This window comes from Eurosta solidaginis, chromosome 4 (assembly GCF_040869045.1).
Source record: "Eurosta solidaginis isolate ZX-2024a chromosome 4, ASM4086904v1, whole genome shotgun sequence".
Lineage (NCBI taxonomy): Eukaryota > Metazoa > Arthropoda > Insecta > Diptera > Tephritidae > Eurosta > Eurosta solidaginis.
In genome coordinates, this window is record NC_090322.1 from 186,047,060 (window position 1) to 186,108,007 (window position 60,948).

Here is a 60,948-nt window from a genome sequence, read left to right on the forward strand (position 1 = left end):
AGTACTCAAAGAACAGTACCCAAAACTTGCGGAAGAGGAGCGGACACTCCCCAGGGAAACACGAGTGACTCTAGCTCAACTTCGATCTGGATACTGTAACAGGTTAAACTCTGCACTATCTAGAATCAAGCCCGACATACAAAATGTATGCCCGCTTGCAATGTGTCCCCACATGACACCAACCATCTCTTTAATTGTAATGTGGAACCAACGCCTCTAATATCTCTCTCTTTATGGTCCACGCCTGTTGAAACAGCAAGTTTCCTTAGACTCCCGTTATAGGATATTGATGACAATTTGTGATCGGTCGCACCTATTGGATGGGGCGAAGCACTGCTACAACAATAACAACAAGAAAAACATATGTACGTATGTACTTCTTTTTAAATAAGGAAACCAAGCGAGACTGATATTCCACACAGACCGACCTCGATAAGATACTACCAATATTTTGCACAACACTGTTATACAAATGCATACATTTTCCAGTAGAAAAAAGAGAAATATTTTCCCTCATTCTAACTATTTCTAGCAAATTTTTGTTGTTATTACATTTATATTGCTCTGTCTTCAACATCAATGATTGATAAATTGTCCATCAATGTGGCAGCACTGGCAGCAGCAGCGCTTACAACAGGAACTCCAGCGTACTACTGCTCAATGCAGGACGCAATAATTCACAATAATGGACAGTGGACAACGTCGGTCATAAATCATATAAACGCCAAACGATTGCACAAAAACAGTATCGGAATTATAAACAACAACAACAACAACAACATCGTATATATCGTATATACATACATGCACACATTTACATACGTGTTATATATCGCACATTTTTATTCGAAATTCAATGCAAACATGAAAGTGTCGAAAAGGAAATGGCGTAGTCGTTGAACGAATGCAGGAGAGCGTGTCCTTCTATGGCCCTACTTCGTGTTCATTTCATAGTTTAAGTGTGGTGACACTTCAATATCAGGTGTCAATCGAATGCATTGTAAATAAGAAATGCATCAAAAATCATGAAGCGGTCAAATATGTATAAACATGCAAAAATATGTATTTGTTGAGCGCTAAGGAAATGGATGTGTGAAAACGCCTTTTCTTTTGATGTAATACTATTATAGGCGCGTGTAAAATCGATTTCTGGTGTGGTGACGCGTCGGGACACAGGGAATGATTTTGGGAACTCCCTCGAAATCTTCCCGAGATCATTTGGGGTGCATTTTGGAATGATTTTTGGACTGCCTCGGGGAGCTCCCGGGGTCCTTTGGATGACTTTTCGGAATGATTTAGAGGACTGTCTTGGGGTCATGCAGGTGTCGTTTGAGCGTTATTTCGGGATGATTTTGGAGACTCCGTGGCGGTTCTCCTGGGATCATTTCTGGATGATTTTTGGATAACTCGAGATCTTCCTGGGGTTATTTCGAAATGATTTTTGGATTCCTCGAGATATTCCTGGAGTAATTTCAGAATGATTTTGGGGACTCTCTCGGGATTCTCCCGGGGTAATTTGAGGCTCATTTGGAGATCACTTCGGGGTCGTTTGGGGGTTATTTCGTAATGATTTTGGAGACTCTTTCGGGGTCCTTCCAAGGTCGTTTGGGGTTCCCATTGTGGTCATTACGGGGGCTCTCTCGAGGCTCTCGCGAGTTCATTTGGGGGTCATTTCCAGATGATTTTGGGGACAGCGTCCGGATTCTCAAAACATTTTATTTTGTCACTATGCCATTTTTAGTTTTTATCTCAATATGTTCTTTTCTGCATAATATTTTTAGAAAAGAATGTCGATGTTTCACATTTGCCAGGCGTACTGTGATGGCCCCAATTTTTTCCTATATGTCTTTCCTTTTATTTTCTTCATGCGAGGTCACTGAAATACACTCAGAAGAAACTTTCTCCCGATTAAAGAAAAATTGGAATGAAATGGCACTTAAGACATTTTTTTCTCATTCGCATGGCCAAATTTCTTCAAAATGAGGAAAAATTCTTGGCCATGCGAAAAGGAAAAAATTTCTTAAGTGCCATTTCATTCAAGTTTTTTCTGAGTGTAAGTGAAATAAAACGCGTGTTGCTGTCAAATAATTGCTGCTCAGGTGTGGTTAGGTTGAAGTGGCCATAGTGTTGCCAGAACTTGTATATTATTAGCGGTTGTAGGATCCAACCACCTTGCTGCTTCTTAATGGGCGTATAAGCTGGAGCGAGCCCAGAACAAGAACACACCATATGCTCAACCGTTTCTGAGAGTAGCATGAATTACCTACACTTGTCATAACTGCTTTTTTCTAATGAAAAATGTGAGTGAATAAGCGCCACAAGGTATTTGACAGATTTTAATTTTGCTACCTTAAAAATGGTGTTCACCTGCTACCGAAGACTACCCTTTAGTTCTCTTCATTACGTTGGCCTTGCTTTGTTCTTGGGACTTCAACATTCAGGGTAATAATTTCTTATCTGAAATTTGGTGCAGTCGTTAGCCCTTGGGTTTTTTTAAGAATACATTTTTTGCCATTCTTCAGCCTCTTCAGGTAGATGTTGCAGCTCATATAAATATATATGTATAGTTTGAAAAAGACGCCTTTCAAGGATCATTTTTACTGCGCTCGTTATATCGGCTTGTTTTGAGCATTGAATGTCCCAAGACGTTGGAGTTGATTTGCTCGGTTCGCCCTGCATCCTCCCGACGCCAATCGCGCACCAAGGGATATGAACTCTTCCTCGGTATTGAATAAGCGCAATACAAAGCTTTATGGTTTCCGCGAGCCAATTGTCAGCCACACCCAACCGAGGGGATCCTGTTACAAATATGAATGCAACATGCACATATTTAGCAGGCGATGCACTGGCGACCACATGTTCCTCATGGAATAGAGTTGGGAGCGGGATGTGTGCTCCCAAGATGATCGGGCTAGTACCTTAATGGTGCTTATTACCGAAACGTACCGAACCTATATTCAGCAAATGATCATCAACAGAAGAATAAGATTAAATATTTTCCATTCTGTTGCAGTGGAGTTGTAGGTAATAAAGCTCTTATTTACATCAGGTTTGTCTAGTTTCGTAATCGTAAGTCTCGCAGTGCACGCGACAAGCAAATAAAATAATACTATCATACTTACAGGGTGTTATTAAGTATCTGACGCAATTTCTCAATCTCTGTTATTAAAATGATAAGAGAAAGCCCAAGCAAATAGACAACTTAGCTGCACGCAGTTAGCAATTAAACCATCCACAAACATCACTCAAACCGTTCATACTAATATACTCTAGTTACTATGAACTCTCATTGTAGGTGCAAATGCTTAATAGTACAAAGTAATAGTACGCCTTTAGACAAAGAAGCCCCATTAGTTACTTTACTCAACGACTCGACGTCGTGACACCTAACCGCTGAGCATCAATTGAGTTAAACTTGGTTGGCATTCCATACCAGACGCAATTCGTTTCATCTACCTTTGATTGCCTAGTTCTACTGACATTTACTTGTCAAGCGATCAGTTTGTTGCAATCAACGGGCGTGTTCGGTGTGTGGACGTACGTAATTGGAAGTGGACACAACTAAGTAACAATTAATTAATTAGAGGCAACAAGCAAATTGTTGAAGAGAGAGGTAGAAAAATATTCAAGTAAATAAATAAATAGTGTGTGTGTATGCGTACGCGGTTGGAGGTTATTTGTGGTGGTGAGGAAGGACAAATGCAACGACCGCAACTAAGCACTTACATAGATATGTACATATGTATATGCGTTTGTTGTATGTGACCTGTACTTTGTGAACAACTAAACAATAAGCTCAAATGAAAAGGTTTCAAACAAAATCCTTTAAAATTTTCGAATCGATGAAACTGTATAAAATAAGAATCAGAAAACAACGTCAAGTTCGGTGTGAACATAACCGTAGCGACTCACCGTGGGGTATTTGATCAATATAGCTGGCCAATATTAAAACAGCATTTATTTCAGTTAAAAAAGTAGTTGTCTGAAAAGAAATATTTGACAGTAAATTCACGGTGTTCCGCGCAGAATTACTATGGATCGATACCCGGTTTCGGAGGGACCCGTGGTAATTTTTTGGCATTACATGTGATATGTATGTCAATATGGGTATCACACGAAAGGTATTTTACTCCGAATTTCTATTGAAATATTTAAGTAGGGTTTCCACTTAGGGTTGCCACCTCATCTTCTTTTTTATAATTCTTTATATATCCGCTATCATCTCGGAATTAACCGATTTGAATCAAATTTGTTACATCGATATAGTTTTACGTTTTGAGGATGTTTTCACAAAGTTGCCACCTTTTTAAAGTTAAAAAAAAATTGCATGAGATATTCCTCTTAAAAAATTGATAACCACTCAAAAAGTCGCGGGTATGCGCAGCCGTTCTGTTATTAAACTTTCAGCAAACACAAGCTTATGTATTGCCAAAAAATTAGTGACATGATATGCCATGAAAAAAAGATATAAGCTTTTTGTTTGCAAGGTTTTTAAAAAAATTAATATTGAAAAGTGGTAGCATTATAAGTAGAAGTACAGTACCTGGGCGACCGAGCTTTGCTCGCCAACGTTTCCTTGTGCTGAGAAATCTTTCTAAAAATCAGTGAGAAATTGCGATTATTCATTTAAAAGAAAATTATTTAAAATTAAGTCGAATCATGTGTAAGATTTTCTACGAAGACTTTAAACTTTAATGTTCTCCTTTAAAGCTTTAATAGAATATGAGTAAGTAGAGTACTATTTCGTCTAACTACCTAATTGGCAACCCTACTCAAAAATGTCCCGTTTATAATGCGGAGTGAAATACCTTTCGTTTGATACCCATATCGGCATATCTTATGCAATTTTTCTTTAATTACGAACAGGTGGCAACCCTAAATAGCAACCCTAACCAAAAATGTCCCTATTGCAATGCGGAGTGAAATACCTTTCGTATGATACCCATATCGGCATATCTCATGCAAATTTTTTTAATTTCGAAAAGGTGGCAACCCCAAATGGCAACCCTACTCAAAAATGTCCCTATTGTAATGCGGAGTGAAATACCTTTCGTTTGAAACCCATATCGGCTTATCTCATGCAATTTTTTTTAAATTTCGAATAGGTGGCAACCTTGTGAAACATTCTGTGTGGCACCAGCTAGGTAGAAAGTCTTAGAAGGTGATACGTTATCTCTGTGCCAAATTTCATTTAAATCGGTTGAGCAGTTCCCGAGATCGTTCGGCTATACAAACAAACATGAATTGCTCGTTTAAAGTTAGAAGATAACTCAGTTAAAACATGCGGTATAAAAAATCTATCAAATGAATTAAAAAAACATGTAATTAGATTTGATTAAGGCTAAACAAGTGAACAAGTATTTAGGTTAGAAGTGTATATTGCTTTTTAATCCAAAAATACATCGAACTGCACACAATTTGTACAACTTTGACGTTGCAGATGGCTTTTGGGGTATGTATACTATTCAGTGGACATCTAGAAACGCCAAGGAGTATATTTAAAAAAAAAATGGAATATTTTCGAAAATCGACTTTTGGCCTGCTAGACTGATCAAACACCCCACCGTGCGGCTGCAAAAAAACAGCGGAAGTATTTACGCTTGAGTTATGCCAAAGTAGCGCATTTTATATGCTAATAAAATCTCATACAATATAAGATCTGAAAAAATGAAAATTAATTCGTAAACCTTTTTTTTTAAAGAAGAAACGTAAAGTAATACAATTTGCGCAACTTAACGATTTTTTATACCCAATAGCGCTAGCAAGCAACTTTTTTCTAATCAATTCTCTAATTCCTGTTTTCGTTTTCATCGGTCTATTAATTACGGATTCGAAATCGAGCTCAAAGCCTTTAACAATAACTGTTGTGAAAAATACTTTCTTTTTTTTAATTTTTCCATAATTGAAAAATTATTATTTAATTTGGAATAGAAGAAAGAACTGTTGTTGTTTTTGTGTTAACAGTCCCCATTCAATGAGCGCGACCACTCACAAATTGTCGTCAAATTCCTATAACGGAAGTCCAAGGAAATTGGTAGTTTCAACAGGGGCGGACCAAAGGGAGATTGGTGTTAGAGGCGTAGGTTCCACATTAAAATTAAAAAGATGGTTGGTGTCATGCGGGGAAATATTGCTAACAGGACATACATTATGTATGTCGGGGTTGATTCTGGATAGGCAAGAGTTTAACCTGTTACAGTAGCCATAACGAAGTTTGGGGCAGGGTGACTCGTGTCTCCCTTGGTAGTGTGCATTCTTCTTCTGCAATAGAATTATATTGTATATTGATAACAGAGTCCTGGCAAAGGCGTTTACCGATTCTGTGTGGATTTTGCCTACGGCCCCCTTATGCTTGTCTGGATGAAACAGCTGCGTTGGCAGGTGGTCATCAGGATCTCAGCACAACGCTTATGAAGATGTTCCCTTAACACTTTTGGAGGTGGGGCTAGATCAAGCAGTTGTTTGCTAGGCTGTCCCGGTTTGTGGCAATTTACCAAAAACTGCCTGTTCAGCATTTCGTTGTACTCTTTAATGTTGAGCTTTTATTCCTCACTATGTAGCTGATGCTCAGGGGTCATAAGAAGACATCCCGTGGCAGTTCTGATTTCAGCATTCTGACAGGCCTAAGCACTACACACGACGTCAGAGTCATCAGTTAAAGGAACTCGATACAAATGCAGATATTTAGAGTTAGAAAGAACAAAACTGAAACAGCCGGCATCACATGGTTCCATTATGGCTCCACAAAACACAAAGCAAACATTTTCTTAGATAGTCAATGTGATATAGTTCCCAGTAAGACTGATCTTGACCTTGTACTTAACGTTTTGAGATTCGGTAAAGACAATGCCGAGGTAGTTTAGACTCGTCTTAGCATAAGCTGTGCAAGTAAACATGAATTAACATGATGATTATACCACCAGGCGCGCCCGCCGCTTTTTCGATTCTGCTCTATGGGGGTTTAACCTGTTACACTAGCCAGAACGAAGTTTGGGGCAGGGTGACTCGTGTCTCCCTTGGTAGTGTTCATTCTTCTTCTTCAATAGAATTATATTGTATATTGATAACAGAGTCCTGGCAAAGGCGTTTACCGATTCTGTGTGGATTTTGCCTACGGCCCCCTTATGCTTGTCTGGATGAAACAGCTGGGTTGGCAGGTGGTCATCAGGATCTCAGCACAACGCTTATGAAGATGTTCCCTTAACACTTTTGGAGGTGGGGCTAGATAAAGCAGTTGTTTGCTAGGCTGTCCCGGTTTGTGACAATTTACCAAAAACTGCCTGTTCAGCATTTCGTTGTACTCTTTAATGTTGAGCTCTTATTCCTCACTATGTAGCTGATGCTCAGGGGTCATAATAAGACATCCCGTGGCAGTTCTGATTTCAGCATTCTGACAGGCCTAAGCACTACACACGACGTCAGAGTCATCAGTTAAAGGAACTCGATACAAATGCAGATATTTAGAGTTAGAAAGAACAAAACTGAAACAGCTGGCATCACATGGTTCCATTATGGCTCCACAAAACACAAAGCAAACATTTTCTTAGATAGTCAATGTGATATAGTTCCCAGTAAGACTGATCTTGACCTTGTACTTAACGTTTTGAGATTCGGTAAAGCCAATGCCGAGGTAGTTTAGACTCGTCTTAGCATAAGCTGTGCAAGTAAACATGAAGTAACATGATGATTATACCACCAGGCGCGCCCGCCGCTTTTTCGTTGGTCACCAATTCGCAACATCTGGTTCATTCAGCCGCCCTTTTCCTCTGTGGGTTCCGATAACAATACTTTTTTGGCCGAAGCAACGTCTTCTAACCGCATAACATGTCCTAGCAAGCCTAGCTGCTGCGTTGTAATATGCTGTTGGTGTCTGCATTAAGTTACAGTGCATCATTAAATCTTTTACGGCACTAGCCCTCGCCGTGGGTGAATCCGTGTGTAGGGTGAAGCTACTGACCTCCATTCACCAGGAAATGGTCAGGGCGATTCTTTTGCACGCTGTTCAAGCATTCTCTGGGTGCTTCTCCTTTCTGTAGTTGTATACGCGTAGTAATAGCTTGAAGTATTAAGTAGCTCTGGCTCCTAGGAGAAACGAACCAGTCGGGTTCTTGGCAAATGCTTCATCAACCCCATCGAAAAGTGATATACGAACTAGTTAATACATTTGCAAACTTCTATGCGGCAGAATTGTCGCAGCGGAGGGGGGAGGGGCCATAATTAGGAGGAAGGTGTGCAGGGGCACGCCACAGGGGGGTGTCCTATCTCCTCTGCTCTGGGTTGTGGTAGTCAACGAGCTTCTTGTGGAGCTGGAAGCCAATGGTTGTCGGATGGTTGCCTATGCAGATGACCTCGCTATCCTAGTCAGAGGCAAATTTCTGGGCACCCTGCGCGATGTTCTGCAGGACTACCTGGATACTGTGGCTAGGTGTGCTGAATCATGTGGATTGGCGGTCAACCCGGGAAAAACAGAATTGGTTCTTTTTACAAGGAGATATAAGATACCCGACTTCAGAACTCCTTCGATTGGAGGGGTACCGTTGGTACTTACTGACAGGGTTAAATATTTGGGAATTGTTCTAGACAAGAAGCTGTCCTGGAGGCCCAATGTGGAAGATAGGGCCAGGAAGGCCGCGGTTGCCTTGTACTGCTGCAGGGGGGGCTATCGGAAAGAGATGGGGGCTCTCGCCAGGAGTAGTACACTGGCTTTATGATATGGTGGTCAAACCGATTCTGCTCTATGGGGTGCTGGTCTGGTGGAAAGCACTGGACATGGCGAGCACCTCCAAAATGTTAGTGTCAGTGCAACGTAAGGCACTTTTTGGTATCAGTGGCGCTATGAGAACAACACCTACCTTGGCACTGATTGTCGTGCTGAATATACATCCAGTAGATGTTGCGGGAAAGGCAGCCGCGGCCCGGTCGTTGGTCAGGCTTCGTGATATGGGTTATATGCTTTCTGATTTCGGACACTCTAGCCATCTTACTAGTTTCTACTTTATCCCGGACAGGATGGACTATTGCATGCCGATGGCCGCTCCCTATACAACCTTCACCCCTGTCATTCCCCCGAGGGAGGAGTGGGGAAGAGGAATTGTCTGGGGCATGGGACCGATTAACTTGTTCACGGATGGGTCGAAGTTGGACGGAAAGCTTGGCGGGGGTCTTTTGTCAAGAGCTAAATGAAAGCCGCAAGTTTAAGTTGGCTGATCACTGCAGTGTATTCCAAGCGGAAGTTGCTGCGATTAAGGATGCGGTGGATGAAATTCTATCCAGCGCTACTACGGTTAGGGAATATAACATCTACTCTGATAGCCAAGCGGCTATAAAGGCCTTGAGCTCAACTACAGTGCGATCGAGGGTGGTCTGGGAATGCCCGACCTCACTTGCGATTGCATCGAATTATTTACAATTAAGATTATCTGGGTCCCGGGCCATAGTGATATTCCGGGTAACTGTCAAGCGGATCTCTTAGCCCGAATCGCTACAACTGAACCGGATGAAGATGGCTGTAGGGATTTCGGGATTCCGCTAGCCACCTGCGGATTGCTCTTCCATAGCTGGGCCTCCAGTCAGCTCAGCAAACGTTGGGCGGACACTACGTCTTGCAGGGTATCAAGATCTTTCTGGCCGAAAGTGGATGGCAAGAGGTCTGCTGAAATAATTGGGTTCACTAAGGCTCACCTATCAATGGTCATTGGGGTTTTGACAGGGCACTGTCCCATGGGTATCCATGCGGTACGTCTCAATATATTGGAAGCTCCATCCTGCTGCAGCTGTATGGAGGATGATGAGGTGGAATCACCAAATCACTTTATGCTTGACTGCCCAGCTTTTGCCAGAACTAGGCGAAAGTATTTCGGTCGTGACTCACTTGAATCTCCCGAGGAGCTATCCAAGGTTGAGATCGGGATCATTCGGAACTTTATCGTTGCTACCCAACGATTCTCTAAGTAGTTATATCTACGTCACCGTTAGTTTAGTTTATTATATGTGGTATCACAACGGACCGTCATGTTGTCCAAGTGAGCTTCCCCTATCAGGGAAGCTACCACCCAACCTAATACATTTGCAATAAAAGAGCCTAGCAATTGCCGAAATTTTAATTGATGTTCTTGCGCTTGGCGTAGTAATTCTGAAGTCATTTGGGTCGGAGTTTATTCAGAATCTTTATTTAACAGATTTTACTAAAATAAGTATTTACGTAAAATTTTACGAAAATAAAATCCCAGCATATATTTAAACTTACTACTGGGTATATATTGTATTGCTTTAGAGATTTTGCACTCACTTGCGACTTTCTTTTAATTTATTTAATTGTGAGCAATTGATTTAGCATCAATTTCCATTCAATTTCCAATCACGAGAAAAAATTACTTTAAGGGACTCGTAAAAAAAACCCAACAAAATCGTTAGCAGAAGTGTGAAATCCTTTACTTTAACTACTTATCTTCATTTGATTTGGTTTTCTCTCTTTCAATTTCGTATATTTTTACTGCAATCATCTAGGGAGAACAAATTACAACTTTTTGGCAGCAGACAATACAAAAGAAAAAAGACAACTCAAATAAAAAATAAAGCAACAAAAAAAGTGGCACAAAAACAAGTGAAAAGGTAGTGCTATTGTAAAAAAAAAGTAGTAGTGAGAGAAAAAAATACAAAATACAAAAACAACAATAAACCAGTAAAAAACGTAGAAAAAAGAACAAGTACAACGCATAGGACAGCAGTAGGACGAACTTTTTGAAATGGGTCAGGAGGATCAAGAGGTGCTGATAAGAGGTGGCAAGGCCAATAGTGGCTCGACGGAAAGTTTCCGAAATGTAAGTAAATATATAGGGGCATACGCATATATACTATATATAAACTTATGTACTTGAAACCATACAAACATACACTCTTACTAACAGAAAAAATACGCAAACAACAACAGTAAATACACTGAAGGAAAAAGACTGGTAAAATCAACCGAAATAAGGGTCAATTCAACCGAAATTTCTGTCAATTTTTATCCATCGCAACAAGATTTTGAATCTACTGCACACAAATCGTTGATTCGTAATTGACCGTTTTAGTAGTTTTGTATTGATAACTGAAAAACTAGTTTTTTGTTATTTTCCCATTTTGTGTGTTTTTTCGATTTGATGGTTTTCTTATTTTGGTGTTTTTTTTAACAAGTGGCACCATCGTCATAAGTACAAAGTAGAGAGCGCAGTAAGCGTAAAATTCTCTTTGAAATTTGGTAATGTGTTGACAGTTGATCGCCGTTGAAATGACCAGTGAGATCAGTTGTGTTAACATAAAAATCATTTAGATTGACCAGGAATCTGTAAATTTTACAAAATTTTGTTAACTTAAGAGCGACAGTTTCTCTTCTGTTGAAATGACTAAACTAATTTGTTCGTTTGACAAAGAACTCGGTCGAATTAACCACAATTCGATCAATTTCACCGAATCTCCGTTAAGACATGAACAACAGACCCATTTGTTGATTCTACTAGCACCATTTCTTTCAGTGTAGGTTGGCTAAAAAGTTTTATGAATTACGAGCAAATGAAGAGGCCATTTGAGAAAAGCAAATGAAGCATAGTACGAATGGCGGCTTAGTATGTAATCAGACAAACACAAACACAAACTTGCTAACAAACCGGAAGAATGCAGACACAGTTTTTCTAATGGTAAATGACAAGTTGAAAAAATGAATGAAGAAACTATGGAGGTAAAAAAGATACATTCGTGCGAAGTCTGTTTTTTTGTTTGCAAACTTGAGAAAACGTAAAAAGGCAGATTAATGAAGATAAGTAGAACAACTGATGGCAGAGGCTAGAATATGAGCAACGAAGTCCCTGCAAAAAATGTGGGTATACATTAATAGTGTAAGGAATAACCTTAAGGAATATAGTAGTGCTCCAAAACTAATCTTAATACGTACAAAAAATGTGATCCAATTAACATTGCGATCTCCGAGGAGAGGATCACCTACTCCTGTTCGTGCTTTGTTTTTGAGTATTCCTTGGAATACCTATGCAAGTGAGAGTACTTCCTAAAATACGTTTAGAGTAGTACTCAGGGGAGCACCCACAAAGACTATATGTCAAAGTACTCCAGAAAAGACGCTCTATGGAGTATCTGCGGTACAGTACTCTCTAAACTGCTTCTGACCCATTAATCCATGGAGTACCGACAGGAGGGTATTTGCCAAATTACACTCAAAACAGTACTTCTTGAAATACCAGCAAAAGAGTGCTGGTTAAACAACCCTCGATGGATTGCCAAACGGGGTACCTACAGGCGATTACTTTAGTAACTACTGTCAAAGCACTATTCCTTGAAGTCGCTACGGAAGAGTACTTTTAAAACTAACCCTAGAGCAGAAATCACCAAAAAAACAGTAAATTTATAAAAACAATCATATTACATTCCTTCTTAACATAGATGCTAAAAAGCAGCCATAAATCGTTCATTGTCTTCTTTTTGTATCCAAATTGTTCAAATTGCGCTAAGGTCAGTTGACCTTTATAAATTTAACGTAATGGCCATTTATGATATTTCTGTTTGACCTTGACATTACACTTAGGAAGATGGTTGATGCCATGTGGGAACACATCACATGCAGGGCATATATTACGTATGTCGGGGTTGATTCTGGACAAGTGAGAGTTTTACCTATTAGTTACAGTATCCAGAAAAAAGCAGAGTCAGGGTGACATGTGTCTCCCTTGGTAGTCTGCTTTCTTCTATAAGAGAAGGATAGTGTATATTGAAAACTGAAACAAGACATCAGCGCACTTGTCAGTGCGCAAAAGTAGAATAGATAGCATCCTGAAAACTGAAGCTCTAGCGACTTGCTGGAGGTTGTCGTCATTTGACGTTCTACTTTGATGAGCTGTGTGCAGGCTGCAATTCCTACTAGAATGGGTATACATACTGTAACGAATTTACTGCAATTCCCCTTATTTGCAACAATCTGCTAACGTTCGAATCACTAAACTGTTGAATAAATAACTCCACTATTCAATAATGCAAAATGGCCTTTACTTCAGAATAACACTACTATTGCTCGCCAGATAGCGTCTTAAATCAAACTGATTGTCGTGCCTCTACTGTTGCTGCCTTTTATACTGCCTGATTTCCTCGTTGCATATTTCTAGGCTTTTCTATTTCCAGAACTTACTAGTTAGTTATCAGCTATACGATTACTCAGCTGTAACTACAGATGCATGATTTTATAGCTTCTCTCAAACCCCATGCGCTTGTATGTGTGAGCGACACTTGCACAACCATTGCATACTTTCGGGAGTATCTCAGATTTATGCATGTGGTTGAGCGTTGCTTCTCCGCTGCGTGTACGTACATATGTGTAGACATAATGATTGAATTATTGATGTGCATACAAGTCACTGCTTAGCATCGGCTTAGAGATGATAGTATCCCTTAGTGCTGCTAATATTCGTTAGAATACGTTACTAGTTTTGTTGTATTTAAACAAATTAATACCATTATTTGTATTTCAAACCTTTTAAAATTTCCAAAAATAAATAAAATTACCGGATTAACTTTTATTTTAGTTGGCGCAAAAACTCCTACAGAGAAGAGAGAACTATCAAGTTCACTTTTACTTTGTTTAATATATTTTTAAAATATCCTTGCTTAGAAATAGGTTTTCTTTGGATTCTCGAATATGTTTCCAAAGAGCTCTTAAAAAATCATTTAAGGTTTTGAAAATAAGCTTAATTTGCACAAATTTTAAGCTTATGTCTAAATTATTATTGCTTATTTGAACTAAGCTCCTTGAAATCTTTTCGAAATACGATTTTGAAGTTAAAATATAGTTGTTGGCTTTGGTTTAGCAATTTTAAAAGCGCTTAAAAAAAGAAGTAACGACATTTTTTAAAAATAGTTTTGAAAACTCAATTTTGCAATCTTCTTTCATATTGGCAAATATTTAAGCTTAAAACGGTCTGATTACCTGCTTTAGCTCTTACTACAGCTAGGCTGTTTGATTTTGAGATTAATTTCCTCCAAATACCCCATAGTGCATTATTGATGCATGTAATGAATGGAAAATGTGAAATACCTGAGTGACTAAAGGGAATTGATCTGACTGAAGACCGGAATCAATGAACTGTGGAGGCCTTAGTAATGCCGGTACAGGTCGGGCAAGTCTATGACCGACCAAATTTTCACTATACAGCAAGTCACGCACCTTATCTTTGATGTCGTCAATGCAGCTTTTCATAATATTAATAACATTTTGGCTTTACACTCGTCGTAAGATCTGCCTGCCTTCTTTGAATAAATGCACTGAATCAAAAAAGTGCATGAATACTAAGAAAAAGTGCGTATATTTTAAGAACACCTCCCCAAAAACCGTATTCATAGAATTTAAGAATATAAATAATATGGTTTCTTATATTATAAGAACGAAGTTTTGTCATAAATATAATTTTACGAATGTTCTCTTAGATCATACGCAAATTTTCTTATATTATATGCGATTTATCTTAAATTTTAAGAAAAAATCATAGTAAATTTCTATGAAAATTTTTCCTAAGAAAACATGTACGTTTTTGGTTTAGTGTGGAAGAAGCAAATGGTTCTAGGGGAGACCGAGGACAAGGCGAAATACTTGCTGTCAGCAAAGAAACAATCATCATAGACAGTTTAATGTGGGCATATTAATCGTTCCCGAGATGGTCGGGCTAATAAATAAATGATGCTTGTTACCGGAACATACCGGATATATATCCTACAACAAGACCATCAACATCGATAACACTCCCCAAAACCTTCGGGGAGTGTATTTGTCGTTAATGCAAAAACAACGAAGGAAGATGCATAGTCTTTGAGAATACAAGAGAAATTTTCTTCGGAAGATTTATTGTTTTTCGACGATATCAAAGGCGTATATCTATCGAATTTTAGTTATGAGCTCTTATGAGCAAACGTGTACATATGTAGGTAAGAAATGAAGGCTCAACGGCTCCGGAGACTAAGTCATGTCATAAGAAGGAATAAAAAATCACTGGCCCAGCAAGTATTTCCATGCGTGTAGGCAGAAAGAGTTGGCGGAAAATGTGAGGTACATTCCCCCAATGACGTCAGTTATGGGTAAGCGAGATAACTAGCCAATTAAGTAATGATAATGATGATTTCAGACCTGCGAGAAGCGCTGAAGAAACTTTGTATTTTGTCCATTAAAAATTGTTTCTTTGCGAGCAAGGAATCGACTTATATTCCATCTAAAATAATACTTCACGGTGCAGCCCACTTTCTACTTCAAACCCAACACCACAGCTGTACCTTCTTTGTTAAAGTTTACATTGAAGTCGACGGCGCCCCACCCATCACATTTCCTTAAATGTGGCGTTGTCAGTCTCTTAAATCAAGTCAACATCAAACAAAGGGCATTCCAAGTGCATGTTTAAATCATTGCTACATTTAATTGTCATGGACGTGATTAAAAAGAATGGTCTCATGAGACCTGTTTTATGTGCCATGACAAGTATTGAGAAGTGTATAGATTTAGACAGTAGTAGTAGTTCAAAAATTATATCTACGACAATGCTCTTCACTGACCTTACCTCAGTTCCGAAAGGTAGTCTATGAATTATAATAGCAATAATAAGATAAAAAGAGGAAAAAATGCTGTTAACATTGATGCGAAATGTGTCAATATTTCATTGCATTTATTACAAATTTTACATCTACCTTAATTTATCATTCGTAAACATATGTATCATATGTCAGACATTTTGTGTCTGTATATAGAAAACGCAACTAAGAGATTTGTTGTTGTATGTGGTCGGCCTTTTGTATGCTTACCCCGCAAGAAATTAATGTCTAGCGACCATTATTTCTGCTTCAGAACAAGGGCGTTATTGTATACCCGAATACCCTGAGGACTGTCTCACTCTTAAATAAATCGTTCTATCAGTAAAGCAGAGGCTTCGGCTGTTTTTATACTCAGTTGAGCAGAGCTCACAGAGTGTATATTAAGTTTGTTTGGATAACGGTTGGTTGTACAGGTATAAAGGAATCGAGATAGATATAGACTTCCATATATCAAAATCATCAGGATCGAAAAAAAAATTTGACTCAGCCATGTCCGTCCGTCCGTTAACACGATAACTTGAGTAAATTTTGAGGTATCTTGATTAAATTTGGTACGTAGGCTCCTGAGCACTCATCTCAGATCGCTATTTAAAATGAACGATATCGGACTATAACCACGCCCACTTTTTCGATATCGAAAATTTCGAAAAACCGAAAAAGTGCAATAATTCATTACCAAAGACAGATAAAGCGATGAAACTTGGTAGGTGAGTTGAACTTATGACGAAGAATAGAAAATTAGTAAAATTTTGGACAATGGGCGTGGCACCGCTTGCAAGCTGTAATTTGGCAGTCGTTGAAGATATCATGATGAAATTTGGCAGGAACGTTACTCCTATTACTATATGTACGCTTAATAAAAATTAGCAAAATCGGAGAAGGACCACGCCCACTTTTAAAAAATTTTTTTTTAAAAGTAAAATTTTAACAAAAAATTTAATATCTTTACAGTATATGAGTAAATTATGTCAAAATTCAACTCTAGTAATGATATGGTGCAACAAAATACAAAAAATAAAGAAAATTTCAAAATGGGCGTGGCTCCGCCCTTTTTCATTTAGTTTGTCTATGATACTTTTAATGCCATAAGTCGAACAAAAATCCTTTTGAAATTTGGTAGGGGAATAGATTTTATGACGATAACTGTTTTCTGTGAAAATGGGCGAAATCGGTTAAAGCCACGCACAGTTTTTATACACAGACGTCCGTCTGTCCTTCCGCATGGCCGTTAACACGATAACTTGAGCAAAAATCGACATATCTTTACTGAACTTAGTTCACGTATTTATCTGAACTCACTTTATCTTGGTATAAAAAACGAACGAAATCCGACTATGACCACGCCCACTTTTTCGATATCGAAAATTACGAAAAATGAAAAAAATGCCATAATTCTATACCAAATACGAAAAAAGGGATGAAACATGGTAATTGGATTGGTTTATTGACGCGAAATATAACTTTAGAAAAAACTTTGTAAAATGGTTGTGACACCTACCATATTAAGTAGAAGAAAATGAAAAAGTTCTGGCAGGTATTACATATATAAATAAATTAGCGGTATCCAACAGATGATGTTCTGGGTCACCCTGGTCCACATTTTGGTCGATATCTGGAAAACGACTTTACATATACAACTACCACCCCCTTTTAAAACTCTCATTAATACCTTTAATTTGATACCAATATCATACAAACACATTCTAGAGTCACCCCTGGGCCACCTTTATGGCGATATCTCGAAAAGGCGACCACCTATAGAACGAAGGCCCACCCATTTTAAAAATACTCATTAACACCTTTCATTTGATACCCATATCGTACAAACAAATTCTAGAGTCAACCCTGATCAACCTTTATGGCGATATCCCTAAATGGCGTCCACCTACAGAACTATGGCCCACTCCCTCATGTATGTATGTATGTATTTATTTGAAAATTTGTTCCTAGCACAACAATTTTGACAAATTATTTAACAGTGCTAGTCATGAATAGCATGAGCTATAAAAATTGAACATTTATAATAATAATAAATTAGATTAATCAAATTAAATTAAATATAACGGACAATAGTGAAATATTTATGTATGTAAATGTAAATCTTAAAACTAAAGAAGAGTAGTTAATAAATATTAAAAGACAGCAGTAGTGATGATAACCTTTGGCTGGTTATAGATTGAATAGTATTTAACAAATAAAGAAAGAAGACACAGAGAAAGGAAAAGGACTTAGAAATGAACATTTTAATAACAACAATTTGAGATCCAGTTTAAGAGTCGTTAAAAAATGATGTTAGCTCTTTTCTGAAGTGCAGAGCATTACTTAAGAGTCGAAGACTTGTAGGTAGCGAGTTCCAAAGACGTATCGCAGTAACAAAGAATTGGCGCTCAGAGGTTAGCGAGCGGTATCTGATGTGCTTAAGAAGAAGCACCGATCTTGATGATTGCAGAAAAATAAGCTTACGATATAGATAGTCAGGTTCCTTCGTGTGTATCAATTTATGGAGGAAGGACAGTGTTTTGACTTTTAAAAGATTTTCGAAAGAAATGTTTAGCAACCTTTCAGCATGTTGAGATACGTGGTCAAATCTTTTCAATCCATAAACATATCTAGCAATGTTGTTGTAAACAACATTTAGTTTGTTCTTGCACAGATAGTCACAGTTTGAGTAAATCACACAACCATGGAGTAGCGTAGGTATTAAGTACGCTTTAGCCAGAAGTAGTCTTATGTGCAAAGGCGTGAAATACTGTGTTAACCATAGTGTACGAAGCATTCCATACACTTTCCCAACCGTTCTAAAAATATGGTCTTTCCATGTCAATGTTTTGTTAAAAATTACACCTAAGTTTTTCGCCGTATCTACGTATTCTATAACGGAATTGTCGAACACTACATTCTCTAAATCATTAGTGGGAAAAGACCTTCTATGAATAACAATACATTTTGACTTATTCGGGTTTATACATAAGCCATTCATAGCAGCCCATGAAAATATTTGATTCAAATCGTGGTTTAAATTACTTATGCACAAGTTAGTTTGATCACGAGGACAACACGTAAACAACTGCACATCATCAGCGTAGATATGAACATTACAATACTTAAGGACATCGGGTAAGTCATTGATGTACAGAACAAATAACAGAGGACCCAGGATAGAGCCTTGAGGGACGCCTCTTAAGACATGAAGGAAGTCAGACTTTTCACCATCTATACATACTGCTTGAGTCCTATCGCCAAGATATGATCTTATAAGGGCAACTGCATGACCAGTGAAGTTAAATAGGTTTTACAGCTTCCTACAGAGCAGAGTGTGGTCTACAGAATCGAAAGCTTTGGAGTGGTCAAGAAGTGTTAAGAAGGCAATGTAACTTTCATCCACTCGCTCACGAATTTCTTCTGTCACAGATAATAGTGCCGTTGTACAGCTCCGCTTTGACCTGAAACCGGACTGACTGTCTGACAGGAGCTTGTATTCATGTACATATGATACGATTTGTCCATGTAGAATACGTTCAACGACCTTAGAGAGGAAAGGGAGTATGGCTATTGGTCGATACTCATTATTTTTTTTACGGATTGGAATAACTTTTGCAGCTTTCCAGTATATTGGGAAGACACCGGTCGTCAAAATTGAGTTGACCAAGTAAGTAATGTGGGGAAGGATTTTGGGAAGAATGACTCTTAAAAACTTTGAACATATACCATCAAGCCCCATTGCGTTAGACTTCACAGAAAGTATGGCTTGGACAACATCACAATTATCGACACAAAAGAACTCGAAAGGGCTAGTGTCAACATTAACACGCACGGAGTAGTTATCAATACACACATTGTCGGCTAAGTTTGGTAGTCTTACAAAAGTATTATTTATTTCGTTGATGTCGACATCAGGGGGATGAGACAGGTCACTTTTGGGCTTACCAATTCCTATTTGTTTGATTTTGTTCCACTTTTCTTTTATATTCAAACCAGAACTAAACTTATACTTAAAATAATTTGCCTTGGCCAGCCTTATGGCTTTGTTTGCAGTAAGCCGAGCTGTTTTAAGGCAGCTATGCGCTTCGACTGTTTTGTACCTTTTCCACCGTGAGTAGGCTTGGTTACGAAGGTGGATAAGGTGTTTTAATGTAGCATTGAACCAAGGGCTATTCTTGTATTTAGGTGTTTTTATTTTTAGTGGAACGTGATCATCGAATAACTTATTTATATTATCCTGCAGAAACTTTGTCTGGTCATTAACCGATGTTAACGTACGAATCAAGCTCCATTCAACCGATTCAACGGACTCAGCAAGAGAATAATAATCTATACTTCTGTAATCGCGATACGCGAACGAACTTGGCCTACATGATGTTTGGAAGTTGTAGTTTAGGAATATCAGGTCGTGTTTTGAGAAGCAGGAGGCGGATAGTTGCGTGTAGTGAATCATTTTATGAAGATCATTGACAAAAAATAAATCTAATAGAGAAGAGTTAGTATTTGTGAAATGTGTTGGTATAGCACAGTTTGTGGGAAAAAGTCCCAGAGATTCCATGCTTTGTTTTAAAGTGGCATCCACCAGTAGGTTACTATTAAAATCTCCAGCGATGATAATATTGTCATAGTCTAATAGTAACGATTGAAGAAATTCAATAAACGCGGAAAAATCTACTAGTCGATTCGGTCTATATGCACAGCCGATAAGAAGCCTACTATTATTATCAGAAAACATATGAACAAACACATATTCCACAGGATCACCTGGACTAGAACAACAACACAATTTACAGGACATACTACTTTTTACATATATCGCAACACCACCACCATGACCACTTCTATCAACTCTGAAAAGTTGGTATCCATTTATCTTCACCATATCATTTCTATGAAACGAAGAAAACCATGTTTCTGAAACACATATGACATCAATATCGGAGCCTTCTGACAGAAACCTCAACTCGTCAAGCTTTTTATAAAGGCTTTGCGCATTGATATGAATAACTTTCAGCCCGTTGGCTTTTTTGCTGACTATGCGCAACAAAGTAGATAGACAGTCTTTGGAACCCGGGGACTCATTATCGGAGACCAACATTATAAAAATAATTAAGTGAATGATTTACACTGAATTTGGCTAACAACATAATTAATGATTTTGTGATGTTGTAGGTGGAGAAAAAGACAGAGAAGGAATAGATTAGAAGAGAGCAAAGAGAAAAATTTATTAGCAGGGGGCTGTTAGTTAAGCCTTTGGTGGCCCTCCAGGGCGTTGTTCGCAACCGGCGTGTCGTCTTCACGAAAGGAATTATTGTTTTCCGAGTCGAGACTCTCGAGAAAACTCAGGCTGGGGACTGCTTCGGGTCGGTCGCCGATTTTTCGCTTTATATGTACCATACCCCGCATTGTGAACACCGATAAAACCTTTTTCCTCTTCTTTAGATGGATCGCAGCCTTGAAGATCTCATAGTTGTTTTTGGTCAGCGATGCATTAACAAAGATAGGCTCATTGGAATTTATTCCCACATGCACGAGTCGCAGCCCTTTGGTGTTGTTGTGGCGCCTGAAGCTCGCAATCGTTTTCAACAGCGTATTTCGGTCCGCGGGTGTGTAAAATTTAATGATAACGGCCGGATCAACCGTACCGTGGGGTAGTTTGCGTTTCGGCCGAAAAACACTTTTTAGGGGGGGTGGCTGTAAGTTTAGCGTGAATCAGAGGTGGTGGAAAATCTTTTGTAAGTTTTCCCCTTCCTCGAAGGGAATCCCATGAACTCGGACGTCGCATGCAGCAATTTGGAGTTCTTGCTTAGATATAAAGTGTTCCTGCTTACATACTCTCTGTTTTAGTGTGGCTATTTCATTTTCGAGATGCCCAATCCTCTCAAACATACCCTCCATGCGATTAATTCTACCACTTAACTCGTTTAACTCCTTCTTCAGGCCTTCAAATTTATCTTCCAGTTTTCTGCATGTAAACTCCATCATACGCTTTTCTGCTTCCATTATTTTATTGGACAACGAGTCATTGTACTTTATGAGTCATTGGTCGATTGTACGGATGAGGTTAGGAGATGAATCGCTTAGACGAGGAGCCTTTTTAATTATTTCAGCTTCATTGCCCAAGGTCTCGCCACGACGCTTTCCAGAATTTTGAGACATGGTGTTCCAAAAAAATACTCCAAAAAATAGATGAGTTAGAACCAGGCGGCAGCACAGGCGTAGATGGTATAATTTATTTTAGGCTGTCAACCGATAGATGGCGCGAATGCGATTGTTGAATTACTGAAAGCTTTCAGCACAGGAATTGGCGGGAGATTTTCAGTTGTTGGTAGCTATATATATTATCAAACTTTCTTTGTTGTACCACTGTTGTTATTGTATTATGACAATTGTGATTCTCATTAAATTCACTACAAATGATGAGTTTCAGCTGCACTCCGTGCTCCACACTTTGGGAGTTGCTAGAGATTTTGATACTTTTGAAAGTTTATCTTAAATTCTCGACATAAATGATAAAATTTTTGAATTATTTGCGCGCTCACTTTAAAACAATACTTCACACGAATAGAGTTGCCAGTTTATATTATAAAATACTCTTTAATGCCTTTCATTTGATACACATGCCATACAAACACATTCCAGGGTTTCCCTCGGTTCATTTTCCTACATGGTTATTTTCCCTTATGGTGTCACCATAGCTCTCAACTGAGTATGTAATGTTCGGTTACACCCGAACTTAACCTTCCATACTTGTTTTACTTGCGCTCGCCCCTCGGAAGGATTTGGCAAATGTCATTCGGATTCGGCATTAACCATGTAGATCCCTTACCCTATAGTTCTGTTATCCATTACACAGTGAACTAAGAAACTACATATGTATGTCGTGCATATACTTGCTAGATCAGGTATGGTGGAAACGTGCTCTACCTACTACACCAAGTACCCCGGGTTCACCTTCCAGGCAAAGTAACATCAAAGTTTAGAAACAAGTTTTTTTCAAATAGAAAAAAATCTAATGAGGGTCGCCCCTCAGCAGTGATTTGGAAACCACTCCGATTGTATCTTCAATTCAACTGTCTTACAGATGGAACATGCTGGTCACGTCACCCAAATTTTTAGGAAGAAATAAAAGATGCACGGAGCGAGTTGGAAGAGAAGTTCGGCCTAAAATCTCCACGAACGTTTGTCGCGTCTTGTATTTATTTATTTGTTATTTTTGTATCCGTGAGTTAAAGACCAAATAAATACATATTTTTGGAGCCGATTGCCTTTTAGCTAAGCCATTATCATATCGGGGGCCAGGGGAGCAGGCTCCGCCTACCACATCGAAATTCCTGGCTTCGATATCCGAACAAAGCAACATCAACAAGTAAGGAAGGTTAAATTCGGGTGTAACCGAACATTACATAATCAGTTGTGAGCTATGGTGACAACATAAGGGAAAATAACCATGTAGGAAAATGAACAGAGGGTAACCCTGGAATGTGTTTGTATGACATGTGTATCAAATGAAAGGTATTAAAGAGTATTTTATGAGGGAGTGGGCCATAGTTCTATAGGTGGACGCCATTTAGGGATATCGCCATAAAGGTGGATCAGGGTTGACTCTAGAATTTGTTTGTACGATATCGGTATCAAATGAAATGTGTTAATGAGTATTTTAAAAGGGAGTGGGCCTTGGTTCTATAGGTGGACGCCTTTTCGAGATATCACCATAAAGGTGGACCAGGGGTGACTCTAGAATACGTTTTACAATACGGGTATCAAACGAAAGGTGTTAATGAGTATTTCAAAAGGGCGTGGGGCTTGGTTCTATAGGTGGACGCCTTTTCGAGATATCGCCATAAAAGTGGACCAGGGGTGACTCTAGAATATGTTTGTACGATATGGGTATCAAATGAAAGGTGTTAATGAGTATTTTAAAAGGGCGTGGGCCTTGGTTCTATAGGTGGACGCCTTTTCGAGATATCACCATAAAGGTGGACCAGGGGTGACTCTAGAATGTGTTTGTACAATACGGGAATCAAACGAAAGCTGTTAATGAGTATTTCAAAAGGGCGTGGGGCTTAGTTCTATAGGTGTACGCCTTTTCGAGATATCGCCATAAAGGTGGACCAGGGGTGACTCTAGAATGCGTTTGTACAATACGTGTATCAAACGAAAGGTGTTAATGAGTATTTCAAAAGGGCGTGGGGCTTGGTTCTATAGGTGGACGCCTTTTCGAGATATCGCCATAAAGGTGGACCAGGGGTGACTCTAGAATATGTTTGTACGATATGGGTATCAAATGAAAGGTGTTAATGACTATTTTAAAAGGGCGTGGGCCTTAGTTCTATAGGTGGACGCCTTTTCGAGATATCGCCATAAAGGTGGACCAGAGGTGACTCTAGAATGTGTTTGTATGATATGGGTATCAAATGAAAGGTGTTAATGAGTATTTTAAAAGGGAGTGGGCCTTAGTTCTATAGGTGGTCGCCTTTTCGAGATATCGCCATAAAGGTGAACCAGGGGTGACTCTAGACTTTGTTTGTAAAATATGGGTATCAAATGAAAGGTGTTAATAAGTATTTTAAAAGGCGTGGGGCTTAGTTCTATAGGTGGACGCCTTTTCGAGATATCGCCATAAAGGTGGACCAGGGGTGACTCTAGAATGTGTTTGTACGATATGGGTATCAAATTAAAGGTATTAATTAGAGTTTTAAAAGGGAGTGGTGGTAGTTGTATATGTGAAGGCGTTTTCCAGATATCGACCAAAATGTGGACCAGGGTGACCCAGAACATCATCTCTTGGATACCGCTAATTTATTTATATACGTAATACCAGGAACAGTATTCCTGCCAAGATTTCAAGGGTTTTTTATTTCGCCCTGCGCCCCTTCTAAAGTTATATTTTGCGTCAATAGATCAATCCAATTACCATGCTTCATCCCTTTTTTCGTATTTGGTATAAAATTATGGAATTTTTTTCATTTTTCGTAATTTTCGATATCGAAAAAGTGGGCGTGTTTATAGTCGGATTTCGGCCATTTTGTATACCAATAAAAGTGAGTTCAGATAAGTACGTGAACTGAGTTTAGTAAAGATATATCGATTTTTGCTCAAGTTATCGTGTTAACGTCCGAGCGGAAGGACAGACGGTCGACTGTGTATAAAAACCGGGCGTGGCTTCAACCGATTTCGCCCTTTTTCACAGAAATAAGAGATCGTCCCAGAATCTAAGCCCCTACCAAATTTCAAAAGGATTGTTAAATGTTTGTTCGACTTATGGCATTAAAAGTATCCTAGACAAATTAAATGAAAAAGGGCGGAGCCACGCCCATTTTTAAATTTTCTTTTATTTTTGCATTTTGTTGCACCATATCATTACTGGAGTTGAATGTTGACATAATTTACTTATATACTGTAAAGATATTAAATTTTTTGTTAAAATTTGACTTTAAAAAAAAAAATTTTTTAAATGTGGGCGTGGTCATTCTCCGATTTTGCTAATTTTTATTAAGCATACATATAGTAATAGAAGTAACGTTCTTGCCAAATTTCATCATGATATCTTCAACGACTGCCAAATTACAGCTTGCAAAATTTTAAATTACCTTCTTTTAAAAGTGGGCGGTGCCACGCCCATTGTCCAAAATTTTACTAATTTTCTATTCTGCGTCACAAGTTCAACTCACCTACCAAGTTTCATCGCTTTATCCGTCTTTGGTAATGAATTATCGCACTTTTCGGTTTTTCGAAATTTTCGATATCGAAAAAATGGGCGTGGTTATAGTCCGATATTGTTCATTTTAAATAGCGATCTGATATGAGTGCTCAGGAACCTACATACCAAATGTCATCAAGATACTTCAAAATTTACTCAAGTTATCGTGTTAACGGACGGACGGGCGGACATGGCTCAATCAAATTTTTTTCGATCCTGATGATTTTGATATATGGAAGTCTATATCTATCTCGATTCCTTTATACCTGTACAACCAACCGTTATCCATTCAAAGTTAATATACTCTGTGAGCTCTGCTCAACTGAGTATAAAAATTAAACAAAAAGGTGTTTTATTTTGGAAATGCGGGGTCTCCCGTCAGCAGTGGTTTGGCAACCATTCCGAGTATATTTCTGCCATGAAAAGTTTCTCAAGGAAAACTCGTCTATCTTGTATATGCTGCTCGGGGTCGACGTAAAACATGTACATATGTCCCGGCTGGTCACTTTGTGGGTAAAATTAAAAAGGAGTACGGTGCGAATTGCAAAGGAAGCTCGGCCTAAATCTCCTCGGGGGTACACCGACACCAATTGGTATGGCTCTAATTACCCACAGGGTTGTTTAAAATACATGCATTTGTATGCGTTAGCTGCTGCCTGGCGAAAATTGCATTCATGCAACAACAAATTTACTTCGCGGTTAGCTTAAGGCGCCAACTGAGAGCGCTACCAGTAAAAATATGTTACTCAAACTTGCCAATTGGTCAAGTCAAGCGTAAAACTAGGCACATGTAAGACGACACGTTGTTGTTTTCATAAATGAATGCCTCAATGAAGAGCTACCTACATACCCTACAGTAAATTTTCGTGTCTTGTTCTCAGTTAAAAGATTAAAAAAAAAAAAAAAAAAAAAAAAAAAAAAAAAAAAAAAAACTATTCCCCCATCTACAAGCTACTTTTTGAAATGGAAGCGGTTGAGGATTAGGGAATAGAGGGAAATTGCTGAGAACATGTATTGAGGTAGAAGTAGTAGTCTTATCAAATAGTCTGGTTCGACGCCAGTTCTGGCTTCGTCTCATCTTCTAAAGGGTACACACTTTATAGATTGTATTTATATACATACATAACTCAATGTTATTCACCTTTTGAGCTTTTATGGTATACCAACATTTATGGCTGATGAGATTACCGTCAACAGTATAACAAGAACAATCTGCTAAAAGAAAATGGCTCAAATTTACTTGTTTTAAAGCACTTGATAAATTGCTTTTTCGATGGAGGATTACCATCTCGCAGGTACGGGTTCGAAAACACCCTATCTCAAATTTTTTTTGAAGAAAATCTTATCTCAGAGTTTATTATATTCATGCCTTATCTCAGCTGAACACATGCACAGATAGGGCTGAATAGGGTGATCTTCCTCTCAACGTCGGATAATTAAATATATGTATGTAAATGAGTCAACGACATTGAAAAATGAGACGTGATTTCTGATATAGGCTTAAGTTCACTAAAAACGGTGTTTCTATAGTGCAAGATTTAAAGATAAACAAATACTTTGCGCGATTTATCTCCGGAGATTTGGGCCGAGCTTCTATTGCAATTTACGTCGCGCTCATCTGAAGCTTTACTTACAAATCCGCGGGGCGGGACCTACATTTTTTATGGCGACTTCAAAAGGAAGGTGTGCATGACAGATATACACTCGGAGTGTTATCCAAACCACTGCCGGGCGACACCGCTTAAAAAAATTATAACTGAATAAAAAAAAAAATTTTTCTAAACTTTGCAAAATTTAATATCGAAGTAAAATCATCCATGAAAGCGGCACCGTCCAAGGAAGGAAATGCATTGGGCACATTTCGAAAGCATATATGTTCTGTACTGGAAAACGACGCACAAGGTGCTAGGGACTAAGAGTCTGTTGTCTGCTTGTCTGCTGCGCCGCAGACTACGGGATGCCCTTGGGCGTGAACAGCAAGGTGCCACAAATGATTTGTTAAAGTTACTAAGCAGATTATTTTCCGGCACACGCAGCAAAACAATTTCTCTGGTCGTGGATTAGGTACTGGCCCCAGGTTGTGTTTGACACCTTCCGGAGCAGGAAAATACGGCGAAGTCCCCCTGCAAGGATCTTCTGGCAAGATGACAATTTGTAGGACGGACGAAACAGGTTAAATGGGGTAACAATGAAATGACAGCCCTTGGTCGGGAAAAATCCCGAGTCGCTTCGGTACATAGAACCGGCTGCCTTGGGAAGCGTCGTCAGTTGGGTCTTGTTGTTCGGTTTATTTTCAACTATACAAAATGCAGAAGTTTCAGCTTTAAGCCATAAAAATAAGCTTTTATTATTGATTAATAAAATTAACTAAAAAGTAAAAATAAATTGACTGTAAGGACACTTTATAAGTTCATTGTAACCTTTAACTATAATTAGACTTTTCGCCTGCGACAAAAAAATTCCATATTGTACATAATTATATATTTCTAATATTATTAAATCTTACAGTTTATATCACAGTCCTAATTAATTTTATTTTTTACTTTTTAGTTAATTTTATTAACCAATAATAAAAGCTTATTTTTAAAAAAAGTTTTTTTTTCTTTAATTTTATTTTTTACTTTTTAGTACGTTTTATTAAAAAGTAATAAAAGCTTGTTCTTAGAAAGGCTTTTTCTTAAATTTAATTTAAATGTCAATTTTTTTTTTTTAATTTTTAGTAGGGTAAAATAATGTTTAAATTAGTTATGCAATCCTTACTTAGTTATTTGTAACGTTTCTCATCCTATCCATTTCTTTTAATGCATCAACATTACAAGGTTTCTTCGAAGTGAAATTTGAAGAGTCAAGTTCTTCGATTCGAAGGCCTACTAAAGACCTAACCCGCCTTAAAGCCACATAAGCTTGGCCAGCAGCAAATAATTTACAGCCTAGATAAATAACAGCATGATCTACAGTAGTTCCCTGCATTTTGTGCACAGTTGTAGCCCACGACAATCGGGAGCATTCTTCTTTCAGCTGTGCCGCGATTAAATTTAGAATGAAATTGAACTGATTTAGGCTGTATTATGTGAACGCCATCGTTACCAAAGTCTACGCGAACCGTTGGTATATCGTTATGGTATAGTTGAGCACGTCTGTAATATGGCCATATAATTTCAGTGATGTGACCTATTGCTCCATTTACAAGTCCCTTAGCAACGTCAACGTTAGATCTCAACATAACTTTAGCACCAACAAATATTTCTAGTTCTTTTGGAAGACCTCCTGTTTTGTTAATGCCTGAGTGTATTATATTATCAACATCAAGCTGATCATTGTTTTTTGTTCCATCAATTAATTGATCTTGCTTATAATCAGTTATCAGCTGAGTGAAAGAAATTTTGCTTTTGAAACGATACGTTGAGCCAACTGTCAACAACCAATCGATAAAAACGTTGAGTGAATAGAGCGGACAATTTTTATGCTCACTAATTTGTCGTAAAGTTGCAACTGTGCGTTCCAAGAAGTTATCACTAATCAACTTCGCCAGCAGTTGTGCTATTGGAATGCGCCGCATGCTTTGTTCAACTCATTCAAATGAATTTATATATACGTGCATACACATGTTCACGTGTTCTTGCAACAACAAAACGATAAATACATCCATACATACATATGAATACACAGATTTTCGAGAAAGCATATCGTATGTGTTTGCCAAATGTGGCTTCACATCGGATATCAGCATCTTCGGTTGTCAGATCTTTCGCGTTTAACGCTAACGCGGTGTCAGGATGAAAAAGACTCTCAACCAAATTACTGATACGAATCGTTACGTTTAAATAACCCTGACTGTGTATGAGTATACGATTTTTTATATCATGATGGGAATATATTGGGCATATTCATAATAGAAATAAAATGTGACTAAGCTAGTTGAAGAATTTTTGACAGAGAGCACATATAAAATTGTGTCAAACAGTGTTATCTAACTTAAAATCATATTTTATTGTGACTTTGCCTATGTCGCGTTCAGTTTACAACTACTCATTGCAGATCTCTGCTCTGTGGGTTAGATCTGTAAAACAAAATCAAGTGCGCAGAAAAGTATGCAACATTGAGGAAAACACATTGTATACACAAACAAAGCGAAGTTACCTCGTTCTCTAGCCGCTGTAGGTTATTCACCATCCCTCTACACAAAGGACTTAGGCTTTTATTCCCTTGTGAACACATATCTTTACCGATAACTCTATTATCGATTAATTTATCGAATTCTCGCAAAGTAATATTGCATTGCCATCGGAGTTATACATATGTGCAAAATTTCAGCTCAATCGGACACCGGGAAGTGTATCAAATTTAACTTGCAAGTTTTGATTACAGACAACACCCAAGTGAAAGTAAATAAAAGCTTATAAAAATTAATAAAAAGCACGACGAGTATCGAAAGAGAAGATCGGCCTAGATCGGCCTCGCAATCAAGTCACGCGAAATACTTATTTTATTCATCACATTGATCGATTGCTATCGGATGCTAAGTGCTATACTTATATATTGTTTGCACTGTACTGAAGCTTATCTCAATATCACATCAGTATTAGTATCTCGGTACCACTAAATTTACTTTAGTGCGTACACAGCCGAAGATAAAACGCAATCAACATTTTTGTTTACATATTTTATAACAGGGATTGGTAGAAGAGATTCTTTGTTTACAGGTTTAGTTTACCCGAATATTAAGCAAAAATTATCTTAAAATATAATGAAGTTACATATGTATGTATGAATGTAACAGTATGTACAAGTAGCTACATGTCGCTTAACGGTAAGTCGCGGTAAATTCATGATGGCATCGTGATATGCTAGCATCGTAGATGGTAAAGGCGGAGGTGCGTGTAAAGATAGAGGTAGAGATAGAGACTGAGGTAGATGTAGAGGTAAGGCGAAAGGAAAGGGGTACGGAAATGGATAACTAAAAACTTTGAGAGAGTTCGTGGGAGAGGAGAGGAAGACTGAGTGAAAAGCGTTTCTTGAATATTTTTAAATTTTGCAGTTAAACCAAAATTCCAGCAGGAAAACGTGTGCTGAGTCGGCTTGCTTAGCTACAAACAATTACCGTATGTATGACACAACAACGTTCGCTTGGTCAGCTAGGTTATTTATATTGAAAGTGGTCTCTATATATTCCAATTCTCACCAATCTCTCTTTTAACCTATCCAAATAAAAATTTTCAAATCCGAACACAGCAACAAAGTAGTATCTTCTTCTTCTCGTTAGCAGATCTCATACAATTAAAAGCAGTAACGGAGAGCATAGCACGCACAATGCAAGCCTAATGGTTTTGAAGTAAATAAATGAACTATAAAATCTTAGCGAAGCAAAATTTCTATTATTTACGAAACTGTTTGAACAAATGTAAAAAAATTCTCACAATTATGAATATTCAATACAAGCTTTTAGCAAAATTATAAACTTTCAAATGCCGGCTTCTTTTATCAGTCTTGGCTTCTTAACCAAAATTATCTTTGACCACCAATTCATTCATAGTATGCCAGCACCTAGAAATAATTTGTAAAGCTGAATTTAGCTACGTACATAATAAGAGTTCATAGGCGATGCAATATCATTTTACTTTAAATACAACAAGTAAGGAAGGCTAAATACGGGTGAAACCGAACATTATATACTCAGCTGAGAACTTTGGAGACAAAATAAGGGAAAATCACCATTTAGGAAAATGAACCTAGGGTAATTCTGGTATGTGTTTGTATGACATGGTTTTCAAATGGAAGGTATTAAAGAGTATTTTAAAAGGGAGTGGGCCATAGTTCTATAGGTGGACGCCATTTTGGGATATCGCCATAAAGGTGGATCAGGGTTGATTCTAGAATTTGTTTGTACGTTATGGGTATCAAATTAAAGGCATTAATGAGGGTTTAAAAGGGAGTGACCCTTAGTTGTATATGTGAACGCGTTTTCGAGATATCGACCAAAATGTAGACCAGGGTGACCCAGAACATTATCTTTCGGGTACCGCTAATTTATTTATATACGCAATACCAGGAACAGTATTCCTGCCAAGATTCCAGGGGTTTTTGATTTCGCCCTGCATTTTCTTCTACTTAATATGGTAGGTGTCGCACCTATTTTACAAAGTTATATTTTGCGTCAACATACTAATCCAATTACCAAGTTTCATCCCTTTCTTCATATTTGATATAGAATTATGGCATTTTTTAAATTTTTCGTAATTTTTGATATCGAAAAAGTGGGCGTGATCATAGGCCGATTTCGGCCATTTTTTATACCAAGATAAAGTGAGTGCAGATAAGTACGTGAACTAAGTTTAGTACAGATATATCGATTTTTGCTCAAGTTGTCGTGTTAACGGCCGAGCGGAAGGACAGACGGTCGACTTTGGATAAAAACTGGGCGTGGCTTCAGCCGACTTCGCCCATTTTCCCCCTACCAAATTTCACAAGTATTGGTAAATTTTTGTTCGACTTATGGCATTAAAAGTATTCTAGACAAACTAAATGAAAAAGGGCGGAGCCACGCCCATTTTGAAATTTTCTTTTATTTTTGTATTTTGTTGCACTATATCATTACTGGGGTTGAATGTTGACATAATTTACTTATATACAGGAAAGATATTAAATTTTTTGTTAAAATTTGGCTTTTAAAAAAAAAATTTTTTTAAAGTGGGCGTGTTCTTCATCCTATTTTGCTATTTTTTATTTAGCACATATATAGTAATAGTAGTAACGTTTCTGCCAAATTTCATCATGATATCTTCAACGACTGCCAAATTACAGCTTCCAAAACTTTTAAATTACCTTCTTTTAAAAGTGGGCGGTGCCACGCCCATTGTCCAAAATTTTACTAATTTTCTATTCTGCATCATAAGGTCAACCCACCTACCAAGTTTCATTACTTTATCCATCTTTGGTATAGAATTATCGCACTTTTTCGGTTTTTCGAAATTTTCGATATCAAAAAGTGGGCGTGGTTGTAGTTCGATTTCGTCCATTTTAAATAGCGATATGAGATGAGCACCCAGGAACCTACATACCAAATTTCATCAAGACACCTCAAAATTTACTCAAGTTTCGTGTTTATGGACGGACGGACGGACATGGCTAAATGAATTTCTTTTTTCGCCCAGATCATTTTGATATATAGAAGTCTATATCTATCTCGATTAGTTTATGCCGTTACGGATTACCGTTATGCGAACAAAGTTAATATACTCTGTGAGCTCTGCTCAGCTGAGTATAAAAAGTAAATGGAAGGCGTGATAACATGTACATTAGACTGGGTTGGTCCCCATACAAAAAAAAAAGTTGCTAATGTCCGCCCCTAGATTTGAAGATTATGTTGAGAGGGTTTCGGAAAATTTTTTTTTAATTTTTTTTTGATCCTTCGAAATACAGCCAAAAGGGTTTTTCGTTGTAACTTGGTTATTTGACGTCCGATTGATATGTCATTATTTTGGCCTTGAGAAGCTTCACATTTCCGTTTAATGTCCTTTTAAGCTATGAACTCGTTTTCACATGATTAGGTCAGCTAACAAAATTTTACCCCCCCCTCCCCCCTCCCCCTAATGTATTTTCTTTCTTTACCAAACGAAAGTACTTAAAAATTCAAGAAAATGGTGCTTTGAAACCATATTACTAAAATAATAAACAAAGAAGTTATAGCACTTTCAATATTTATTGCAACTGTTATTTTACCTGATTCTTATTATACTTCGACCTGAAACTCATGATATTTTTGGAGGAAAAAATTGCAGGGTTTGCATTGAAAAGTTAATAAAGATATGCCAAATATCAGAAATAGGGGAAGTCAAAGTAAATAAGTGAGTCAAACCTGTAGTTTCGTATTTATAATAATAACTCTATGCGACAAAATCAACTTTTTGTCTGGGTATTGGACAAACCCACCTTTTCGTAAAGATTGAGGCTTAAGTAAGCGAAGTACTATCTCCGTTTTTCGAAATTTTATTTTTTTGTTAACGCGTTCAGCAAATTGAAAAAGTAAAGGGGAAAAGTCAGAAGTCAGAGTCTGACTTTTCACCTCGTATAACAGCTGTTATACAAAATTTCTCAAAAAAAGAATTCAGCCCTTCAAATAAGGGAAAAGAACGGACCACGCCCACATTTGTACTCTTTCAATTTGCTGAACGCGTTAACAAAAGAATAAAATTTCGAAATGTAGAATTTCGAGCTGCAAACTTCGTAAGCCGATATCTATTTTTTGGAGGCTAAGTTCGAAAAACGGAGATAGTACTTTGTTTACTTAAGCCTCAATCTCTACGAAAAGTGGGTTTGTCCAATACCCAGAAAAAAAGTTGATTTTATCGCATAGTATTATTATTGTAAATACGAAACAACAGGTTTGACTCACTTATTTACTTTGACTTCCCCTATTCATGATATTTGGCATATCTTTATTAACTTTTCAATGCAAACCCTGCAATTTTGCTCAAAAAATATCATGAGTTTCAGGTCTAAGTATAATAAGAATCAGGTAAAATAAAGTGCTATAACTTCTTTGTTTATTATTTTAGTAATATGGTTTCAAAGCAACATTTTCTTGAATTTTCAAGTACTTTCGTTTGGTAAGGAAAAAAACATACATTAGAGGGGGTTGAATTTTGTTAGCTGACCTAATCATGTGAAAACGACTTCATAGCTTAAAACGACATTAAACGGAAATGTGAAGCTTATCAAGGCTAAAATAATGACATATCAATTTTAAAAATCGGACGTCAAATAACCAAGTTACAACGAAAAACCTTTTTGGCTGTATGGGGCGGACATTAGCAACTTTTTTTTCGACCCAGTCTAATGTACATATATAGCTAAATAACGAACTATCCGTACAAATACTGGAAATAAACAAGCAATTGTTCGAGACGGCTAATCTCGAAAGGTCTGGACACTAGAAGAAATTAGCGAACGAGGCAACTTAGAGTATAAAAGCAGCGTAAACTGAGGAATAATGAATCAGTTTGATTTTACCACGCCATTGGTGAAAAATGCGAGTTAGTGTGTGAAACACTATCGTCTTAGTAGTGTTGTAAACATTTTTCTGTACTGAGTATTAGAGTTATATATTCGACAGCGATTCGAAAGATACAAAAGTTCGGAATTATCATGAGTTTTATGAAATTTGTTACCTTATTGAATTTCCTTAGCTGAAAACATTATTTTCTTAACAAAATTGTTCCTAAATCGCGCTCAATTTACTGCAGCAGAGCCATCAACTAATTCCATACGATTCATAAGAGACAAAGTGTAGCGAAATTTTTCTGACCGTCCTGTCTATAATGCTTCTTCTTATCGGCTATGGAAAAATTTATTTCGAGATATGAATGAACGTCCTCAAGAATATACCTCTGCATGGCAGCCAGCACGCAAACAGAGTTGGCAGTTATTTGGACACAACTTTATACCGGCTGTGAACGAAAATTCAGAGAACGTCCGAGGAGACTGCTCCGCGTTTTTCTGGACAGCGAAGGAGCATTCGATAATATGCAGAGAAGATATGTTCATATGGTTAGAATCACTACTTCACACGATAATCGCTGAAACCCAGGTAGGGAATCGCCTATGGTGTTTCCTTTTTTGAAATTAATGCTACCCTTTTAATTCTTCTCTGCTCTCATGTGTGTTCCTTACACAAAATATTTCCTTTTGAATTAGAAAAGCGGCACCATCACCTACAAATTTAGCCATTTTGCAGAGCGCTAGGATCAAGTGATAGCATTTAAGAGTACAATTCGAGGGACAATTTTCGCCAGAAAAGAAAACTGGGAGGCAAGTCAACGTGGAATACCACCGGAAAAGAGAACATCCATCGCCAACACAAAATCGTTGACTTGTATGTGTTTCAATTTTTGAACAATTTTTGTTACAATTTTTGAAGCAAAACAAAGAGAACTGTTACAAACAAGCTAAAATTTGTCAACAACACCTTGTGTTGCGGATTATTACCTTCTCTTGTAGATTTACCTTTTGCGGCTAATACCTGTAGCGGGTTGTCAGTACGGCAAGAAATGCTTCTGCTGCTCTGATGCGGCGGTTTCCAAATTGAAATGAATCAACACTCGAGAATACTTTAATTCTTAACAACAAATAACTTTATTAATTGAAATTAATGTACTCAAAAATATTGGCAAGTATTAGCAAAACAATTATTCGATAGCGAGCGGTATATATAAGAAAAATGGACTGTATGCCAGAATGTAAGCAAGAATTGAGTACAAAAGGAATAGAGATAATGCAAATGTCAATAAATACAGGAAGCATGATTGTGCATTAACCCTTGTAGTAATAAATAAATACATATGTCTCATGGTTGAAAATTCGAACTCAACATACCGCCGCCCTTGAACTATCTAGTTACGTATGATACGTTCAACTTTAAATTACATTTGATTTTACATTTCTTATGTTTACAAAATAGAAAAATAAACTTAACAGAATTTAATCATTATATAAAAAAAAAGGTTTAACAGAATTAGATTATTATGTTCAGATTCGACTGTTAACAAAACAATGTTTAAAATATAAAAAATGTGAGCAATTTTAACATGGTTAAAAAATGTGTCTTCATGGTTCTTCGTTCTCGCAAAATAAATCACCTTTCGTAGGTAGAAGGCATATTTTCGTGATCGGCCGTTTGAATTCGCCATTAGGAGTCTTTACCGTGACGACCCTTGTGCGACCGTCAGCTCCCGGATGACATCGAACTACCCTCGCTAGTGTCCACTTTGTGGGAGGGGTAGCTTCGTCGAATACAGCCACAACGTCTCCATCTTCAAAGTTACGCGTCGGTCTAAACCACTTGGTGCGGCGTTGTAAACTCACGAGATACTCGTCTCTCCAACGACGCCAGAAATGCTGTCTTATGGATGATATCAACTGCCACCTTTGCCGGAGATTTCCCCGGAACCCTTGACCCTCAGGTTCCGGGATAGACTTAAGCGGTTCGCCGATAATAAAGTGCCCCGGTGTTAGAGCTTCGAGGTCGAGTGCATTCGTAGAAACCTCGCACAATGGACGGGAGTTTACGCAAGCTTCCACTTCCGTTAATAACGTGCTGAATTCCTCGTAAGACAAGAGGGTTTCACCTAAAACGCGTTTCAGGTGGTACTTGATCCGTTTTATACCGGTTTCCCAGTATCCGCCCATGTGAGGCGCGGTCGGTGGATTGAAGCGCCATTCTATGTGCGAATCAGCGAAAAAATTCTGAAGCGTCTCGTCTTCCATATATTTTTCGTACATGACACGAAGCTCCTTCTCGGCTCCGACGAAATTCGTGCCATTATCGGAAAACATGGTCTTGCAGTATCCTCTACGATTAATAAAACGCTTGAACGCGTTGAGGAATGCAGGGGTCGACAGATCTCCTACGAACTCCAGATGCATCGCACCCGTGCACATACAAATAAAAGAACAAATATATCCCTTAATGGATTTCGCTCCTCTTCCATGGGTAAACTTATACGAATAGGGACCGGCGAAGTCGACCGCAGTGCGTGTGAAGCAGCGAGAGTAAGTCGTACGAAACGCTGGAAGGTCACCCATGGACTGTTTGGAGGCGTTGCGATTGATGCAAGTGCACTTAACACACTTATGATAAATGCTACGGATTAAACTGCGGACGCCAATTATCCAGTAGCGACGTTGCAATACGACCTGCATTATGCGCGGCCCAGCATGTAATGTAAAACGGTGAATATCAGAAATTATTAATCGAGATAGCGGGGAATTTTTAGCCAAAATTATTGGATGCCTGACATCATTCGTGACCTCTGCGGATTTTAGTCGTCCACCTACCCGAAGGATACCGTTCGGGTCGAGAAAGGGCTGCAAGCGCAACAAGCTACTGCGTACCGGGATCGGCCGATTTGCGGTGCAACAGGAGATCTCGTTAGCAAAGTAAAGGGTTTGGGAATACTTTATTAAGCAGCGTTCAGCTTCCATTAACTCCAGACCGCTTAAAGACCCAGCTCGTTTTTCATCGAGGCGTTTGACAGCAGCACGAGAGTTTGATATAAACCTTAATATGTAAGCGATGACACGACGCAACTTAGAAAACGACGAATATTTCCTAATGACTGGCCAATGGTCATCCGAGTTGATCACGTGGGCTACGACCTTGTTGCGGACGCCTAGATCGGTTGTGTGCGGCTTCAAGGAACCTTCCTTCCAGAACTGGTTTGTACCCTTCAAAAAATCAGGACCGTTCCACCACAGCTGTTGTCCAAGCAAATCAGAAGGCGATATACCCCTTGAAGCACAATCAGCAGGATTCAATGCTGTACGCACATGATTCCAACACTCGGGAGGCAAGATTTCTTGAACGTCGGCAACTCGGTTTGCTATGAAGGTCATCCATCTGCTAGGGTGTGCTTGCAGCCAAGCTAGCGTGATCGTCGAATCCGTCCGAGCGTACAGCGGGTAACGGATATCGCACCAACTGTTCAATACGCTACGAGCTAACTTTGAAGCCAAATGCGCCGCACAAAGTTCTAGACGCGGCAGTGTGGTCGTTTTGAGCGGTGCCACCTTAGTTTTCGACGAAATGATAGAAACCGTGACCGTGCCGTCGTATTGCAAGGTGCGAGCGTAGATAACAGCAGCATAAGCGCGTTCCGAAGCGTCAGCAAAAACATGTAGCTCGGTGAATGCCCCGGTTGTTCCAGATCCAAGCCAGCGATTCACCCTCAATTCTCTCAGTTTCTGCAGCTGAAGCCGGTGATCGAGCCACGCCCTGGAGATCGAGTCTGGGATCAGGTCGTCCCATCCAACTGTAGAGCGCCAAACGTCTTGGAACCACATCTTCGATTTGATTGTTACCGGAGCGAGTAAGCCCAAAGGGTCGAACAATGTGCTGGCATCGGCCAAGAACGATCTTTTAGTCAAACGTGTAGGTTCCTCCTTCAGGTTGACTGCAAAGGTGAAATGATCTTGCTCGGTATCCCACATTAAACCAAGCGCATGTACGTCCTTACCATCCACCACGTAGTGTGATATACTTCCTGATGACTCGGAAATACTTTCGTTCAGCTCTTTGCAATTCGTTGCCCACTTTCGCAGTTCGAAACCACCTTCCTTCAAAATCTCCGACACGTTCCGTTGTAATGATTGCAAATGAGTTTTACAGGATGCGCCAGTGAGCAAATCGTCCATATAAAAATCATTAAGAATCGCTGAAACGGATCTTTCGCAGCTGTTCGACGAATCTATAGCGGTTTGTTGTAGGGCTTTTACAGCTAAATGAGACGCGGCCGCCACACCATAGGTTACTCGTAGCATGCGGTAGTCTTGAATAGGCAAAGATGGGTCAGAACGCCAAACGATGCGTTGCAAATCCACGTGCTTCGACGATACGCATACCTGACGATACATCTTAGCAACATCCGCTGTTACAGCATAGCGATGAGTTCGAAAGCGTAATAGTATGGAATACAGATCCTGTTGCAGTTGCGGTCCAACAAACAGCCCGTCGTTTAGCGAATTTCCGGACGAAGTTTTGGCGGAAGCGTTGAAAACGACTCTTAGCTTCGTCGTGATGCTGGACTCCTTCAACACTGCATGATGCGGCATGTAATAGACAGCATTATTCGTTGCTCCCGTTACGGCTTCCATATGTCCCATTTCCATAAGCTCTTGCATGAACTCGTTGTAATGTGCCTGCAACTTGGTGTCACGAGTCATCCTCCGTTCCACATGCAGCAGACTGCGAACTGCGAAGTCGCGAGAGTCACCCAATGGCACGTCAACTTTCAGCGGTAACTCCACTAGAAAGCGACCATCAGGCAACCGGCAGTGCGTAGATGCGAAGTGATCTTCACAGAAGCGCTCTTCGAACGTCAAATGCTGTTTACGTGGAGACTCTTCAAGTTCCCACAGCCTAGTCAGAGCTCGATCGATTTGCACATCACAGTGCAGCGTTTGTACTTGTTGGGTTGACGACGGCGAAGTATCAACATTTCCGCACAAAGTCCAACCGAATACTGTTTTTTGCGCTATCGGTGTGCCAGGTGGTCCTTTGCGAAGTTCGGTACAGATGAGACGGCCCATGACATCCATTCCAACCAAAATGTCGATGCGTCCGGGTTTCATGAAGTCCGGGTCTGCCAGAACCAACCCCCGAATATGTGGCCATTCAGGGATGTCCAGCTTTTGCGATGGCAAGTCGCCTGTAATTTTTTGTAAAATCAAGGCATCTATTGAGTAGCAGTCATCCGAAAAACTCGATGAGAGTAAAAGTGATATCTCACCCTTACAGCGACCTCCTTGCGATGAACCGATCCCAGTGACCACTACGGAAGCCGATGTTCGGGGTAGTCCTAAACGCTGCACACACGCCTCGGTTACGAACGTCGCATGTGAACCCGAATCAAATAACAGACGAGCTGTCTGCCATCTATTGGAACTATCGCGAACGTTCACGGCAGCGGTTGAAAGCAAAACGGCATGTTGCCTTATGGCTAGCGGGTCAGCCTTAGAGCTCAGGCATGACGAAACAGATGTGGAAGCGGAAGTTAATGGTGGTTTAACGATAGTGGATGCGGTACTAGTCGAGAAAGTTGTAAGGGGGATAGCAGATGGAGCAGTCGTTTAATTGCAGTCAGCCTCAGCGATGAAATGAGCTGTTGTAGTGCTAGCGGTTGATACTCCCATACCATGAAGCAGTGTGTGATGCCGTTGGTGGCATATACGGCATGCGGAGGTACTGTTACAGCGGTCTTTGAAATGTCCAGGACTCAAACAGTTAAGACAGGCTTTTGATTCTTTAAGGAATTTCGATTTGGCGGTGGCATCTAGATTGCGGAACTTCTCACAAGCATAAATCCTGTGACTTGCATTGCAGTATAGACATCGCGTATTGGCTCGATCCGAGATCGCGTGCAAAACTTTTGTTGACTTTCCAGCTGATTTTGACGGCGTTACCTTCCCTACTGTGGTCTGGGTATCAGGCGTAGTTAGCATCGCTAACGAGCGGTATCGTATTTCTAAAAAGGTAGTCAACTGATCAAGGGTTGGTGGCTCATCGCTTACCAGCGACAACTCCCACTGCTTCCGGGTCTCGAACGCTAGTTTGTTAACGATCTCGTGGACTAGCCAATCGTCCCAAAACTCGACCGGCCTACCTAACGCTTTGAGCTCTCGAATGTGCTGATGAAATGCATTAAGAACGCTTTTGATGGCATCAGCAGAGTCATTAGTGACCTTTTTAATGTCACCTAAGGCCCTAATATGCGCTTCAACGATGACGCGCATAACCTTGTAACGCGCCTTGAGCAGGTTCCACGCCTCAGTATAGTTTGCGTCGCTTATCTTAAAGCCACTTATTATGCTAAGGGCGTCTCCTTTTAAACAACTACGCAGATAGTACAACTTTTGCCCGCCCGACAAGGTAGTATTGTTTTCGACTAGCGAACAAAAAGCGTCGTAAAACGCAATCCATTCAGTTGAATCGCCGGCGAATGTTGGAAGATCCATTTTGGGCAGTCGAATGGATGCAGACACAGTTGCTGACGACGAAATTGGTTGCGACACAGATTCAGCTCTACATTTCTGCACGCGCTTAAAATTTGCCAACGCCGTGCAATACCAGGTTTCGGCCTGAATGCGAGCATTTTCCTCCACCTCAATATTGTCGGCTCCACACGAAACTTCTACTGCATCTTGCGCGGTGTTAAAACGAGCCCATTGCTCACCCAATAATGTAAGATAACTCTCAACATTCTCGACATCCAAAATAAAAGCGTCGTCCTTACTTTTCGTCATATACCGCTTAATGGCGTTAAGGGCAGAATCACGCGTTTTGACGAAAGTAGACATTGTAGTTCGTAGCAAAAAAAATTATAAAAAATGGAAGAGTCTAATGTACGTATGTAATTTATGTATGTATATATTTCTCCGGCGGTTTGTTTGCTGCTGCTTGCAGGGGGCAGCTCAAAGGCGATACGAATTACAGGATTAAAAAGATGAAAAAAAACGTAGATCGAAATCTGTAGTAGCGGTCAAATGAATGTCACGGCGGATTTCCAATGTAAGATTGTGACACCTACTTAAATTTCCGTTGCGACGATTTGTATGTGGTTTGCAAATATATTTAAATGCGAATATTTTTCTTTATATATACTTGCACAGCTTAGCAGATCCGGCTCGTAAGGATCAAAAAATGTTGCGGATTATTACCTTCTCTTGTAGATTTACCTTTTGCGGCTAATACCTGTAGCGGGTTGTCAGTACGGCAAGAAATGCTTCTGCTGCTCTGATGCGGCGGTTTCCAAATTGAAATGAATCAACATTCGAGAATACTTTAATTCTTAACAACAAATAACTTTATTAATTGAAATTAATGTACTCAAAAATATTGGCAAGTATTAGCAAAACAATTATTCGATAGCGAGCGGTATATATAAGAAAAATGGACTGTATGCCAGAATGTAAGCAAGAATTGAGTACAAAAGGAATAGAGATAATGCAAATGTCAATAAATACAGGAAGCATGATTGTGCATTAACCCTTGTAGTAATAAATAAATACATATGTCTCATGGTTGAAAATTCGAACTCAACACCTTGCACAAAACATATAATCGCAGCCATATTTTATGTGAAATTGCCTAATCTCATCTAACGAATAAAATTCTTAAATATGTTAGCAATAACAGCAATTTTTGGCAGTTTCTTAATTTTTTGTAATGAATCCCCGAAGGTATAAATAAAACGAAATACGATTTAAGTACGACACAGCTAACTCCCCCCTCCCCCCCCCCCCCCCTCCTTCATTTCTTCTCTTCGATGCATTATATTTTCGGCTGTGGTCACTTCTGTAGTTTAGATTAAAATTGTTACTCGTAGTAATAACCATAAAAACGCCGTTATATATAATGACAACTATGTAAACATGAAATTGGAAATAATTTAAAACAGCACAATGTATGTATGTGCGTAGATAAAGGTGAGAGTCTTTTTTTTGTCTCTGGCTAAATAAAGCTGGAGTCATTGGTGCCGTGTGTCGTATCGCTGTATTCGTATCCCTAACGTAATCAGCTGTTTATCGTTACGACGGTAAACCAAAACCCAATTGGTTGGCTACGATACGGTTACGACCTTAGCGGCACCAATAATCGATTGCATTGATTCTCATAAGGTTGGTCGAATCAGCTGTTAAAAGGTTACCGATACGGTTACCGATAAAGCACCAATGTCTCCAGCTTAAAGAAGGTCGCCGTGTTATTGTGCTTGCCTACCATATATACGTACATATATCTCCGAAAACAGACGGTATGGGAAATTTTCAAGATTTCATGGAGATACCCCATGATATCTCGAATCGCCTGTTGTAATCGTACAAAGTCGTTGGGATGAATATAGACTTGCCTATACAAAATTATGAGCATTAAAAAGATTTTTATTGAGGCGCGCCCATTAGTATGTCATTAACTTAAGCAAACATTTTTTAACAAAGTTATGCCCAATGATAGATGTACATCTTTATAGAGCCTAACAGAGTACAGTATAGAAGCCGTATATTTGCCTGCTTATGGCAAATGTTCCGTATGTTATGTTGAGGACAGACTATATTACTCTATCTGTTTCATATACTCATAGATTATATTGTGCGAATATTAACAGCTTCGATAAGTCACAATGCTGCTAGTAAATTAGTGCACGGCAACAGCAAAGTAAGCAGCCACACATATGTACATGTAAACATCAAAGCAAGTAGCCACACATACCTGTAAACATCGGAGAGAATATTTCACATACACACATGTAGTCAGCACCTACGAGCAGATGTTATTACTCCCACATACACACGCATATAAACAGAAGCCAAACGTTAATATCAGATACATAAGGAAGAAATAAATAAGCATCTGTTCTAGAAATCTCTTCGCGAAAAGTCTAGACTAGGAGAAATAGTCGAACGAGGCAACAGAGGGATAAAAGCAGCGGGAGCGGAATACTTGAGTTATTTATTCGACAGTTCAGCGATTGGAACTATAACACCAGCAGGTGTGGAATAATCAGAAATTTCCCCAGAATTCGTTACAATACTATAAGCTACCGATATAAAAGTACGTTGGCGTTACAAAAGGCCTTCGAACTTTTTTACAGGCCCTAGCTATATATATCACTATAGGCATGCCTGCATACAAAATTTGGTGTAGGCGGCTAACCGGTGTTTAGGAATAAAAAAAAATGTTTAAAATAAGAACCGGATTAGCCTGGTTTCATCGGGCCACTTGAGGGCAGTGCGCTGCCATAACGTCCAAAAAAACAAAAATTGTGCACAATGGCGGCCGGACTTGATTGGTATGTCTTCACCACCAATTTCAAGTTTCAGCAGAATAATGAGTTTTATAATGTAATCTTAGCAGCACATTACTCGAGAAACTACCGTGAGAAGCCGTCCTCCCATTTAATCACACTGCAGTTCAATGTGGGAACTGATGCTCGATTCTCCATTAGGTGCTGCAACGCAATAGAGCTCCAAACAGGCGGAGATGGCCTTCCATTGTTGCTCTACGCTCAAGAGCAACCTGGAAATGATCTCTAACTACATCACTGCAAGTGTGCTTTGACGATGGTGAAGCACCAGTTTAAGGGCCCTCTCTCTGGTCAATAACCCGGTCCTTCTTTACGCTGCGTTCATTCACTACCTCTAAGCGATTTCGCTGCGTCGGCTGCTGTGTATTTGGTCGCTGGTGTTTTTGTTCTTATGGCTATGATGCCATGATGATCGCGACGACCGCTTCGTACTGCACCCTATGATCCGCAACGCGATTGTGGATCTCGCGACTTTCCGCATTTTTAGCACATTTTTTCTTAAATATACATAAATACCCCGTTGCCTTGCTTTCAACAGGGTGCCCGCCGACTTTTTGGATTTCTCGGCAGCCACTGTGACTGGAGGTCGTCCATCAACAGTGTTTCCACAACACCCCTGTGAATATGATTTTTTTTTCTTTTTTGCTACAATAAATTTAACTATCGCCTTTTTTTTAGCTTCGCAAGATCATTGAAATACTGGCTACCGAGAGCAGCCAACCGGCTTTTACCCAGTTCCAGACAGTGACACAGCAGATGATGCATGCTTTCCTCCTCCTCAATATATCTGCAGCTGCTGCAGTAATGTGGGATCCGATGTCCATCCTAGCGGCGTGAATACCGATTAAACAGTTTACAGTGAGAACTCCTGTCAGAGTCAAAAGAGTGTTGGGGAACAGAGCATATTTCCCTATTTATAGTGTTCATGCACGCATGCGATTTAAAAGAGACTATAGGTACACCTACCGAGTAATTTTTTGAAAAGATGTGGGCGATCCGGCATTACCAAGCAAGATTTGAAAGCTTCTTTAATCAGTCTGAAGTAAATACATTGTTGTTGTAGCGGTAAGGACACTCCTCGAAGGCCTTGGGGAGTGTTATCGATGTTAATGGTCCTTTGCCGGATACAGATCCGGCACGTTCCGGTAACAAGCACCATTAACGTACTAACCAGACCATCTCGGGAACGATTTAGTATGACCATATGAAACCTTCTAGGCCATACCGCCCTCCCACCCCCTCGATCCGTGAGAAATTTGGGGTCGCTAGAGCCTCGAATGTTAAAGCAACAGGATTCGCGACTGGTAGGTGAGGTTGACAATTTGGTTGGAGAAGCTATAAATTACGCTGGCGACGCCTTGAAAGAGTTGTGCTATACAACGATTTGACTGAATTTGGTATTTTAGTCGCCTTTTACGAAAGGCTTACCTACCGCGGGTATATTCTAAGCCCCCTAACCCGCTGTCTTCCTTATCGGTGATTTGTAATTTCAATGAAGTATGCAAACTTGACAATGACAACTTGAGCTCCCAAAATAAAACCAACTCTGCAAACCTTTATTTGTATAAAAAAAGATGAAGCTGCAATTTTTATAAGTACCTACTTAGCATTCATATGCTTTCACTCCAACAAATGAGTTTAATAATGGGAGATTTTTGATTATTATGACAAACCCTGATTTTAATTTTTAAAAAGCAATCCTTATGGCAAAAAAACCAATTAGGTACACAATTAAAAAGACAGAAAAGTGTAATATCCGTTAAAAAAATGAGAAGAACTGGACACAAACAAAAAACTTTGCTAAGTTGTAAACAATGTGTTAAGTTATCAACGCGAAAAGGACCAACATTCCGTCCGACTCCTAACTTATTTTATTTTGCGTAGAGAATTTAACGTACAACTTGGAGTGTTATAATCATAAAAACCATTTCCTTATTCTTGCTGTTCATTAAAAAAAGGGGATATTCTTGACTCTTCAAAGTCATCAGCAGTCCTTTTTCTATTAGCGATTGCAGCTGAGCTGCCCAGCAAAAAATGATGTAAGCGGTTGTGGGATAAACGGAATATGACAGCAGCACTGCTTTCTTTGCTGTGATTAAACTTATCGATCACTTAATTGAAATTTTATAAAAATGGAAATTTTTTCGATATACTTCGACGGCGTGTTATCAATTTTTTATCAAAAAGTTATCGATTTGGTATCAAAAAGTAATCGATTTGTTAACAAAAATTGGTCCATTCCTTATTGGAGTCTTATTAAATTTTTATCGACTAAACCCATAAAACTTAATAAAATTGATGTTAATTCTGTAACTTGCCGATAGCAAGTGGGCCAGAAACCAATAACACGCCGATGACTCAACGATAACAAGCCGATAACCTCACCACAATGCTTTGCTTTGGACTAAAAGCCAATAAGAAAAGCAATAACTTATATATATCGGCTGTTATCGATGCACTGTTGTGGTTTGACTTCAACCCCTGGGCGGGCTCTAGTTGATTCAAAAATAGTAGTTTTCCAGACGTACACCTGTATATAAAACTTCAAATCTCACAGCAGAAGAGTGTTCCAACAGCTGATCAAAACTGCGATAGTGTAATCTATGAAAACAGTGTCCTTCCCCCAGCGGGTTTGGGGCTTGGTAATGAATAAGAACAGGAAAAGGCAAGTACTTGCTGACATTCAAAAAACATTGACGCGCTCGTACACTGGCAGCCACATCACAGTTGACGGATATTATGAATTCAAAACTGTCAAGGGCTTCGTTTATCTGGGAACCAACAGTAACGGCCAAAACAATGTGTGATGTGTTGTTCGGAATCGTGGGCGGTGCCGACCGATGATGAGGTGGCCCATGGAGAGAAGCATAGGTAGGAGCAAGAGACAGGTGGAGGAAGGCTTCTACCTGTCTTTGTAAAACAAGAGTAGCCGAGGTGAATTGTTACGCAACTGGCCCGCTAAGCTAAAGTTAAAGATGATAACGGTATAGGTACAGATAAATCAAAAAATAATACTAAATAATTTTGGCCAAAATAATACTCATTCCTTATATAATTTTTTGCTGGGCGGTGACCACCAACTGCTTTTATGAGGATGGGAGAAGGTGGCTGCATATTTTCTCTACCCGATTGGCTGCAACTTGATAAGAGCAAGTAACTTTTTCGTTTGAGGAAAACGAATTAAATTAAATTGAGTAGCATAAAGACGCTCAAAAGTAGCTCCTACTTCACAAGAAACTTCAATTCCGACTTCCACAACACAAACAACTTAATATTTTCAACATCCGGCACACAGCATGGTGCGACACTTTCAACGACCGCTTCAAAGGACGGAAATTATAAAACAGCTGACGCCTGATTTCCGCTATGTGTAAATTAAATTATTTTTTTTTTATTGGAAATATTAAACATTTTTCATTGAGGTACATACTTAGGTAGAATGGAATTATTTTAGAACTTAAATTATAAATGAAAGCTCATTAATAGCAAAAGGGTTCGCCTTTGTAGGAACTATTATACATTTTTCCAACTTTCATACTATCAGCAACTTTAGCAGCTATAGCCTGTACAATAGAAGCCACAGAAAGGCCCTTTATCAAGTTTTTGCAATACAATTTTAGATGGACCGGGCACATGATTACTGCACAACTGAAATTATAGAAGTTAATTACCCCCTGCAATAAATGACCAACCACCCCAGCCTGACCAGGGGGAGGACCCCGTCAAACTAACGAACACTGGGTGTAAACCTCAAGAAATCCTTGTATCTTACTATAGGCTAATTGGTATTCTAGATTCGATTGAATAATTTTTCGAGCATATTATTCCAAAACGATATAGTCGTAAAGATATGATTATTTGGAAACTAGTTTTTAGATCCTCTCTTGTAAATAGTTTTTATTCCCCATTCTTTAAACCAGAAAAATCATACTGCGCTCCGATTAGATACATATTTTGGGGGTCATGCAGGGAATATTAACGAGACTATTTTGAGGAAAATATGGAATCATCTTCGGATCATGCCAGAGCCATTTATAGATGGTTTGAGGATTATGGTAGCGAATTTTTTGCGATCATTTCGAAACAATTTTTGAATCATTTTGGCATTGTTCAGAAAACTTAATTTATGAATACGAAAACTTATCGGGCTGTTGTTATTATCACCTCGTTATCGGCATGTTATTGATTTTTTATCGAATAGTTATCGGTTTATAATCGGCGAGTTATTGACGTGTGTTCTGTTCATTATCGAATAATTTCCACCTTGCCGTTGAAAAACTAGCAAAAATATATCGACAACATTCCATTAACAAATCAGTAGTTTTTCGATAACTTTTCGACTACAAATCGGTAACTTGTCAGTAACAATATGTCTTATTTGTTAAGATAATAAATCGATATATGTTCGATAACAAATCCATATTCTTCCCATAACATATCGATAGCAAGTAGGCAGCTTTTCGTAAACAAATCGACATCTTTTCGACAACAAATCGATCAATTTTCGGTAAAATAATCGATAACTCTTCAATGATAAAGCAATAATATTTCAATAACCCATCGACAATTTTTAGATAGCAATTCGATATGTTTTCGAAAGCTTATTATTCAGTTAGTCACTTATCTATAAGTTATCGCAATTTCGTTTTCTCCATGCTAATTGAACCTCAGTTAGATCCAAGAAAAAAGTGTAAAAAAAGTCAGCTGTTTGATTAGTTTTCGTATAATAAATAAATTTTTGCGATTTGTTATACAAAATATTCACAATTATAGATTTAACAAGTTGTTGGTCACCCTGTGTTGATGAAAACGAAAATGTCAAATGAAGCTATCTGATAGATTGCTACGGCTCTTAATGTGGGAAAAAGGTAGTCTGATGTTGCTCACTCCAGCATCTAAACTCTCATAGTCTAGCGTCTGAGCTATATGTGAGCTATGTGAAATCGCAGCAGCATCTGGTCGAGGATTACATCTAACTCGTCCTGCACAGGCTTCCCGTTGCTTTTTTTTAGTTCCCTCAAGCTATGGCTCGAGAGTTTTGGTTTTAGACCCAAGTGTCTACCAACTTATATCTTTAACAAGTAGAAAGCAATGTATGCCTCCCCTTTCACTATAACTGTCAATAATAACTTTCCAGTTTAGTTTGCTGTCTATTTCGATGCCCGTGAGAGCGAGAGTATTCAGTGCTACAACCGACAATAGTTGGGGGAGAAGCTCGTTCTAGGGTGTTAATTTGTTTTGTATGATTCTATTCTTCAGCATTGATTGCGTCCATGTGCATATGTGGCCGTTTATTCCAGTTCCTTGCGGGACTCTAGACTTGCTTCTATGTTGTTGAAGATATTCTCTTTTTCTTGGAAAGCAATTATCTTATATTGCTCATGGAGAGCAATTTTTTGTTGATGGTCAATTCATACATGCGAATTCGAAGGGACTGTCCCTAAAATTTACTCTGTAGATGTCTACAAGCCCCTCAAAAACAGTCAACATAAAGAGTGCCAAGCCTGTAGTCTTTGACATAAGTATGTTTGCCTAGCCGGATAGTACTTTAGTTCTCCTCCAGCTTTGTGGCGTATATGTCAGAGTGATAGGTACTAGCTTTAAATACTACTTCCAGCCAGAAGACCATTGCACGCGTAGCTTGTTGTTCGCTGACGATTGTAATATTCAATTCTAAGAAAATCCTATCACTGACCCAGATTAAATCATGAAATGCTCTTGAGTTGTGGATATTTAAAACAAAACGTAAAGATTCTTTGCTTGTTGTGGTCTATTTGTGTATATTAATTTAAGGGTTCAAAGTTTCAAGTAATTTCTTCCAACAATTCAGCGAGATGAAATCGAAAAAAAAAACAGCCGTCGAGGTGCTTACCACTTAATTTGTGTATTATTCTGTTTATATTTACAGCCAATTTCGCTTAAGCCCATAAACTTGCTCCTCTTAAGATTTGTGACCATTATATTTTTTCTTTAGAACGCCGCACGAGCTCCAGCAGCAACAGCATTGGTCTTTTCGTACTTAAAATTAAGCAATCTCTTTAAAAAATCCAATTTGCAGTTCAGACAGCTGTGGAAGCAAAGTTGCTTTTGGTGAAAAAATATTAATTCAGCTATTATTAAATTGCATTCTTAACACAACAAAAAACAGAAAAAATGTGTGATCATTTGAAAGTTGAAATTTTCTCACAAAACAATTTTCATTTTAATACCAGGTAGTGGTAGTGTTTGCTTCCTTCGTTTCACGGGTAGTTAAAAGCGGCGGCCGCCCTAGTGTTTTGGCAGCATGCCGCGGTTACCACACCGAGCCCCGGGCAAAGCAACATGAAAATTTTTAAAAATAAGTTTTTTCAATTAGAAACAAATTTCCTATGAGCCACTCGGTGGTGATTTGGCAAAAAATTGGCAGTGTATTTCTACAATGAAAGACTTCTCAGTGAAAACTTCTCTGCTTTGCAAGTGCCGTTCGGAGTCTGCGTGAAACATGTAGGTCCCGTCCCGCCAATTCGTAGGAAAACTTAAAAGGAGCACGTCGAAAACCTCGACCTAAAATCTATTGGTCGGGATAAATCTATCTAACCCTCTCCAATAGTATGCAAGATAACTTCTTGAATAGTTGAGATATCAAAAAATACTTTCGTTGAACTGAGTTGCTTCCCAATCAAAAAATGTGAGCTCGGCTTTAGATTGGCGCTTGCTATATCTGCCCTTTGAATAGCATTGACCTTTAGAAACAGGACAGTATGTAGCACATTCTGATTGCTATTTAGCCGGCAGACTTGCTGGTGTAGCCGACAGATTTTGCCCTACCCTAAAACTGTTTTCACTTGCTTTATCTTCCATTTTTATACTCAGCTGAGCAGAGCTCACAGAGTGTATTAATTTTGTTCGCATAATGGTACCCCGTAACGGCATAAACTAATCGGGATAGATGTACACTTCTGTATATCAAAATGATTGATTGGAGGAAAAACTAATTCATTTAGCCATGTCTGTCTGTCCGTAAATACGATAACTTGAGTAAATTTTTGAGGTATCTTAATGAAATTTGGTATGTAAGTTCCGGGGTATTCATCTCAGATCACTATTTAAAATGCACGAAATCGGACTATAACCACGTTCTATTTTTCGATATCGAAAACTTAAAAACCGAAAAAATGCGATATTTCATTACCAGAGACGGATAAAGCGATGAAACTTGGTAGGTGGGGCTGACCTTATGACGCATAATAGAAAATTAGTAAAATTTTGGACAGTGGGCGTGGCACCGCCCACTTTTAAACGAAGGTATTTTAAAAGTTTTGAAAGCTGTACTTTGGCAGCTTAGTATGTAATGTTCGGTTACACCCGAACTTAGCCTTCCATACTTGTTCTTCTTATTCTTGTCTCTGCGTCCCACTCCTACCCCGAATCTCCCTCTCACTCCCCCTTCCACTAACCACTTTCGTTCGCAATCCCATTCTGACTCCCTATACCATTCCCATTCCTATTTCCTCTTCTAGACCAACTATCACTCCCTCTCACACTCTTAGTTCCATTACTATTTCCTCTTTCAGTCTCACTCCCTCTACCCCTCTCACTTCAATTCCTCATATATGGAATCTCTGTACTAAACAATTAATAATTTTAAAATGCGCAATCATTTTTATATATATATTTCCTCTTTCAGTCTCACTCCCTCTACCCCTCTCACTTCAATTCCTCATATAAGGAATCTCTGTACTAAACAATTAATAATTTTAAAATTCGCAATCATTTTTATATATAAGATAAAGACAGATAGTTGAGACGTTCTCCTTCAGTAACCAGAGGTTTTTGCCATATGGGGGCTTCTGCAAAACAAAATTTAAAAACTGTTGTATCTTATTGCCTCTCCTCCCTCGTCCCAATGTTTGATCCCTCTCTTCACCATATCTTGCCATTTTCGCTTCCCGGTTTTTTTCTTCTACTTTTACTCCTTCCTCTCCCTTTTTCTTTTTTAGTCCATTCTCTGGCTTCCTCTCCTTCGTACGTTTTCCTCGCACTTTATCCAGTTTTGTCTCCATTTGTTTCTCCCACTTTGTTCACTCTTCCGCAATCTATCTCTACTTATCATCTTCTCCTCATTCTCTTTCTCCTAAATGAAATTAATCTCATCAAGCTTATCAAGAAGTACCCCTGTACCAAATTTCAAGGAAATCGGAACATAAGTTATTTTTTTTTAAATAGGTAGGCGCCCGATTCACTTCTAGGCCAAATCAAAATTGGTGTAGTCGTTTAGGAAGAGCTCAATCACAAGCACACGTACAGAAGTAATATATATATATTGTAACGAATTTAGTGAAACTCCGCTTATTTTACACCTTCTACTAAAATTCGTATCGCTAAACTGTTGAATAAATAACTCTAATATTCAATAATGAAAAATGGCCTTTATTAGACTACTTTGAAAGTACTTCACAATAACACTTAACCAATAGCGTGCTTAAATCAAACTGATTGCTGCTTACTCAGCTTTCGCTCCTTTTATACTCGCTGCTGTCTCGTTCGCATACTTCTAGGCGTTTCTTCTTCTAGAATGTACTACTTAGTTACCAGATACATATATGCATGTGAATTTGTAGTTTATACTCTCACGCATTGCCATATGCATGTGTATATGTGAGTATTACTCTGCTGATGATTGAATACTTATGTGAGTATCTCAGATATATGCATGTGTTTGTGCGTATCTCTCCGCTGCTTGTATGTACATATGTGTAGACATAATGATTGATTTGTTTATGTACATACAAGTGACTGCTTAGTATCGGCTTAGAGATGATAGTATCCCTTAGTGTTGTTAATGTTCGTCACAATATATATTGCGTTTGTATGCATGCACATTATGTAAATTGATTGTTCAATATACAGAATCAAACATTAGGCATCCAAAATCGTATTCGGAACTACACAGTCAGGAATGACTTTCTTGTAATCCCGAAGAGATTATCCTACGGGGATATCTACCACTCAACCAAACCGAAGGGCATTGACTTTTTTACGGTTCCTTTCTGTAACTTAAAGGGATGGAACCCTTCCTTCAATTGTACTCTATTTTAACAGACTACTGGGTATACAATGGACAAACGAAAAACTTTTCCGTGCTGCTACGAAAATAGATTTATAAGTCAGTTGGGCTTTATGCGCGCACAAAATTTAAGATTTTGCAGACGCGAGTTTCTATCAAATTTTTAAATTTGTTTTTCTCCACCTATTTACATTAAATAAACTGCGCCATAATTTCTAAAAGCTTATGAAATCTAATTTTTTTAATTTAGCAGAATGAGCAGCCATTCGAGCAATCATCCATAAATCAAGGGTTTAATAAAAATTACGGTACACTCTCAGCGCCATCACCAGAACTCACAGCAGATAATCTCACGTACTCTTGGTATAATATAGATATTTTTGGTGCTGTACATCAGCCCGGTTCCGATTGGAAGCAGCTGCTTAATCGTTTGAAAGGACTCTTTTGTAATGAACGACATATACCCGCGCCACGCAAACATCTCTTGAAAAATAGTAAGTAATTATACTTCCCTGCTATAACTCAGAAGGGCACATTTACTCTTTTTTATTCACTCTTTACAGTTTCTGGTGTCGCATACCCTGGCGAATTACTTGCTATTATGGGCAGTTCTGGTGCCGGCAAGACTACTCTTCTCAATGCGCTCGCTTTTCGCTCGTCAAAGGGCGTACAAATTTCGTCGTCGAGTGTTCGTATGCTCAACGGTCAACCGATTGATGCCAAAGAAATGCAAGCACGTTGCGCTTACGTACAACAAGATGATCTTTTCATTGGTTCACTTACCGCACGCGAACATCTCATTTTTCAGGCAATGGTTCGCATGCCAAGACATATGACCAAGAAACAGAAAATACAACGTGTTGATCAAGTAATACAAGATCTTTCTTTGGGAAAATGTCAAAATACATTGATTGGTGTTCCGGGACGTATGAAGGGTTTGTCTGGTGGTGAACGTAAGCGTTTAGCTTTTGCGTCGGAAGCTTTGACAGATCCGCCGCTGTTAATTTGTGACGAGCCAACATCGGGTTTGGATTCTTTTATGGCTCACAGCGTTGTACAGGTTTTGAAGAAATTGTCGCAGAAGGGCAAAACTGTCATACTCACAATACATCAACCGTCGTCTGAACTATTTGAGTTGTTTGACAAGCTATTGCTGATGGCAGAAGGAAGGGTGGCATTTTTGGGAACACCTGGTGAAGCAGTTGATTTTTTTTCATAGTAAGTACAGATTTATATTGTAACGAATTTACTGCAATTCCCCTTATTTGAAATTTTCTGCCAACGTTCGTATCGCTAAACTGTTGAATAAATAATTCCAATATTTAATAATACAAAATGGCCTTTATTAAAGTACTTCACAATAACACTCAAACTTTGCAACGAATAGCTTGCTTAATAACCAAACTGATTGATAGCTCAAATGAAACTCTACTATTCAAAATAATACTGCTCTTGCTCGCTAGATAGCGTCTTAATCGAAATCTTAAATCAAACTGAATTCCAGCGCCTCTACAATTGCCGCCTTTTATACTCTCGGATTTCAACGTTCGCATATTCTAGGCGCTTCCAGAATCTACTAGTCCAGCAGCTCTCAAACTTCTCAGCTGTAACTACAATTGCATGATTTTATAGTTTTTCTCATTGCATACTTTCAGGAGTATGTCAGATATATGCATGTGTTTGTGCATTGACTCTCCGCTGCTCGTATACGTACATGGTACATATGTGTAGACAAAATTATTAGCTATCATCCGGTGGCAAAATCCTGAGCCAGATAAATAATTTTGCATGTAAATGCAACAACAACGATTTGAGCCAGATAAATCCAGATAGAAGTCTGGTTCAATTTGTGAGCCAGATAATTTGTTAATTACTTCTTTTTAGGTTGGCAACGCGGCCTTTAATATACCTACTTTTTCAAAAATAGATGTCGCTGCTTAGCCTTTCGCCGTATGAGTTAAATGAAAAATAGCGGCGATATCTGCCTATCACATTTCACGTGTGCGAAATTTTCACGACATCTGCTTCTCAAGTCTCTCAATGATCCAGAGCATTGCCGTGAGAATTGAGCGTGAGCCGGAGCTGTAAAACTCACTGAAAGACGGCAATTGTTTCGTTTATGTAGATACATAATGATTGATCTATGGATGCGAATTCACGTCACTGCTTAGCATCGGCTTAGAGACGATAGCAGCGCTCGGTGCTGCTAACATTCGTTACAATATATTGTTTTATTATCAGTATGTCTATTTATCGTTAACACACTTCCAAGACGTCGTACAGTCTGAGTATTGACCAGGGATGCACCTTAACGTTAAGCTAATCGTTTATCAAAAAATTTCCACCGTTTCCGTTGAAACACTTTGAAATATTATCGATAAAGAAATTATCAAGATAAATTGTATCTCGCTTTTTACCGAAACGAAAAGCTTTCGTTGACGTTAAAAACGTTAACAAAAACGTGATAATTTATGTTTGAATTGTGCTGGCAATGCTATAGCCATGGTGAATCCATAAGGTGGTAACAGCGAGCGGACATACACACAAACTCCATGTAATTTGTTTTGTAATTCGTTGCTGGTAATGTCAAAAATACTCGGAGAAATGTTCGTACTGTCAAAATTCATGAGAAAAGTTGCTTTCACCTTTAATGACTCCGCCATCAATCAGCTTTGCCAGCATAGTATGAAATTAATATTCAACATAAACGATTTGATTTCGTTTTGATAGGGCAGAAAACGAAACAAAAACATTTCGTTAATTTGCCGTTTGTAACGTTAATAAACGAAACGAAATGACTTTGTTACGTTTATTAACGTTAATTATCGTAACGAAATAATATCGGTTCGTTGGTTAAGCATGCCTGGTATTGACTGGTCTACATTTGTCTGATTGTAGATCGCTCCTAATATCCTCCTTTTTTTTCCTGTCGCTCCATCTCACTCCCTTCATCATCTGCCCCCTCCACCATATTCGCTTTCCAATTCCTCTACCTTTTCATCTTCCCTCTCCTCTCGCTATTTCCATTCATTTTATTATTTCTGTTACTCTGCCTAGTTGCTTTCTCTACTCATTTTCCTTCCACTGGCTTTTTATTTTCCTCTTCGTCTCCCAATATCCATTCCTATTATTATTTCTCTTGCACTGCCTAGTTGGTGTTTTCTATTTTTCGTTCCCTCTTCCTGTTTTAAAAAAGAATAAATTCTTGTCACGATTTACATCGGATGACATTTTGGCCGAGCTTCTCTTCCAATTTCCGTCGTTTTTCGTTCTATTCCTTCCTTAAAACAAAGAAATCTTGTAGTTTGTTTCGAACACTGCCAAGGCGCCTTTGTAGTCTGTTTCTGTTTTTACAAAGGAGTCGGTAAAGCTGGAAGCTGGTATAGCATCAAGTCTACCTAGCAATTAGTCGTGCAAGTGCACTCAATAAGTTTTATTGCTGACTTCCTTCGAGGGCTGGCTGCCTCACTAGGGTCAGCTGCTACGCAGGTGTGAATGCTTAGCCGAACTACATAGCGTTCGAGTACGTGTGGCAAGCATCACTGACCTTACTACAGTAGGGGTCACTGCTAGGACGGACGGTTTTCGGGCACATGATCATACCACCATAATGATATAAGGAAGGGGAGAGAAGTAGAATGAAGTTGCAAACTAGGGAATATGAAATAAACTCCATAAGGGACTTCAGGCGACTACAAGCAGAGAATAAGAGTGGAGATGCGTATTCAGCAGAGGTAGTTAGATAGCCATTTCACATTAAGGTCAGCACTAATACTCGTTTAGCGCTTGGGAGTCGATATCGACCCAACCCAACGTGAGTGTTAACGTGTGGTATAGAAGTATTTTCATAGGAAATTCGTTTACAAGATCTTTACCGTGTGAAACCAACTGGTATGAGAAAAAAAGCTTCGGCTAGATTGATTATATTCAACCAATTTAACTTGCTTTAGAAAGTATCTTATTAGCACATTGTAGTTAAACATGGTTAATCCCATTGGGGAAATCTTGCATATTTCTTTGCTAGGCCGTATACCTAGTACAAGCCCGTAAACTATGCTACTACGTATACTACTACGGTGGGATGGTTGGTATATCTCACTGCCGCCTTCTACAGTTCAAATTTTGCCCATTTATCCTACAAAGATGACGTCCTGCAGACCTTCACGGCCTATAGTCAGGTGGGAAATATAGGTAGTATCTGATAGCAAGTCAACCAATACAATCGAATTTAGCGAAACCTTGGATAAACCCCCTCCTGGAAGATATTTTAAAGTAGGACTTAAGGGGCCACCGTGGTGTGATGATAGCGTGTTCCGCCTACCACACCGTATGCTCTGGGTTCACACCCCGGGCAAAGCAACATCAAAATTTTAGAAATAAGGTTTTTCAATTAGAAGAAAATTTGTCTAAGCGGGGTCGCCTCTCGGCAGTGTTTGGCAAGCGCTCCGGGTGTATTTCTGCCATGAAAAGCTCCCAGTGAAAACTCATCTGCCTTGCAGATGCCGTTCGGAGTCGGCATAAAACATGTAGGTCCCGTCCGGCCAATTTGTAGGGAAAATCAAGAGGAGCACGACGCGAATTTGGAAGAGAAGCTCGGCCTTAGATCTCTTCGGAGATTATCGCGCCTTACATTTTTTTTTTTTTACTTTAGGCAGAGCTAATACCAGAAGGGCTTTGCTCAGTGACAAATATTTGTTTTTTTATTTTTATATAATTCATATCAATTTGAAATCGTTTTCAGCATTGGCGCTCAATGTCCGCACAACTACAACCCAGCGGACTTTTATGTGCAAGTTTTGGCCGTTGTACCGGGACGGGAAGTAGAATCACGTGAGCGTATAGCAAAAATATGTGACAACTTTGCTGTTGGCAAGTTAGTTCTTCAAACTTGCTGCCGTTGCACAAACTAAACTAATATTCATTTCTTACAGGATCTCTAGAGAGATGGAACAAAATTTTCAGAAACTTGCAAATTCAAATGGTCTAAGCAGAGAGGATGAGAATGGATTCACATATAAAGCTTCATGGTGCATGCAATTTCGAGCCATTTTATGGCGATCGTGGTTGTCAGTATTGAAAGAACCATTATTGGTGAAGGTGCGCCTGTTACAAACGACGGTGAGTATACTGCTTAAAAAACACATGTACCTACATAATAGGCAAATAGGTAGAAGTTGCTGTTGGCGTCCAGCGATGCACTTGGGGCAAGTGAACACCTTTCACTAGGCTTGCTCGAATGGGTTCAGTAAAACTGTATTGAGTCCGAGATTTCGCGAAGTGATCGATATTCAAGAAACAAGAAAACGCAATTTTCAAATCTACAGTTTTTATATGAAACTGCAAAAACGATTTCCACGCCATTAACGACCCTTTTTCGCCCCACCATCCGCCATAAATGTTTTTCAATTGAATCATTTATGAGCTACTCTAGACTTAAATGACGTTACAACATAACCGAGCTGGACTAGCCAAAAAAAGCGCGAAAAAATCAAGGTCGTTGAACGCTACTTAGTCATCAACACATCTTTCTAGGCACCACAAGAACGGGTTTCAAAGGCTTAGGATGTGTTATGGATATGAGTGGTTCTTTGCCGGATTGAATCCAGTACCCACCGGTACTAAAACCTGCTGGTGTTAGCTCGACTACCTTGAGTTTTTCTTTTACCCCTCGAACATTCGGGTCTGTGAATTTTAATCGCTTCTTTCGATAGGCATGTCTACAGCGGGAATGTTCTAAGCCGCTTAGCCCGCTGGGTAAGCGATAAAATACGCGTCGCAGCCTATTCCCTACAAATCCTAACTACGACTTGTTAGACTGTACTTTAATACGTTTTAATGATATTTTACTTTCTAGTTGGTTGCTGTACTCATTGGACTGATTTTTCTGGGACAACAATTAACTCAAGTCGGTGTTATGAATATCAATGGAGCGATTTTCTTGTTCTTGACAAATATGACGTTTCAGAATGTTTTTGCTACTATAACGGTAATTTTTGGTTATTCGTATACCGTACTTTTGTACTTTTTTAAATTTTTCGTTATCTTCTATAGGTCTTCACCTCTGAACTACCGGTATTCATGCGTGAAGCACGCAGTCGCCTTTATCGATGTGACACATATTTTCTTGGCAAAACAATCGCCGAACTGCCACTCTTTTTAACCGTTCCATTAGTCTTTACTGCCATTGCATATCCTTTGATTGGCTTACGTCCTGGCCTCTATCATTTTCTTATAGCACTATCACTTGTTACTTTAGTCACCAATGTCGCAACTTCGTTTGGTTATTTGATTTCTTGTGCCAGCTCATCAACATCAATGGCCCTTTCTGTGGGTCCACCAATTATAATACCGTTTCTTTTATTCGGTGGATTCTTTTTGAATTCCGCTTCGGTACCTTCGTATTTTAAATGGCTCTCGTATTTATCGTGGTTTCGTTATGCCAACGAGGGTATGCTGATCAATCAGTGGGCGGATGTGCAGCCTGGTGAAATTACATGCACTTCGTCAAATACTACTTGTCCCAACTCTGGCGAAGTTATATTAGAGACACTGAATTTCGCTGCGAGTGATTTACCATACGATTATATTGGATTGATCATGCTCATTTTGGGTTTCCGAATATCCGCGTACATAGCGCTAACATTGCGCACTCGACGCAAGGAATGAGATGAGGATGGACGGACGAAAGGTGGACTATTTTCTTTTCGTTTGAAACATGTATAAACTCTTTTAGTTTTGTACTTATTCAATATTTCATAAAATAAATTACTAATTTAGTTAAGATATCAATATTCCTTTAAAAAAGTGGCCTAACCCTACACCAATATGAGACGTTCGTTCTTTAAATTGATTCGCATTGTTATTATTGTTGTCGTATCTGCAAAAAACACTCTAGTTCTTTCCCGAACACCGGCGGAACGATTTGTTTTGCCCCTTGAGCTTTCGGGCCTGTGGGTTTTTGTCGATTTTTACGACTAACATTTGGCAGCTATTCTAAAAAGCATGAAATGCATTCTAAAATGCATAAAATGCATCTTTGAAGGTTCTATTGAGTAAAATCAAATCGTTTCGAGAAGAGCCGGACAAGCATCCTAACCGTTGGAGAGTGTTTTTTCCGTTACTACCAAATCGAGCTCAATCAAGTAGGTGTATTGATAAACCGTTATGGTTTCTCGCCGTATTCACGACATGGACGAGGAAACCCTTGCAGGTAGCTCATTAATTTTAAGCATGCAATTCTGCTTCATATTTTGTTGTGCCCTATAAACTGCATGCATCCATTTCGGGTCACCGTAGATTACTTCCAATGACAGTCGGCTCTACGTACCGAAGGGGCTCCAGTTTTTTTGACCAATGGCTGCCATTTCAGTATAACCCCGTTTATTTCCCTGTGCAAGGCTGTGGGATTGTCTAATAACTTGTTGACCAATTGGAACATGTAGAGGCTATGACAACCAGGTTTTCAACAGGACTATGATTTTATACGTGTGATGGTCACATGTAACATGCCTTTTGATAAGACCCTTTACATAAACTAGTGTTCGACCAGTGGTTGAAATTCGATTTTGAAGAATAATTTTATCAATCTTGAAAATAAAGGTCGTTATTTTAAAGTTTCGTTGACAAGAATGTATCTGGTTATTAATAAAGGCGTATCTCAAAGCCGAGCGCAGTGCGTACCTTTATAAATAAATAAATAAATAAAAGTTAGGCGCGATAACCTCCAAAGAGATTTTGGGGTCGAGCTTCCCTTCCAATTTTCCTACTAATTAGCGGGACGAGAATGCAATAACAAGAAAAAATATTTCAAGAATTCGTATTTGTGGTCCGATTTGGCTCATATTACATACATGATAAAAAACGACCTAGAAAAAATCACCTTCAGGTGGCGCCAGGATCGAGATATTCCAAAAATTCGTATTTGTGGTCCGATTTGTCTCATATTTGGAACTCATATTACATACATGAATAGAAATCCACCTATGAAAAAATCGCAACCAGGTGGCGCAAGGACCGAGATGTACAAAAAAACGTATTTGTGGTCCGATTTGGCTCATATTTTGAACACATTTTACATACATAAATAGAAAGCGACCTATTGCCTTGGCATCTTATTGTATACTCGTGCGTATAAGAAAAAAACTCCGTCAAGTGGCGCAAGGATCGAGAGCGAGTTTTGGCTCATTGAACAAATATTACATACAGTCCGGTAGAAGTGACATCAAGATACTTTGGAGCACATAAGTTTAAAT

At 38.9% G+C, this 60,948-nt stretch overlaps 1 protein-coding gene across 1 annotated transcript; it reads left to right on the plus strand.

Moving 5' to 3' along the window:
* Window positions 1-3,420: 3,420 nt before the first annotated feature.
* w (eye pigment precursor family transporter white) lies at window positions 3,421-59,481 on the plus strand. Its single transcript, XM_067784176.1, has 8 exons — window positions 3,421-3,613; window positions 10,507-10,820; window positions 52,947-53,190; window positions 53,260-53,914; window positions 57,438-57,569; window positions 57,628-57,814; window positions 58,551-58,682; window positions 58,748-59,481. Exons 2-8 carry the CDS (start codon window positions 10,746-10,748, stop codon window positions 59,360-59,362), a joined length of 2,040 nt encoding a protein of 679 aa, XP_067640277.1. The 5' UTR covers window positions 3,421-3,613; window positions 10,507-10,745; the 3' UTR covers window positions 59,363-59,481.
* Window positions 59,482-60,948: the final 1,467 nt, after the last annotated feature.

Coding starts and splice junctions, on each gene's coding strand:
- w (XM_067784176.1), top strand. CDS start 10,746: ATGGGTCAGGAGGATCAAGAGGTGCTGATAAGAGGTGGCAAGGCCAAT. Junction 53,191..53,259: donor CAAACATCTCTTGAAAAATA/GTAAGTAATTAT, acceptor CACTCTTTACAG/TTTCTGGTGTCGCATACCCT. Junction 57,570..57,627: donor GACAACTTTGCTGTTGGCAA/GTTAGTTCTTCA, acceptor CATTTCTTACAG/GATCTCTAGAGAGATGGAAC.